The sequence below is a fragment of the Pelodiscus sinensis genome, chromosome 8 (genome assembly GCF_052426305.1).
Source record: "Pelodiscus sinensis isolate ZL-2025 chromosome 8, ASM5242630v1, whole genome shotgun sequence".
Taxonomy (NCBI): domain Eukaryota; kingdom Metazoa; phylum Chordata; order Testudines; family Trionychidae; genus Pelodiscus; species Pelodiscus sinensis.
Genome location: NC_143059.1, coordinates 28451674 through 28523762, shown reverse-complemented (window position 1 = coordinate 28523762; position 72089 = coordinate 28451674). Strand labels below are relative to the sequence as shown.

The following is a 72089-nucleotide window of genomic DNA, read 5'->3' as shown; positions in this document are numbered from 1 at the left end:
AGCTCCCTCCATCCCCGTCTCTCTGGCTGTGTCTAGACTACAGGGTTTTGTCGACAAAAGTGGACTTTTGTTGACAAAACTATACCTGCGTCCACACTGCCTTTGAGTTATGTCGACATAATGTCGACAAAACTCGGCAGTTTGGTCAACGTATGTAAACCTCATTCTACGAGGAATAACGCCTTTTATCGACAGAGTTCTGTCGATAGAAGGCATTATTGCAGCTACACTGTCCTTTGCGTCCACACTGTTATGTCGACAAAGCGGCTTGCTTTGTCAACAGAACTGGATGTAGTCTAGACGCTATATGTCGACATAAGTTTTGTCGACAGATTTTGTCGATAAAACTTATGTCGACGTAACCGTGTAGTCTAGACATACCCTCTGTGTGGAGACAGAATACAGGAATGGTGGGAGGGACACCCTGACATCAGTGCCCCCCCTCTGCTCTCTCCCACACTCTGCACAGCCAGCAGGTTCCCAAGGGGCAGCTCCAAGGCAGAGGGCAGGTGCAGCATGACAGTGGATAGAGGGGCAACTGAAGTGCCAGCACTTGATAGCTTCCCAGCCAAACCAGTCAGGATCACCTGTCAGGAGCTCCAAAATCTACTGATAGATCCCAATCCACTGGTTGGTGACCACTGCTGTACAGCATTGCACATTGCTGTGGTTGCAAGGCTATAGCTTCTATCCCTGCAAGTGTTCAGGACCAAAGATCTCATTCCCTTTGATCTCAGAGGGTGTTGTGGAATACAGGGGGTCAGAAGCCCAGCCAATCACAAATCTATACTAGTATATACAGGAAGTCCCCGAGTTACGCGGATCCGACTTACGAATGGGGCTTTTCTCGCCCCGGAGGACGGGAGCGGCGGGACGCCCAGATGAGCCGCGGTCTCGCCGCCCATGTTCTCCGGGGCGAGAAAAGCTGCTCCCCATCTCCTTGGTCTATTGGTCAGACCAGGGAGACACGGAGCAAAGCCACGGAGGACACCTGCAGCGGGACAGCCCAGGCGCGCCGTGGCTGTCCCGCTGCGGGCATCCTCCGCAGCTTTGCTCCCCGTCTACCTGGTCTGCTGGGAGGGGGGGCGCAGCTAGTGCCCCCTCCCTCCCAGCAGACCATGCTTTTCTGCCCACGACGCCTGGGGTAGAGCAGCTGGGGCGCTGCTGGGTTGGTCCCGCTGCGCCGCTCCTCGGCGCTACTGGACCAACCCAGCAGCACCCCAGCTGCTCTGCCCCAGGCGTCCTGATTCAGCCGCTGCTGGTCAGTTTCAGCAGCGGCTGAATCTGGACGCCAGTTCCGACTTACATACAGATTCAACTTAAGAACAAACCTACACTCCCTATCTTGTACGTAACCCGGGGACTGCCTGTATTATGTATAGTTAGTAGCACAGGTCTGCAGTCCCACAAACACAACCAGTCCCGCTGCCATTGTGGCAGGAGCTCTCCTCTCTCCATCTGTGCCTGGATGAGCCCAAAGAGCTGTGTCTGTGAGGCAGGTATGGCTGTAGGAACTGTAGGGGATGGCATATCTAGTTACAAACCCTGCTAGCACTTCTCTATGGCCCCGAGCCAGACAAACTGACAAATCACACTTCCTCTCAACAGAGCCCTTGCATTTAAATAGTCAGACCACTCCTTTTCATCTCCCCCGCCTCCAAGAATCTCAAAACTTCTCTACACTCCGGTGCCCTGCAAGCCAAATCCAAGCGTTCAGCTGGTTTCCAGGCCTTTAATCTCACAGGCCGCTCAGGAGCACTAGTATCTGCAATGCTGTGCCTCTGCCAGATCCCACCGAGTTCTCCCAGCAGGACAAAAAAGGACAGAGTTTAAAAACAACAACAATAAATAAACCCTCCAAAGATTTCAAAGGGGCCTAGCAGGTGAGGGGAGGGCTGTAGACTGACTCCAATATAAATCCACAGAGTAAAGCTCAAGGGACTGCTGACACTGGCTTGACTCCTAGTATGCATGGGGGGGAGGGAGGCTTGAATCATGTGACGTGGGCCAGGGGATGGAAAAGAAGGGATTGAAAGGTTTCCACACTGACTGGGCATGACACTGCTGGACACGTATCCTGTGTAAAAGGAGCAGGTCTAGATTCCTCCTGCTTCCCTGCCATCGTGACAGGCGTATAGGGTTCTGTGGAGAAAGGCGCTGACCTCCAAAGTGTGTTTTTCTTTGGCTGTGGTGTATATCAGCGTATTAGAACATTATCAAGGGCAATGAGAAAGAGCCTTACAGAGCCTCTTCTGCTGCTTCCTCCCATGTCCCCTTCTGGTTTCCACATGCTTAAGTCCTTACACTGAGCTAGATTGTGGCACTTAGATTGTGGCTTCTGGGGGGGATGCATGAAGAGCTGTGCTGCCCCCGCAGGAGCATCGGCTGGCATAAGAATTCAACTGACATGGATAAGGGGGCAGAATTCCACGGACATCACTGGGAATTTTGCTGAAGTAAAGAGGGAGAAAGAAATGGAGGCCTTGGCTTAGACAGCCACAGTGCACAAGGGGTATGGAGCAAGGAACTACCTCCTTTTGTTTGGCCCACAAAAGAGCCAACCAGAATTTGGCAACCACTGGGGCTTCTATTGTGTTACTTTCCTCTCCCCACACTCCCATATAGCAGCTTTCTAGGAAAGGGGGAGAGAGGAGAAGGTGGTAGGTGGAAGCATAGCTTGTCTTCATCATTCTCTACCACATCTTGCCCTTGCCATGGAGCAGCTACCTGCTGCACCTCTTACAGGGGCATCATGGACTGATTACTGGCAGAGCAACCAAGGAGCTCCAGGAAGCATTCTGTCCTGACACCCCAGCCCTGATAAAACGCCTTTGCTGGATCCATGTGCTTTAAATTTCAATGAGCCTCAATAGGTTCTTGCCTTTCTGGCACACTTCCTAGGTACAGAATGTTTGTCTGCTACTTCTTCATGAAAGAGGGACCTTGTGGCCCAGCTGCCCAAGGCCTCCAGGACCAGTGTTCCCCTCTCCCCCTCACCCCAGCTTGACAGCTTGGGAACACTCTGGTTTATAATTTACCCCTTCAGGGATATATAATTGCTGAAGCATACAATATACAGGCTTTGCACTATTTCCACAACCAATTACTCTTTACTTCAGACAGAACAAGAGATGTACAGAGCCAGCAAAAACAATATGCCACCTGTATGAATTTCCCTGTCTCAGTTTCCTTTCCCCTCTTTAACATTCTTTGGGTTTAGGGCTAAACCTTTCAAGGAATTTAGGTTCCTTCTTCTCTCCCTCCTGCACATGAAGGGTGTGTTCTACACTGCACCCGTAGCTCGAAATAAGCGACGCAATTTGAGCTACGCAAATTGTGTAGCATATTTTGAGTGTATTTTGAAATAGCTTATTTCAAAATTTGGCGCTGTATACACAGCGCCAAGTTTACAAATAGAGCACTATTGCAAAATGTCCCTCAGTCCTCCTGGAACAAGGTTTACAGGGATGTAGGAATAGCAAGCCCATTATTTCAAAAGGTATTTTGAAATAATGGGCTTGTTTAAAAGATGCAGAATCGCTATTTTGGGATACCAGAAGTATCCTGAAATAGTGCTGCTGTCTAAATGCACCCAGACTTCCTTCTAGATTGTTCAGTGTCCTCCCACTCCTGCAAACAGCATTTTGCTTTTTCTCCTTTCTCTCACTATCTCTAATGTGGCAATGACTCATCCTTCCCCCCCCCCCCCATAACATCCAGTCCCATTTGTTAGGTGACCCCTGATCAGAATCACCCACTATGTGATCTATTGTTTAATTACCTCCCCCATGGAATTCAGACTTGAAAAACTGATTTACTTGAGGCAGTACCAGTGTCCATCTCTTTGTTCATGGTAATCTGTTTGAATGAATGCTCATTATGGGAGAAAATGAGAAATCCTGTTGACTTTTGCCAGGACTGGCATGCATCAACACTGGGTGACATATTCTGGATTGCAGCGTGTGGCCTGGATACATCCAATGAGATTTCTTCCTATCTCCTTAAGTTAAGAGAATCTCCATTACAGCCTTGCCAAGAGATGTGGACCTAGAGGATAGAAATCACTATAGGTAGGGGAATGAGAGTGAAGAGAGTCCCAGGAGGTCACCTGCGATACCTCTCTCTCCTGAAGGCATTACAGAGGTTTTATCTTGAATCCTTCCTGGAAAGTGGACTCAATCTTACTGTCCCCACTGGACTAGTGTGCTGCGAGTTTGGATAGAGGCAGAATTCCAGTCCATCTTTGCCATCACTGACTATGATGCAAGAAGCAAATATTAACCACAGTTCAGGACTCTGGTGGCCACTACCCATAAGTCTGAAATCTGATAGATGGAGACGCATAGTCTTCATGAGGGGCAATGGCTATGCAAAAACTTCCATGAGAAATTAGAAAGAAATTACGTTAGAGAATTCCCAGGACTCAAAGGGGCCAGAAGACATTTCTCACAAGAGCCTGTTCATTTGACAGATGGTGAAATCATTTTATCAGGCATGCCAGCACTTGGCTCATGTAACTGACAGCAGGGTGGTGTCAGATTGCTGCAGTCGGACACAGATTATGCAACCCTTCTCTGGAGTGAGAAGTGTGAGTACTCTCTATTACTATAGAGTTCTTCCTAAATTCAGCTCACGGTACTGGGCTTTCCACAGTTACCGACACCTGTGCTTTCAAATTCAACATCCCCACAAGCATACAAAACTCTCCTTCCTCATGATTTTTGATTACTGCTTATAACAATTATCTCACTCTTACCTTGTGTCCCCTTCCTCACTATCTCTGTTTTGTAGCTACACCTGTTGCCTCTGGTCAGCTATATAACAAGATTCCAGGAACTCAAAGGGGCCAGCATGTGTCATTCTGAAGCCTGAAGCGTGTGGAGAGTCAGTGTGAAGCAATGGAAGCAGCTACTAGCATGGTTCAAAGTTCTTTTTGTTCCAGGATATCACCAGAATCATCACTAGGTTTTGTGGTCTGCTACTAATCAGTTTTCAATGACTCTCAGCCATTTTGAGTTTATGTTGAAAGGCATGTGTCTATGCCATGCCAACACTCCCCTAGACCATTCTGATATCGGGGTAACTCAACTAATCACCACCCTTATTCTCTAGCTAATTTACATGCAACCTTGCCAGGGTTGGGAGACTACAGAGGTGGTGGATTACTTAGTCCAATGCCACAGCTCTTCAAAGCCACCCCTCCAACAACATAACCACACACACAGTAGTCCCAAAAGGGTATATCTACACTACAGCAGTATTTCAAAATATCTTATTTCAAAAAAGTTATTTCAAAATAGCTTATTTCGAAATAATGCGTCTAGACACAAAATGCATTTCAAAATAGTGTTTTGCTATTTCAAAATAGCGTGTCCACACTGATAGGACGCTGAATCGCATTTAATGCCAGACGGAACCAGTTCTGGCAGGGCGTCAGGTCAGGAGTTATCTTATGTGGCTGCTGCCTGAGGCTATCTGAGACCTGTGCTTAAAGGGACCCTCCCCCCCCCCCCCCCCGGACAGCCGGTTCTAAGGTTTCCCTGCTTGCTTGCCTACCTGAGGGACAGCAAAGCTTTATTTTACTCTGCTTGCTCTGGTTGCCCTCACTCAGGACACCACAGAACTCTGCAGCATAGAGCCAGAGCCATCCCTGGGCACTCTGGTGCTTCTCCTGGACGTGTTGCTGCAAGCCTGGCAGCACTTTCTTCAGGCAGTAACAGTCTCCCTGGTGTGTCCCACTGGGGGCTTGTGTCTCATTCCTCCCTCACGTCCTTCCACTTACCCCTCCCTAACACACCTTCCTGCTGTGCAATAAAAGACACATGTTTATTACAAAAAGCCTCTTTATTGAACAAAACTGGGGTGGGGGGAAATGAAACCTAGGTGAGACTGGGGAAAGAAGGTGGGAGAAGGGAGGAGGCAGGGTGGGAGACAGGCGGGAGAAACCTGGGAGGAGGGAGCTGGCAGCGGGAGGCAAGAGGAGGAAGGGGGAGGAGAAACTCAGGGCCTGGGGTTGGGGGTATCGCTGGCCCAACTGTCTCCCAGCACTGCGGGTGCGGGGGCCTTAGTGTCCCTGGGTGTGTGGGAGGGTGGGGAGGAAGAAGCGGGAGGCGGAGAAGGAGTGAGAGGAGGAGCAGTAGCTGGAGAGGCAGCAGAGGCTGGAGCCTGTAGACGGTTGCGTTCCTCCATCTAGTGTGGAGACCATAGATGTTGGAGGCATCCCTCCAAACCTGAATTAGGTCCCTGATCTCTGCACTGGGCCAGGCAGGCGCCTGCCTTTTCCAGCTCCAGGCAGGCTCCTGGGAGCTGGCAGACTGGTCCTGGGGAGCGGTGGAAAGCTGGCTGGCAGTGGCTTCCTGGCTCATGCTGAGGCCACTGGGTCAGATGCAGCAATTTCTGGCTCTGGGCTGGCAGGCTTGGAGCTGGCACAGGCACTGTGGCCAGAGTCTACCCCTTTAAGGGCTCTGGGGAGGGGGGGAAGGGAGAGGAGTTTTCTTGGTTGTGCCCAGAGTGGCCACCAGGGTACCCTGGGAAGGCCTGGAGGCCCCCTATTTCAAAATAAGTGTCTTCACAGCGCTTATTTCGAAATAGCAATTTCGAAATTGGCACTATTCCTCGTGAAATGAGGTTTACCAATTTCAAAATAAGCGCTCTGCTATTACGATTTAATTTCGAAAAAGCGGTTTGGCTGTGTAGATGCTGGTAAAGTTATTTTGAAATAACGGCTGTTATTTCAAAATAACTTTGCTGTATAGACATACCCAAACATCATACTGAAACCTAGGCTACGTCTACACTGCCACTTACTGCACTGCAACTTTCTGGCTCAGGGGTGTGAAAAAAACCTTCCCCAAACACAACAAGTTACTGCACTGTAAAGTGCCAGCATAAATTGGTTACAGCACTGGGAGCCATGATCCCATCTAGGGGTGGCCCTAGACTAGCTGCCAGCAACTGGCACCCTAGGCGAACCATGCAATCGGTGCCCCCACCTCCAAACCCCTCAATGGTATTGCACCACCATTTGGCGCCCCATTTAACTTGGCACCCTAGGCGACCGCCTAGTTCACCTATATGGATGGGCCACTCCTGCTCCCATCACAGTTAACTACTCCCCTCGTGGAGGTTTACCTTGAGTGCTGGGAAAGCTACACTTTCAAGTATAGACAAAGCCATACATCTCTGGGGTCAGTGTGAAGCAATGGAAACAGCCGCAAGCATGGTTGAGGGCTCTTTTTAAAAACCCTGCAAATCCACGGATATCTGCTTTATATCTGCAGGATGTGGATGTAAATATCTGCAACTCATTTTTGTGGCTGCAGATACAAATTTCGTAACTGTGCAGGGCTCTACTCTTTTTGTATAGAACATCGTCAGGTTCAGTCATCACTGCGATTCCCAGTCTGTTGCCATCAATTTTTTACATTCTCAGGCTTTTTCAGATTTTAAATACACAAGACTTTACATATTACATCCTTGGAGCAGCACAGGCTTTCAGCTACTGATAGACTGCAAGTTCTTTGAGGCAGGGACCAGCTTTTCAGTCTATGCATGTACATTGCCTAGCACAATGGAGTCCTAATCAAAATTAAAGCCTCAAGATCCCGCTGCAATAAAAAATATTGCTACTCAGAGTGATGGAAAACTGATTTTGCTTTATTTTGAACCTACTCATGTGCTCCAAAGTTTGATAAACTAAAGTATTTATGGACTCAGATTCTGTTTGAAGACAAATCTTGTAAGAAAATGAGCAAAGAAAATATCCAGTAAGAGCCAGCAGAGTGTAAAATAAATCCAAAGGAACAGTGAAAATAGGAACATAAGAGACAAAGATAGAAAAATTATAATAATATGTCGATAAAAACAGATTAAGTTTGTGAGATATACAGGCCAGCCATTTGTACCAATCTTTTTTTTTTTTTTGGAGGGGGGGATATTATTCTTAACTGGGTTTCGTCACTAACAGCTTCTTAAATCCACAGATTGAGATTCAGGAATGAAGTACAATACAGACTACAAGACCTGGTCTAAGGAGACAGGTTTCAGATCTAGATCATGTTGAGCTTAGATTAGGAGGATTTACATTGGTGTTCAGTGACACTAGAATTTAACAAGCTATTCTCATGATAGCATGGTACCAAATGGCAGGAATGTGGAGAAATTAATGTTTCTTAAGAGATTTCTGACATTTCAAACAATTCTTAAATGATTTCAGCCACATCCAAAACACTGCTGGAAAAAAAGCCCCTGACAATTTAGTATCTAACACAAAACAATAACTGTAAAGTCCGGTTCATTCCTAGGGATTAAATACATGGGCAATCCAAATCCAGTAAGTTTGGATTTCAGGTTCTAGTTGTGGTTCTCCTCTAGTAACCAGAAGCTTTATTTAACATCTCAATTCTGCATGTGCGGAGTCCTATGGATGCTCCAAAGTCTTGCCCAGCAAGTAATGGGTACAGATCAAAGCCTGGGATGGATTCTGACTATGGCCTGTTCTTTGGATGTTCCAAAATCATCCTCAGAAATCTGGAAGGAAGCTTCTCAGGCCATGCAGTCACTTTCGTTCCCCAGAAATGAATACAAGTGTCTGCTAATAGGCTGTAACTACTGACACAAATCCTTGCAATTTAGGTTGTTGAAAATATTCTTGGATTTTAGAGTCAGGAAGAGAACAACACAGCTCAGCTCATGTTGGGGTAGGATAGGTATAGTCCTGATTGTAAGGGTATTCCTCACTTTTCAGAAGGGAGTTAAGATGCTCAGGAATGTGTGATAGTTCTTGTTATTCTAATGACTTGGTATGAGTCAGCAGTGTGATGGGACATGGATAATGTGTTGTGTGTTTGTCCATTCATGAGTGTTACCTCACCAGTGTTTGGGACAACAACCTTTACAGTTCTTTACACTTCGTTTTTCCTTTAGGCCCTGAGTTGTAGTTCCTTAAAGAACTTTATACCCTCAGTTCCTTGTAGCAAGAACTTTTTCTTAATCTACGCTTACAAAATGTAAAGCACCACTGTATACTCTACCACAATTCAGATTAATCTTTGTCATTATCAGTACCACAGGTCTATGCACAAGACAATCTGTTGCTCAGCTGCCAGACGAACCAGTCTGATACCCACACAAATGTTTTCACTCTAGTTTCATGTAAGCACCAATTGTAGTTAATAGGTGGAGTGGGGTTTCAAAGTCCACCTGAAACATTTACTGTTTGCCCGCCCATCCATTTTTTAAAATCACAGCCCTTTGAAAAAACATGGATTTAAATTACAGGGAAAAAGTCATTCAAATACCTGGACTAATTTTGTAAAACCTCTAAACCAAGGTTCACACGGTTTGTTCATCTCTTATTGCTAATGTTTTCAGTGTGTAGTACGAGGAGCCCAAGAGATACCATACATGCATCTATCTCAGAACATACAATTAGGGTTGCCAGGTGTCCGGTATTGAACCGGACAGTCTGGTATTTAGACTTTATGTCTGGTAAACAAATTGAGAAAATACTGGACACATAAATGTCCGGTATTTTCTAATTAAGGAACTTTTTCTGCTTTTCCTGGGTCCAGCTCGGCTTGGGACACGCGGCAATTAAAGGGGTTATGACCGCATTTCAGCCCAGGTCTCCCTGGTTACTCCCTGGTGCTTTTTAAAAAATTTTGCTCACATTTTCCCCTGCTATTTTTTTCTTTTTTGCTTGACAAATGTTTATCAAATTTTTGTCCGGTATTTTTTTTAAACCATCTGGCAATCCTACATACATTAAATCTGTTTCAGGCAATCTGGCACCAGAAAAGTCCAGCAGCTTACATGAACATGAAAGGGTTCACAGGAGATTTATCTCATCCAAGAATCTAGTCTAAAATAACCCATCTTGGTGCTGTTAATCTGGATGCACATGCTTTCAGCACTAAGAAACTTGCTATTGTGACCTACAATCTTCAAAAACACAGTGACCCAGAAATGACACTCCACTCAGAGGCAGTCCCACCCAAACAAAGCACAAATGATTTGAAGTGTCAGCTTCCCAGTTTTAGGAAACATATCTTTCCTTATTGTTTTCTATATATAAGACCTAAAAACCTTTGTTGGTTTCCTGACTGGGCTATTTTTTATTCTTATCATGACTACCCAGATAATTGAGACACAGTTATACACTTACACATCCTCTCTGCTTCCTTACTCACTGCCTTCAAATGGTTTAAGTTCACAAAAAACCTCTTGTGCCCTAGAGCTGTGGACCCCTCCCACTGTCTGAGTGACCCTCCTTTTACTGTCCAGGACCTTTATATCCTGTACTGAGAAGTTCAGCAAATGGATTTGATTTCCTTTTCCCTTCTGTACCATGCAAGGAGTTGGACTTGGAATTGTGGTTAGACTCAAATGTCACTTTGGATAAACATTTATTTTCAGCAAGGGAGATTGGGTGTGCTTGTTTAGAGGCCTTGGAGTAGACTGGCTAGGGAAGAAGAGGTTTATACCAAGTGCTCACAATATATTGATTCCCTTCCATGTTTATCATGCCTTTGGCTCCCCATAAGGGTCACATTGTTTTGGACTCCAGATTGTGTCTAGCCTTCAGACATCTCAAGCATCTGAAAAAAATTTCAATGGTGAAATGATTTCTAAGATTTCCGCCTGGATTGTGGACCTCATCAAAGCACCTCGTGCGCACAGGATGGAGTCAGCAAAGGCTCTACCTACCATGCCATCAGTTCTGAAACATGGCTACATTTTACCCACTGAATCAAGAGGCTGGCTGAAGGGAAATTTGCAAATACCATCTGTGCCTTTGGAATGATGGATAGATGCAGCACACAGTGTGAAATAATCATCCCCACCTTCAATTAAGACCTAGAGCAGGAATCGGTAAATACCATCCCGTGTGCTGGATCCGGTCCACCAGGGTTAGCTCCTGGTGGGCTCTTACCACTATATTTACCTGCACGGCTGCAGGTACCCACAATTGCAGCTCCTATTGGCTGCGGATCACTGTTCAGAGTGTTCCCTAGTCCACAAAGCTTCCTACCACTCCCTGGCTACGCCTAGACTGGCATGATTTTCCGGAAATGCTTTTAACGGAAAAGTTTTCTGTTAAAAGCATTTTTGGAACAGAGCGTCTAGATTGGCACGGACACTTTTCCGCAAAAGCACTTTTTGCGGAAAAGCGTCCATGCCAATCTAGACACGCTTTTCTGCAAAAAAAAGCCCCGATCGCCATTTTCGCCATCGGGGCTTTTTTGCGGAAAACAAATCTGAGCTGTCTACACTCTCCCTTTTGCGCAAAAGTTTTGCGCAAAAGGACTTTTGCCCGAACAGGAGCAGCATAGTATTTCCGCAAGAACACTGACAATCTTACATGAGATCGTCAGTGCTTTTGCGGAAATTCAAGTGACCAGTATAGACAGCTGGCAAGTTTTTCCGGAAAAGTGGCTGATTTTCCGGAAAAACTGGCCAGTCTAGACACAGCCACTGAGAGTTCCTATGCTGTGTTCAGATGCTCAGTAAACCCTCCTGTTTTGCACTGCTTAGAGTGGCTCTGGTTTAGAGAGCAGGACTGCATTATTCTCCCAGCATATGTCTACACTACCACCCTCCACTTCCTGAGGGTATGTCTACACTACCACCCATTACAGTAGTTCGGAATAAGAAGCCTATTCTGAACTACCTAATCCGTGCCGCGTGTAGCCGTGGGCACGGAGTCCGAACTAGCGGACATTTAAAAATGGCGGCGCCCGGCAAGTTGCAAATGAAGCCCGGGAAATTCAAATCCTGGGCTTCATTTGCAACTTCGGTTGCCTACATTAACCACCCTAGTTCGAACTAGGGTGGTAGTGTAGACATAACCCCAGGAAGTGGAGGCTCCAGAGATCCAGAGTTGGTAGACCCTCTGGGAGGGCCCATGGTGAGAGTCAGGCATGTGAAAGTTCAAAAAGGTGCGGCCCAAGGTTGCAGAGGGACTTATCCCCCTGAGAAAGTGTGGGCCCACAAGAAGGGCTGTCACAGTGAAGGGGGATTCCCCCAGGGACCATATGTGGCTAAATATAGGCATGACCTGTGAGTCCATGACACCCTGCTTTAGGCTGTTCCAGAAATATCATAAGAAAATTGTTGCTTGTGGTATTTCAGCTCTTATCTGTCAAGACCTGGCAATAACCTGAGGGTGGATCAGTGCACGAAGTTGTAGGATAATGGCAGGAAAAAGTGGAACTTTTTTGAAACTCAGCAATGGTTCAACTCAGTTTTTATTTGGGCTTTGGAAAGAGATTTAGGCTGGGGGATTCTTATTTGATTTGAACTGCTTCACTCATCTCTTCTATACAGTGTAGATGAAGAGAGAGAATGACAAGTCCATCTAATTTATGTTTGTGACGGGGCAGAGGCGCCCCGCACTGAGAGCCCCCGGCGGACCGCTTGTCTGGCGGCGCTCAGGGGAAAGCCGGAGAGCCCCGAACGGGGCAAGCCGCGGCTCCCGCGCAAGCCGCAAACCGCTGCGCCGGCTGCTCGGTGGTCCATCCGCGCCATGCCGGGCGGGGCCCCGCCGGCGAGCCACGGCGCAGGGATTTAAACACCTGCCGGGAGCGGGTGTGTGTGGGGGGGAGAGTGTCGAGAGTGCTTACCCCCGGGACCGGACAACGGATGGGCCCCAAGCCACGGAGGTAGGCTCAGATTTGGTGGGCCAACTCTGGGTGGGGAGAGGAAGTAGCCCAGGGTGGGCAAAGGGAGCCTGCGGCCTGGCGCATTGTGGCTACGGCCCCGTCAGTCGGACCGGACAGGTAACACGTCCGAGTCCTTAGGGCCCTGGACTGGGGTCCGTGAGAGAGGGCGGGCTCGGACCCCCCTCTTCCCATCAGCGAGAGTAACGTGCCTGACAGGTCTCGGGCAAAGTGACATTACTGTTGACTGGGATGCTGAGAGGCGATCTTAAGGGGGACGGGACCACGGGACTGGTGGGTGAAGGGGGACACGTTTACAATGTTCAATTTGCATTGTCTTTTAAAATGAACACAAATTGAACCTGTTATGCCATTGTGGAAAATGGCACAGAATAGGCTATCTGTCATAGTTGTTCCAAAATGTGTAAGTGTTGGGACCTGGGTTTTAGCTCATTCCCATCACAGACAAGTGCTATTGTTCTTTAAAAGTAAAACAATCCCCACCTCTCTATTTCCTCTATACACAGTCTACTTTATTATAAGATGACAAAGAAGACTGCATGACTCATGATGACAGAATAAAATGCAGCTCCTGAATATTTTTTTCACCTATTGTATTAAAACTACATCAGAGGAAGTGTTTGCACAATCTTTTGGAACTGGAAACAAGCATGACTGAACACCGCCATAAAATATAGACTTATTTTTGTACATCAAGGGCAGTAATTTTACAAGATGCCTCAACTAGTTATATAATTCTGTGGGTCTTAAAGGTCACTGCCTTGGAGGCAGGCAGACACATAGCACATTTGGTTGTCTATTTTATTGCACATATTGGGTGTGTATATATTAATGTTCTCATGAGTTTCCAGCAGGTAGAGATTTATTATTTATATAATTAATAAGTAACCAATCCTGTATACATAGGTACTTGTACATTCCATATGCAGATTTATTCTATTATACGTCTCATTATAACCCAATATCACAGTATATTCTAAAGTGCCAAGACCTCTGAGATTCCTACCTGCTGGGCAGTTGCATCTTTGGTGCGTGTCTCGAACTTCTCGATGTCTTGGCAAGTTGAACTTTAATTTCTGTAAAATAAAGGGGAGAGGAGGAAGCATCAGTAATAGTGATATAACCCAAATGTCAAGTGTGTCAGCAGTATAAGGTGGGAGGAAGCTAATCAGTGAGAAGGAGATATCTTCTGCTGGACTGAAGGCAGGTAATTAGTCCACAACCTTAAACTTCATACCACATGTCTCCTGATTGAAAGCAGGCAGAGAAAACTTCATAATAACCTTCAAGAGAGATCCTTTGGTAAGAAGCCACAACACTGAATTAAGAGGTGACTATGTCCCATGTAAAGGCTGTAATATTCAAAAACCCAATAAAGAATCAGTAGTAGATAAAAAATGGAGACCGGCCCTGTTCTCCCAAAGAACTAGCTCCTTGGGTTAGTGGTAATTTTGTCCAAAGAGATGATCCTAGAAAAGATGGAAACTTTGAAACATTCCATATGGTGCTGGTTGGACAACGACAAATCCAATTAATGAAAACTTCTGAGGTTTTGAAATGTGTTTCCAGTCCATTGAAACAAAAAGAAAACTATTGACAATGTCTGTGAAACAGAACTGTGTTAAAGACCCCCCGTTTTGGATCAAACATGTCAGATTTTTGATCCGTCTCTCTGGGAATTGAAATCCACTCCGGATCTCAGAAATTCTATTTTTTCTTTTAAAGAACTCTTTATATTAAAATCAATACATTTATGTGAAAGGCTAGTTTCTGCAAAACACCATTTTCCTAAAATGAAAACTCATGTTCTTGAAAATGTTCTGATCAGTTCTAATTATATATGCATAACCTGTATTTTAACGCACCCATCATGATTTTGAAGAGAAAACAATGAATCCATTTAGGCTGGTTATACATAACTGAGATGCTGGGTTAGCCACGCAGGGTCTCTGTTCAGAAATAGTTTATGACTTACCCAATTGCTGTCTGCATCTTGTTCTTGACTGGATCTGTGGGCGTGTTGATAATCTGAGAAGTCTATCCATTAACTGGAGAACTACCTGTACGAATTTTAGGGCAACACTCCCTACTAAGGAATCATGACTAACTTTTAAGAACCATTGTGTATCATATTCACCTGCTTTTGTTATACACATATCTGAGAACTGGGGCCAACATTTTCAAAGATAAGTATCTGATTTCCATATTTAGGCTCTCAAGTAGGTGACATGATTTTTAAAAGTTCTGAACACCCTGCAACTCTAATTGAATGTACTGAGAAGTCAACAGGAACTGGTGGGTTCTCAGTACCTTTACAAACCATGTCACTAATTTAGGAACCTAAATATGGACTCAAAAGCCTAACTTTAGGCTCCTATTTTTGAAAATTTTGGTTGGGGAGACAAGAATATATCATCTGCGCCTTTTCCTCTCAATATTGATAAATGCCTCAAAATAGTTACTGTATGTGTCATATAACTACGTGTCATATAAGGAAATGTAATGTAATATAATTTAGTAAAAGTCAAAAACAGAAGGAAACATTTCAGTTGATCCAAAGTGAATTTTTCCTAAAGTTTTATTTCATGATTCAGAATAAAAACAAATGTAGAAATCACAGGAGTGCTCACAAAATGGAAATCCCAGTTCCCCCAGAGCTATATACACATATACCCTTCTGAACTAAAAACCTAGCTCTGAATGCCTTTGTACTTCGGGAATTTTGAGATCTAGATCCTAATCTAAGGCTACGCCTACATTGGCATGATCTTGTGCAAGAACTCTTTTGAGGAAGAGTTCTTGTGCAAAAACTCTTCCACAAGAGAGCGTCTACACTGGCATGTGCTTTTGCGCAAGAGATGTGTTTTTGCGCAAGAGCATCCATGCCGGTGTAGACGCTCTCTTGCACAAGAAAGCTCTGATGGCCATTTTAACCATAGGGCTTTCTTGCACAAGAAATTCATGTTGCCTTTCTACACTGACCTCTTGTGCAACTGTTATTGCACAAGAGGGCTTCTTCCTGAGCAGGAACATCATAGTTCTTGCGCAAGAAACACTGATTCCATACATTAGAATGTCAGTGTTTTTGCACAAGAACTCGCGGCCAGTGTAGACAGGCAGCAAGTTTTTGCACAAAAGCGGCTGCTTTTGCGCAAGATCACGCCAATGTAGACACAGCCTATATGTTGTGGCTCAGACCCTCCTGGAAATAAAGTTCATAGTTGTAGCTTGCTTTTGAATACTCTGAGGTAAATTTCAAACAGGGGCACAAAGATTCATATAGTTTATATGTAATCTTAAATTGTCAAACAGGCATATAGGTTCCCCTTTTTATCCAAGTGCCTTTCTGAACATCCCAACACAAGATTTCAACATCTCAGTAGGGTTCCCACATTTGGAAATTGAGCCCTGCATATCATTTATCTTTGTGAGTTAAGGAATGATGTCACAGTGCATGATTTGCATGGACAGGAGTGTTTTGTAACAAGTCATTCTCTAACTAGTGAAGATTAATGCTCTGCTTGGAACTCAGCTCTTTGATGCACTATTTATAGAACAGAACTATTAAAAATGTAAAAAGGATCTGTCATTCAAAGTTGCAGAGGACAGTCAGGCTGTCAAAAGAAATTGACAGTGACACATAACTGGTAGAAATAAACATTTATTTAATCAGCTATTTATTTTGCTACTGTAGAACTCTGTGTGGAGGAAGTGATGACCCACCAAACTCTGGAAATGGAGACAGAGAATTCAGCAGAGCCTCGTCACTGAGTGTGAAGAGTGGAATGTATCTAATGTACAATACTGTTAAAATCACCTATAAGATCACTGTAACAGCACCATATGTTCCCCCGGAGTTTAAAAACAAAATTATAAACATATAGTTAGAAATGACTGTGAGAGCTTGGAATCTAATAATTTGTAATAGGTGCTGACAGAGGGCCTGCCCCTCTTCTACCACAGGAAATATCTGTGCAGTTCCCATTGTGGAGTTTCTTCTAAATTCTTGGGGCTTGGATTCGTGGAAGAAGTAGCCAGACAGGACCCCAGACTGCATGGATCCTCTGAGATACACTCAAACTTCTGAGATAGGTCAGCAGAGGCCTTGTGTTTCTGTGCTATTGAATTAGAATTTAGGAGTTAGTAGATTTCAATTCCATGCATAATATAGTAGACCAATATTGACTATTCACAGAAAAGCACATGACTTCAGGGGACCTAATTTCAATTCCATGAAAGTAATGAAAATAATTTTACTGCTTTCATCTTCATTTTCATTTCTCTGTATCACAAAACTACTATTCAGCTAATATAACAAACAGTTTCTGCCCCAAAAAAGTATAAACCCAGACCATGAGGGAGTGTGGTGAATTAGATTAAGATGTATTGGCCATCTGTAAATTATTTTCCCATGCTACAACTGATGTTCTCTGTCCCTCATCATGAGCAGCAAAGTTACCAGATTTTTATAAGAGAAATAACTTGGCCGCTATGAGATTTCTATCCAACAATTAAACACTGAATATTGATGTAATCCATTTGATATTTTAAATCCCAAAAGATGTTTGAATCTACATAAAATGTCACTCCTGGATAACTATTTGACAGTTCTGGATATGCTTTAGTAATTCATCAGCTGATAAAGGAACATAGTCAAGTGGGTCAAAATCATTTATGTGCTTGTTTGTTTATTTACAAAACATGATTTCTTTTATTAAGCAGAAATTCCTATGAGGAAATTTCCAGTTTTGTTGAATTTTTTTTTTGGCGGGGGGGGGGGGGGGAATAAAAAACTGGGGTTTTTTTTTTATTTTTATCACCTCAAACAAATCAGTGAAAAAAAGGCAAGTGGAAATTATATTTTCATTTTATATGATTTTTCCCCCAACAAATAAGATCTATTTTCCCACTAGCTCTAGGATCCAATCTGAGATGTCTGTAGATCTGTTAACACCATATTGATTAGTGGGACTGAAATCTGTTATTGCATGCCTGAGAGGTGCATTCACACTGGCCAAAATCAGATCTGTAATTCATCTGTTGGGCAGCTGCATGCATGGTCAAAAAGGTAAAGGTGCTAAAGGCAAGCATGGCTTTTTACCATTGTATCATCCCGTCTGGTTTTTCCAACAGTAGATTTCATATTAGGATCATGATACCATTTGTTAAAGTTACTTCATTAAAGTCACTTAAAAATCCATGTTCCTGGATTTTTATAAAACTAATAAATACAACATATTTATACAGCTAATCGATTTACAAACATGTCCTGAGTTTCTGGAACTGCAGCTCTCATGCTCTGGTTAGTCCCGGTATGTCCTTCTTATAGCCCACCTCCTGAAGTGCGTTACCAGAGCATGTGAGACTCTCACCTTCATTTTAGTTTCTAGCCCCCTGCTGGCAAAGAAAAGCTTTCAGTAGTGAGATATACAAACTCAAAAACAAAAGGCAAATGAACAGAAATCACAATTTGCTTTGTAAAATCTCATGATTTTAAGCCAATTTAATAAATTTGGGACCTTTTCATTACTTTTGAAAGTAGGGGGTTGGCAATGCTGAGATGGAGAACTAGGAGAAAGTAGCACATATTAACTAAAAGCACCACAATTTGGCACTAGCTGACTATTGGATAGCAAACATACTGAAATTCAGTTCCCTGAATCAGTTAAATGAAGCTAGAGAAAATCTTCAGGTTGGAACACAAAAGCAGAGTATGTCAATATTTCTCCTGCTGAGCACCTTCCCCAAAGCTGAAAAAGTTAGAAATCTATACCAACATGATAGTAAAGAGCATTGATCCATTCTCCCCTTTTCCAACACACTCTAAAATCTCTTGAGTAGCTCTAAAGAGGTGACAAATAAACTCCATGACATTTGATACAAGGCTGAGCTGTGTTCAGCACTGTTTTGTACAAGCAGAGAGTGGCAGTAAAGTCAACTTTCTGTGTCCTGGTGGTCGTCAGGACAATGATTATTTTTAAATTATGTAAAAAAATCAATTTCCAACTCCGGAAGTTGATCACTTCTTCCTTTATTGTAAGCAGAAAGCCCCAAGAACAACCTGGGTTCCACCCCACCAAGCTTCTGGCAAAAAGAGACAAGGCCACGTGTTCACCAGCGCTGAGAAATACTTAGTTTGCCTCTTTCCATGCCAACTGAACAGTTTATTTGCACTTTTTATTATATTTTTTCTCATGTCCCATAAATATAGAGGCATTCTAATCTGAAGTCAAAGTTTTTTCAGAAACATCCATATCAGTCCTAGGAAACATAGACTTTTTTGGGGAAAGACATGGTATCTATTTCTGGCTGACAGAAGACTCCAGCCCAGTATTTACTACTGATGACCGTAGCAAGAAGTTTTGACAGTAGCTAATGAAGTCTGCACTAGTCAGATTGACTCTGTAAAGGACTGACCACCAGTCTGTTAATTCTATTGAACTAAAAAGAGAAGTAGCAGCATAGCCAACATTAAGTATTCTAAAACAAAAGAATTAGGTCTAAAAAATTAGGAGGTTTGATAAAACATGATTTTTTAAAAAAAAGATAGGTTTGGGTTTCTTTTTATTTGCCTTCTGGTTCCTGAATCTCTCAAACTTTTCTCTATTATGAGAAAAGTAACCAGGAGAGCAAAATGAAAACTGAGATTCTCATGTAATCCCCTGATTCCAGGAGCTGCGGCTTAACAAGATTTATTATTAAGAACATGAGAGTGGGGATCACTGGAACAACCCGAACTGGAAGTAGATGCTTGCATGGAATAGCTTGTGCATGAAACTCCTGGGAGGATGAAGCTATTAAAATGGATGAGTGTAGCCTTATGATGTACTGGATGTATTTATCCACATGATCCCTCACTCTGCATAGGAAGCAGGAATGGGCCCTTCACAAATGTTTTCCGTGTGAGTGAGATTTCATGCTAGATCACTTATGTACATAGGCCCCAATCCTCCGTTGTTCCATCACAGCACTTCACACAGGAATGGTGTGTGTGTGGGGGTGGGGAGATGTGGCTGCCAGCCTCCTTCTCATCCCCTTGTTTTCAGGGAAGTGCATGCAACCCACAGGTAGAGGCACTGAAAGCACTTATAGGGTACGTCTACACTGCATCCCTAGTTTGGACTAGGGATGCAAATGGAGATGACTGAAGTAGTTAATGAAGCGGGGATTTAAATATCTCGCGCTTCATTAACATGATCTCGCCGGCGCGCTAGTTCGAATCACACCTGATTCGAACCAGGAAGTGTGCGCCGGGACGCGTTAGTTCGGACTAAAGTCCTGAGGAGTAACGTTAGTTCGGACTAAGGGCTTTAGTTCAAACTAACGCGTCCTGGCGTGCACTTCCTGGTTCGAATCAGCTGTGATTCAAACTAGCGCGCCGGTGAGATCATGTTAATGAAGCGCGGGATATTTAAATCCCTGCTTCATTAACTACTTCGGTCGTCTCCATTTGCATCCCTAGTCCGAACTAGGGATGCAGTGTAGACATACCCATAGAGAGAAAGAATGAGTTTTCTCTATAGCATTAGCTGAGAGCCGGCTGGCTTTTCGCTCAGGCAGTAGAGCTCATGCACTAAGCTCCAGAGGTCCCGGTCCTATCAGCACCGCATTGGCACTCTGTCATGCCCCTGGTTCAAGCTAGAACTTACACTCTGGCTGCCCCCAGGGAAGAACAGCCAAAGGCCCACATGGTCCAGCTACACCCTCTCCTTTGTTTTTTCCCTGCCTGCCCTGGCACACCTCTTACCCTTTGTGGGAACAGCAGTGTAGTGCCACTGAAGCATCTGTAAGGTATCTGAGAAACCCTCTTAAATACTGCCCCCTAAAGGTATGTGGCGGTAATTCAGCCTGAACAAACCGGCAAACATAAAATGACTCACAACCCCCGTTCAAGCATATACTCACCCATATAAACACCTCACCATATACCCATTTGCAACACACTGGCATACATGCCCCACCCAAAACTGCAGCTTCACAATAAACACACAAACATGCTGTAACAGTCCTGGTACATACATTGACTTTATATCAGGAGTGGGCAATAATATTTGCCCAGAGACCACTTCAAAAATTTTTGAAGTAGCCCCGGACCACCCTGGAAAGGGTGGGCCTAAACAGGAAGGGGCGGGGCTACCCGACCCCCAGACCATGATTGGTCTTGGGGTGGGAGAGCCCCTTTCCCCCCTTCCCACTAGGCACCCATGCCCTGGAAGAGGCTTGGCACGCTCCCCCACCCCCAGGCCAATCAGGGCCTGGGGGCAGAGAAGCACGGGAAGCCTCCTTCTACCCGACAAGGAGCAGGTGACACTTTGAAGTGCTGTGGGCTACTTGCAGGGCCGGGCAGGGCAAAGGAAGCTTCACGCAGCTCCCCTGCCCCCAGACCCTGATTGGCCTAGGGGCCGGGGAGCGTGCCAAGCCTCCTCCGCTCTCCCCCACACACCTCCGCCCTGTGAGCAATGTGCGGCGCTTCAAAGCATCACGTGCTTCTGGCAGGGCGGGAGGAGGCTTCGTGTGCTCTCCCGCCCCCAGCCAATTAATGCCTGAAGGTGGGGGAGTGCCTGAAGCCTTCTCTGCTCTGCCCCTGCCCTGCGAGCAGCATGCGGCGCTTCCAAGCGCCACGCGCTGCTCACAGGGCGGGGCAGAGTGGAGAAGGCTTCAGGTGCTCCTCTGTCCCCAGAACCTACTTGGCTTGGGGGCAGGGGAGCATCAGGGCCTTTGCAGGCTGGATCCACCCGCTTGGTGGGCCGGATCTGGCCCACAGAGGCCCTTTTGCCCACCCCTGCTTTAAATGCACACAGAGAGAAGGCACAGTCACATGCATGTGAATCTAAGACAAATACATCTACATATACACTCAGAAAATCCTCACACCATAAATACAGGTGCGTCCCCACCCTCTGCCCTATACAATTTAAGGGAGAATGCCAAGCTGCTTCACTCCATGTCCTTCTCATTCCCCCAGCAGTCTCCTCAATTAGAATGGATTCCCCGGTTTTGGAAGTCTGGGGATTTTCAAAAAAATCATTTTGTGCTGAATTATATGAAAGTGACAGCTGTAAAACTCATTAAGGTCAAAACATTGAGGGAGAGCATAGTTTGTCCAGGAGGATGTGGCCATGAGAAGCCTGGTAATCTGAAAGAGAAGGGGATGAATATGCTTCCTTGCTCACCCTTCCTCTAAAGTGATCTCCCAGTCCTTTCCTTTCATATTCCACCACTTTTTGTGTCTCACTTGTTTTTCCCATTCTTGTTCTGTATCCTTTTCAATTGCCTTTCTCAACCTCCCTTCCTATTCTCCTTTATCTGTCTCTTTCCTTCTTATTTCATCATCCTTCCTGGAGACTCAGTGTAGCAAGAGAGGTAAATAAACTCTTAGAAAATAACTCATTTACTTGTCCTGATTCCCCTCTCACAGACACGGGTGTAAATCTGGAGTAACTCCATTCAAGTAGATGTAATTACAGCAGTGTAAATCTGGTGTGACAGGAGAATCAAACTCATTTTCTCTTAGTGAACCTAACTTCTTTCGTTAAGTTCTGTTATAATTTTGAAACTTTCACGTGGCAGTGTCCTAACAGTGGCAGTGTCCTACCGTCAAGGATGCCAGCTTCCTCGCAACAGTGTCCTGTCAATGCCAGCAAAGTCTCCAGTGATAGGGACTTCCTTCATATTCCCACCAGGGTCTACACAGCAACATTATTTCAAAATAACTAGTGTTATTTCAAAATTACATAGTCTGTATCTACACAGCAGGCAGTTATTTCTAAATAATGTGGAAATACTGTCAAACTGGAGGACTTCTTACTCCGACTCCTGTAACCCTCATTGTACGAGGAGTAAGGGAAGTTGGAGGAAAAGTGCTCTGTTTCAAAATAAGTGCTGTGTAGACGCTCCCAATTTCGAATTAAGCTATTTTGAAATAAGCTACACAATTGACATAGCTTAATTTGCGTAGCTTATTTCGAGTTAAGCCCTGCTGTGTAGACACATCCCCATTCTCCTGTGTCAGCTACAAATGGAGCAGTGTGTGAGCCTCTTCATGACAGTGTCCCACATAGGTCAGCAGGACTTTTGCAATGTGACCTACCCCACAGAAATCCATTACTAGGATTCCAGCAGTATGGGCTTATAGGGCAACACCCAGTCAATTCCAGCTAGTTGTAAGCTTCCTCACAGCAGTGCCATATCAGTGTTAGCTATTAAAGAACTCATCTGCAGTCTAATCAGTCTCTCAAAGAACCACCCTCAGATATCAAGCACTCAGAGTCATTACATGTAGTGGAGAGATATTTTATCCAGAACCCCCCATTATTTTAACCAGATGTCTCAGCATATGATGAGATTATGGTAGAGTCATAGTGTTGCTCTCATTTACTTTTTGCTGATGTTCTATGGTAAGGCTGCTCTCAATGGCATTAAACTGGACTAATTGTATTACTTCGTTCCTTGACTTATTTCCTAATAATGCAACATGTGAATGAAATAATGAAACACAGCGGGCTGCAGAAACTAGCTCCATTTTTTATAAGCTAATGGGTCTGACACCAGTTCTTTCCATACTGTCTGTTCATATGAATCTGTGAAACGTATGACCCGAGCAAAACCAGAAGTGGCTTGCACAGTGAAGGGTGAAAAGAAGGCCCAGCAGGACTTCTCTGGATATAGCAGAACACCCTCCCTGATCATGTCAGTCAGTGAACAGCAAAGTTTGGCATTTTTGACTGGTTTGGACAAGTGAGCACCCATCTAATTTCTAGCACTTCTCAGAACCACGGCAAAAGCCACAAGCTGGTCAAGCTTTTAAAAATTGGCCTTCAACAACAATTATGAAGAACCAATGTGTTGTATTAAAAGAAGTGTTCTAGGTAAGACATGCGAAGTAACTGTCACGTTCTCTTGAGCACTGGTGAGACCTCACTTGTGGTAGTGTGTTCAGTTCTCACTGCCACACTTTAGGAACAATGTGGAACTATTAGAACAAGCCCAGAGGAAAGCTAAAAACTGATAAAAGGTTTAGAAACCCAGCCTATGAATAAAGATTTTTTAAAAATTGGCATGATAAGACACGACTGAAGAGGGACCTGATAACAATCATATACATTAAGGGCTGCTATAAAGAGCATGGTGATATATTATTCTGCGTGTCCACTGAAGGTAGGACAAGAAGTAATGGGCTTAATCTGCAGCAAGGGAGATTGTGCTTAGATATGAGGAAAAACGTTCTAATTTAAAGGATAATTAAACCCTGGAATAGGCTTCCAAGGGAGGTTGTGGAACCTCTGTCATTTTTGAGGATTTTAACAACAGGCTAAACAAATGCCTGTTGGGGTAGCCTAGGTTTATATCCAGCACTATATTTCTATGACTTTGTGATTAGAGACATGAAGAGGGTACGTCAGAATGATGAAATGGAGGATCTTTCACAGAGTTGGAGGGTTTATCTCTGAGCTTTACGATGCACAATATGTCTCATCTAACTATTTGTCTGTCTGTCTAAAATTTTTGACAGCAATGATCACTGTAATATCTAAGAATCTGACCCAGCACCCATGGGACTCCGCAGAAGGACTCACATTGACTTCCAGCAGTGTTTGGATCAGGCCCCAAGTGCTCTAAGTCAGCTAAGAGCTCAGGAGTATCCTACAGCAATATTTGTCTTTTTATTTTCTAAACTACTGTAAAAGTGGTTTGGATTGAAATAAAAGGGTATTTCTTCTCAACTGCTTTGAAACAGGCACCTAAGAATCAGCTCATCGTACTGCTTACCTGTCTCTGCCTGCTGCGTTTCTCATTTTACTTGTCACAATATGCATTTATTTGCTACTGTCACCGTGCCGTTCCCAGGCATGTTCAGTTCAGCTGGATTTTGCTATGTGTTTTAAACTGTGCTAATGTGATGTTCAAATCTGGTTTCTAAATTGCACCCTGTATACCTACCTCTCCTGGTTTTCTGTCATCTCAAATGTATCCCAAACCCTTTGTTACCAGACTGAAGCTAAAAACCGATGCTAGAAAGGGGCCCTTTCTTGGGTAAAAGAAACAGAACCCTCTAATTTTAAAACGGTGAAAGCACAGACAAATCATAGACTTTGCCAGACAGAAGCAAAATATGAACTGCCTACAAAGAAGGAGGGTTAAAGGGGAGAGATCTGAGGGGATTCACATCTTAATGAGTTAACAAGCTCTTGGTGGAATCATTTGCTTAGACAATTCTTTAAGCAAAATAGAAAAAAACTAAAATATATATTTATATGAAAATGAAAGCACACAGACCTCATCAAACAGTTGGTCAACTCTTCCCAAAATAGCTGTCTCCATTTGGTCTGCAGAGAGCCAGGCAGGGAGTTGAGTGCATCTGTCTGCTTCCAAATGTGAAACCCTGGATTGCAGGTCTGATGTCCTAAAGTATAGCAGGAGGCTCAGCACCAGAGAAATCAAAGACACCCCAGGAAGCCCAGAGCCCAGTAGCAGAGGAAACCTGCAGCATCTCTCTCCATCCCCTGTCCGGGGGGGAGCAATACACCCCCTGTCAAAGGCACCAGTGCTAGCACCTTTCCAGCCTTTCTCCTCCAACATTCTCTCCCTGTCCTGAGAAACAATAAATAAATAAATAGAATAAATAAAGTTTCAATCCCACTCCAGGAAGGACAATCCAGAATTCATGGAAGAGCAGCGTCCAAGGGAATCCCAATGCCACTGAATAATGGTAATTATAACAACAACAATAACAAAATTATATGGATAAAAAAGTTATTAAAAAAAAGAAAGGATCCAACTCCAGAAGTTTTGGGGAAAATAATCAGATCAGTTTATGTCTTTCAGTCTTTGCTGTTCTTTTCCTCTCCCTCTAGGTTTGTCAGTTTCAATTCCTTAGCAGAGTGGTTAAGAGATTGCACATGAAAGTCCCCATTAGAGAGAGGTAATTCTCAACTGCTTTGGAGTTGCACTGTGGCTGATCCTGGCTTCTCTGTAACATGACACACTCTCTCTGAACTACAGGGATCGGATGAGCAAGCTGTACTGCTTCCCAAAGTAACCTCCTCTGCTCTCCCTCTCCCCTGCTCTCTGTGCGATGATTTATTTATTTATGCAAAGTTTCTGGGTGGGATCAGACCTTGGGACGCCCCCATCCCCATCAGTCCCCAAAGTACCTCTCATCAGCTACCCCTTTCCTTTGAAGTGACACTCACTACAAGTTATTTATAGCATCAGGAAAGAGACTATAAAGCAGAGTCAGGACTCACACTTCTTTCCTTGTCTCACACCAAGGTGGGTTTTTTTTAAACTTCCTTCATAGGGGACTTTATGAGACTGTCACAAATGGGTCCTGGTTTCTGGACAGCTTTGCCTTTTTGAACTTTTGGGGATGGAAGGAACTGGGAGCAGAATTTTACCTGCTTTCAGATTGTTCTGCAGTGAATCTTCCACTGTCTTTTTTCTTTGTGTGGAGGCAAAACTGTGTCAGTAACTAGGACATATAGGTTAATTTGGTGCAAGTGTTTCAGAAAAGCAGCCCACTGATGTGGAACAGGATGGAAATAGCCAAAACTCTGAACAAGGTCCACAAAAGCCATGTGGGATCTAAAATTCAGCATGCAGCTGAACTGAATGGAGTCTGTCCTTTTGGCAGCCTCTGCTGGCATATAAATTGAATATAGATCCCAAACCGAAGTGACGACTCAAATAGAGGGGTGGAGAATGTGTTGGGATGGAGGAGGGGTGCTGTTTGAGGGCGCTCAGCCTGTCTCTTAAATGCTCATATTTCAGTCTGCAGTCAGAATACCTTGCTTTCCGTTAATGTTGGGTCTACAACCTAATTGGCCAAGTCAGTTGTTGGACAGGATGCCTCCTCCAAAACACTCTGGTGCTTCAGGAAGTGAGGCAGATGATTCAGTATGTATTGTTCTCCTCGCCTAGCATAGGGCTAGGGGGTGCTGGGCGGCTCAAAGTACTCTTTTTTCAACTAGATACAAAAAACGAGGCTCTTGTTACTCATTTATTACAGATCCTCTGTCACGTTCTGTTATAGTAAAAAAAAAAGTGGCCAAATTCTTCCGGAGACAATTACACTCTGCCTGCCTGTGTTCCCTTTGCAATTCCCACTGGATTCAGTGTTATTCATTTTGTTATCTAGCATGTAATATCATTTTATTACTATTCCTGTCATCATTCTTTATTAATTACATGCCATGTTGCTGAGGCTCCCCAGTCAAGGGAGCAGCACCCCATTGTACCAACACAGAACAAGATGGCCCCTTGCCGGGGTGGGAGCTTACAGTTTAGTGTAAGACAAGAGACGGTGGATGGAGATGGACAGACAGGGAAGGGAAAGGAAACAATGAGACAATAGTGGACAGCGTTATGGGCAGTGGTCTGGGTGCGCCAGCAGCCTGCCTGGTGTCACAGGTGCTCTGTTCCACCATGGAGATGGCTGCGTTTCAGTAATGGGTGAATTGGACAGTCTGTCACTTTAACTCCCTTGAGTTTTAATTAACAACAAAGCCCAATATCAGATTTTGCTGGCACAGAGTGTAGCAGCAGTCTTTGGGGATGGCAACTCTGCTAAGCAAGGAGGTTTCAGTGGAAAATGGCCACAAACTTTCCTGCACCGGGGAACAGGCAGGGAAATGTAGAAAGCCAGCGTACCTACCAACATGGGCTGCACTAGCTGGTAAAGGGGGTGTCCAGGCAGCCTGGCAGGCAGTACACTGATTGATCACCTTCCCACTTACAGGGTTCCCATGGAGTCTACAATGGGAGCAAAGAAGAATCACTTCCATAGCAACTGCCCCCAAGAGGACCCTATTAATGAAGACACCATCAACTCTCTGCTAGAATCTATCCCCTATGAAGTGCACAGGGCCACTCCAACTGAGCCATGGTTGCAAAGTGCTTTGAGATCACAGCTTGGAAAGGGGCTATGGGTAAACATGCCAAGAACCTCAAGCTGTGAAGTCTCTCCTTTTCACTAAGCATTCCCTGAAAAATGTATTTCAGCTTCTTGGTTGCCCCTCCCCATACACCTCTTCATGTTTTGAGAAGATTTACAGAATGATTACTTTGTCTGGAGAAGGCAGAAGAGCTGGGTATCAGGAATAAAGAGGCTGTAGTCATTACATCTATAAAACTTGAAGAGAAATTGACCCTTGTTCTCTGTGAGAAATGGAAACTCAATTCAATAGCTTCTCAAGATAACATATGCTGCAATTCAGCACCCGGATTAAAGGTCTCAGGTCTGTAGGACCAGATATGGTTGTTCAATTGAGAGAGAGAACAAAAAGTGAACAAGATTAAATAAACACTAACGCTATCCAATATTCATGCTAATTAACAGTTTATATGGTTAATTGGCAGGGCTGATTGCCAGATATCTGCCCCAGCCATTGAACAGTAGTTGCCTGGTGGAACCGTGCCCTTTCACTATATCAGATACATCCCTCTCTTTCATATGGCTCCTTTTCTTTGCATTAGTGGAGGACATGTTGACACTTGCAGAAGCTATCCGCACTCACTGGTTGCCTGAAGTGCTCTTGTTGAGTCCCTCTTCCACGGGACTTTGCTTAGTTCCACAGAGCTAAATGCACGGCCACTCTGCCTGCTCAAGAGCATCCCCCAGTCCTGGATAAAGCTTGAAGGGTGAGCACAGCCAGGTGAAGGATACCTGAGAAGGTGAGAAATGCCTTGCAGGCTTATCTGGCATTTCAAAGCACCCTACACAACTAGAAGCAGCAATTCACCTCTCTCAGAGGTATTGTATCAGCTGCCATAGGAAGACAGCACCGCCATCTGTTGACATTTGGTTCCCGTATTCAAGGTTATCTTCCCAACTAGAAGTCTTGAACAGTAACTTGTTTTATAACGTGAAAAGTTAGTCTGGAACACAGTTCTGCAGTGAGGGTGTCCCAGAACCTAAGGAACTGGTCACGGAGTGTAGGCATAGCTTGCCACAAAATACATGTTATATATGCTATAACGAGTATACATCACCTTTGGGGCTGAAATGGTGGCCTTTTTCTGCTTTTAGGAGCATTGAATAAGGGCACCTAGCTGTGCCAAGTCCTGCACATTGAGGAAAATAAATCCCATTTGATAGCTCACCTCAAGGGATGTTGCGTCCCCTTTGTTTCTTTATCTTCCCATCAGTCTGTCTCTTGGTATGTCTGTCTGTCTCTCACACACAGCAACTCCTGCTCAGAGCAATGGGGAGAGACTAGCGATTGGCCCCCTGGTGGCCAGAACTAGGACATCCGTGACCACCCAGCAGAAAGCAGAGGGGTGGAACAGGAACTGGAACTATAAAATACAGGCCTTCTAGTTTAATAGGGGGAGAGCTGCCACTGCCAGAGGAGCTGAATGGCAGCCCCCTGCTGCCAGAGGCTGTTGCCATGCTGGATAATTGGACGGGTTTGTCAGAATGGATATACCCAGACATAGGTGACTGGTGTCTGCAGAGAGACAGGGTTCAGGGAGGGCCACCAAGAGGAACAGGGAGGGCATGAGGAAGCATCCCATTTAGCAATTAAGATTTTGGCAGGAGTATGGGGATGGGGTGCATCTCCCGAGTGCTACCATGAGTCTCCTAACGCAGAGAATCCTGATGAGCTGGTGGATCTGTTGCTTTACCCAAGCGAGATCAAAGACAATCCCAGAATGCAGGTACCCAGGGTTGGGAAGATAGGAAGGAGCCCAGGAAAGCCGAATAGGATTTGGCCATGGAACTAAGTGCAAAATGGCCAGTGTGTTGCGGGTGGATCCTACTGACCCAATGGAGGACTAATTCATCAGTGATAGAGCCCTGGGCTGGGGTGTAGTGTAGTGGGAGGGTCTGTGTCCCCCTATCCTGGCCACTTCATCCTTAGAGGGTGGGCACCTGCCATGTGAGGGCAGGATGCCTGTACTGGCCTGATGCCACTGAAGTTAGCCAGGTGAATTAGACTGTTGCTGCCACCTCAGAGCTGGTTCTCCCCCTCTTCCAAACTACTGACTTGCTCTGAGTGGCCTTGGACCAGAGCTAGTAACTGTTGGCTACCTCACTCTGGCTGAGAGCCCTGGGCAGATAGACTTATTGTGGCTCTGATTGATTGCCACCTAGGATCATTAACTGTGGGCTGCCCAGCTCTGTTGGGCAGATAACCTAATTGCCAGGACCTTATCAGCCAGGACCACCAACTGGTGACCACCTGGACTTGCACGAGGATCCAGGCCTTATAGGTTCCCTGCCACCGCAAGACCTGGCCACAAGACAGAGCCAGTGGACATATATTTAATTGCTCCCTGAGGGATCATTGCAAAGGGATCATTGCCCCAGAGGGATCATTGCAAATGCTGTGGTCTTCCACCCAGACCCACAGGGGAGGGACCCACGACAGCCCTACAGCAACAAAACAATGTGAGGCTACAGTGACATGTAATTATTAAAACACAAGCTGTGAAATGGCCTCTAAAGTCATGATCCTCAGTGGCTGTCATTTACACATTTTAAATGAACATTTTGTGTGAAGTCTGTGATTGAATTAATGGCAGAGAAAATTCATATTCATCTCCAGCCTGATCTCCATTTCAGAGAGTCTGAAGAAATAGACCTTGCAAGATCAGGTTAAAGAGAGAGAGAGAACTGTTCCCTTTCAGTCAAACGAACACTCTGAGGGCCCAGTAACACACACTGTTTATTCTTTGAATAGCCACATCTCTTTCACAGCCACTTATTTTCCAAAATGAGGTTTTAGCTTCTGTGAGTCAGGAAATACTTTTTAAAAAATTTATTTTAACAGGTTTCTTGTCTTTTAACAGCTCAAATTAATGTTGTTTCTTTGGATCAATGGGAAAAAAGTGTCTTTGATGGCTACATTTTCTTTCAACAGTTTCTCATAAAAATACGTTGGTGCTGCATAATTTGAGAGGTTGGTACACAGAGAAAGTGTGTACATTTCAGGAGAGTACTCTGTGGTCTTCCATTGAATTTCCTGAAAATTTTTATTTCACCCTATTCTGGGGCTGTCTTGGCTACACAATGCTGTGCAGCATGCTTTTGTTGTTGTTGATGTTGTTGTTGTTTGTAAAGAAAAAGGACACTTGGGCCAGGTTATTTGCTGTCATGCTTGTTCTCAGCCATTTCAGGAAACTGTACAAACAAGTTAACTAGGTTAAAGACCTTGGTTGTACCAGCCACTTTCATTCAGTGATGCATGGGGTTTGCAGCAGCCCAAGATTCATTGTCAGTTTGAATATAGGCAGAGGAAAGGAGCCAACCTGCACATATGTGTGGATCAGCATAGATGCTCCTCATTCAGGGGCTGAGCCAGTATCACTCACAGGGTGTGTCTAGACTACAGGGCTTTGTCGACAAAAGTGGACTTTTGTCAACAAAACTATACCAGCGTCCTCACTGCCTTTGAGTTACGTCGACATAACGTCGACAAAACTCAGCAGTTTTGTCGACGTATGTAAACCTCATTCTACGAGGAATAACACCTTTTATCAACAGAGTTCTGTCGATAGAAGGCATTATTGCATCTACACTGTCCTTTGCGTCCACACTGTTATGTCTACAAAGCGGCTTGCTTTGTCAACAGAACTGGATGTAGTCTAGACGCTCTTTGTCGACAGAAGCTTTGTCGACAGTATCTGTTGACAAAACTTCTGTCAACAAAACCCTGTAGTCTAGACATACCCACACTGACTAGCTCTCACGTGAGCTGTAGAATTTGGCCCTGTGTCAGGTAAGGGCAGCCTGACGTACCAATCACAAAAGCTGGAGTGTCAGCATTGCCACATGCACATGTAAGAGATTAACAAAAATATCTCTAAGGTGCCACAGGACTTCTCGTTGTTTTTAAAGTTACAGACTAACCTGGCTACCCCCTTTGAGATTTTTTTCCATAGGTTGTTCACTTCATTAAACAACTTTGCTTTGGTCTGACTGAAAGAATTGTTCTCTGTCCAATTAAAATCTACTGTGTCCGTTTCGGTGTAGACACTCCAAACCATTTGGGGTGAGTTTTGGCCTAGGCAGTCACAAAGAAGGCTGTATCCCAAACAGAACTTCCCTTTATGCTTCCGTTTACTGCTGCAGATGAAGGAAGTGGCTGTTGAGACATCCTGAGGAAGGGAAATTGGTGATGAGGAGAAGATAGCCAGCAGGCAAGGAAGAGTTGTATGGTGAAAAGACAGGAATGCTTCTTGGTTTTCTGCAGGTTGTAGCAGAACAGCATTCTGTTCTGTATGTTGCAACAGCACAGTACTGAGGTGAATTAAAAAAAACTGGTGGGTGGGGAGGTCTGTGACTGTAATAACAATGCTGATGTTCACAAGGGAAGCACAGGGACAGAGCCACCTGGGGACCAGTAAGTAAAATCCCAGGGATGGAAGAATTAATAGCACAAGTGGCCAGTCTTTAGAATAGTAATGGGTCTGGAGGACCATGACTGAAAACTGGCAGAAACTTGTGCAGCATCTGTTTGTGTTAAGCCTGACTCCTGCTAAGGCCATCAGTGTGTCTCACTTGTACCAGTATGAGCACTAAAATTCACCAAATGCATCCTTAAAATTTAAAAGGAAACATGCTGTGTGGATATAATTCAAATCCCAGAGCTATCTGGAGAGAGTTCCCCGCTCTTCAGATCTGATTTGTGATATAGACACTGCAGTCCAGACACTAGCATCGGTTGAGTGACTTTATAAATGCCTTTTCCTGCCTCTAAGCCAGCTCCTCCTCTTCTGATCAGTTCATTTACTGTAATAGCTGCTGCAGGCTGGGGAGCTGCAACTCAGCAGCATTTAGTGGATGAGGAGTTTTGGCTGCAGATGTGCAAAGAGAGTAATTTTTTTATCCATGTGGCATTAAAGGGTCTTATAATCCTGTGCCAATGTAAACTAACTAATTTAGCTGTGGACTACATCCAACCATGTAAGATGAGTGAGTGGTGCTGCTCTGTTAATAAGGTACCTCCAGAGACCCTTCCCAGCTATTAGAGCTCACTGTGACTCTCAAAGTTGGGGACATTTAACCAGATGTTCAGACACTACCAGTGGTGTGGTTTCATTGACCCAATACACTCAGGTGACTTTTCCTAGTTGGACTTTCTCCAAAATTCCAACATTCAGGTTATAGCACTCTTTTCTTTGGAAATTTTATATAATTCCATAAAAGGGTCAATAACCACAGACATTCATGGTTTATAAGTAGTCCATTGAGGGTGGTAACACAATATTGTAAATATGCAATGAAATCTGTGGTAAATATATTAAAATATGTAGTTCCCTAAGCAGAAAGGAGATGTGAACTTGTCTCTGTTTTGTTTCTAGTACGTGCCTCATTCTTTTGGTTAATTTGCATGTTTGTTCATTGTTCTCTGTGCATGTCTAGGTATGTTAATTTATAACTGATTCTAATATTTTGCTTCTCTCTAGTTCTTTCATCTGAGGATCTCAAAGTGCTCCACAAACCTTAACCAATTAAGCTCATTATATCCCTCTGTAGTAGGAAGAAGATATGACTTCCCTATTTCAGAGGTGGGAAAACTGACTCAGTTTCTTTTTTTTTTTTTATGGGCCTGATTGTCAGAGAACTGCCAATCCCCTGCCATTCTTAGATTTCCAGTGGAGTTTGCATTAAGGTTTAAGGACTCAATGGTCACATAGGAAGTCACTGTCAACACTGGGAATGGAACCCAGGCCTTCTTATATCTTTGTCCTGTTTTAGTCATAGGGTACGTCTAGACTACAGGCTTTTGTTGACAGAAGTTTTGTCGACAGATACTGTCGACAAAGCTTCTGTCAACAAAGAGCGTCTAGACTACAAGCTGCTTTGTCGACATGGCAGTGTAGACGCAAAGGACAGTTTAGATGCAATAACGCCTTCTGTCGACAGAACTCTGTCGACAAAAGGCGTTATTCCTCGTAAAATGAGGTTTACCAGCGTCGACAAAACTGCTGAGTTCTGTCGACGTTATGTTGACAGAACTCAGTGGTAGTGTAGACGCAGGTTTAGTTTTGTCGACAAAAGTCCACTTTTGTCGACAAACCCCTGTAGTCTAGACACACCCCTATACTGCTAGGTGTTTTAATCAAGCTTATAATAAGTCCATGGCAAATTTTTATTTGGCCTCTAAGGGCTGTGTGACAGCACCAAGAAGTGTTAACTTTCATCTGCTGTAAGTGGACCTTATCTTTACAAACAGTTCCTTCCCATCAGTAGCTAGGGACTCCAGCCAGCAGTCTCAGTCATTGCACACAGTATCGATCCTATAAATCTGGGACGCTTTCTAAGGAGCTGTTCCCCTTTTAAGGCCATGTCGTTAGTGGGAAAAAAATCCACACTGGTTTTTTTTCTTTTTTTCCCCCCTTGTCAGGAAATGAGGGGGCTTGTTGAGCTCGGGTGATCCATTGCTGACATTAACTAGCAGCCGACATCTTGAGCCATTGTAAATATATTAACTCAAGCCTTTTGTTGCATTTATTAGACTTGAGAACAACATCTGGAAACAGATGTTTTCTGAGACAGAGCAAAATGGGTGGGGGGAAGAGAGAGTAAAACAGCACATTTGAGTGGTGGAAATGTATAGAGCAGCCGAACAGGGATCTGTCGGTGAACGGCTCCAGCATTCACAAGGGACACGAGTGCTAGCAAGGGCCCAGAGTCTGCTAGTGGCAAATTTACCAGCCCATAAAAAAGGCCTGAAGCTGCTGCTCTTATTTTTGTCACATACCTATCATGAGAATGTCCTTCGTACAGGTATTGTAAAAAGACAAATAAGCATTTGAAATCTCTATCCACTCCACAGTAAGTTACAGGCACTTGTAATGTCCTGGATGGCATTACTTTTACTGATGTTGCATAAACAGAGGGTAGACTTGTTTTGTGTAGGGATGGGATCTATACAGAAAGACTAATTAAAAACACTCTTGAACCGAGGGAAGCTCAGATGCAGATTGAAATATTGTGGTTGACTCTTGGCTTAATAATGTGCCTAACTGCAATTCTAGATTACAACCACACCTCAGGTTTGGGGTGAATTTAGCTCTGAATCTGTACTTTGTGGTCCAGGCCCATTCCACTTGTTGCTATGCTTAGAAATCTCCATGACAGCAGACATGGCCTGTGGGCCTAGGGAGCTATTGGTTCTGCCAGTGTTTGCCACAAGCCTTTCCTGGTGATTCTGCAGAGAATTGTCTCAGGATCAGCCTTTTCAGGGTAATTCAACTGTCCATTGTGTTCTTAGTAAGCAGCGCTTGTGCCACCTCCAGTTTGTAAAGAATGCTATTGCCTGTTCTCTGCACTCTAGTTGTGGGCTTCCCCAACCTTTCATCACTTTTTGCACCGCACATTATAGCACATTGTGCTCCTTGAAAGGAAATGTCTCAGCAGCCTGAAGCTTTTCTCATATGATCTCAAAGATTTTTCACTTATTCGTACCAAATTCTGGAGAGCAGAGTGGAAATGAATGTGGTGGTTAGGTCTGTTTCTTCATTTGTGCACCACCATACAATGTGCCATGGTCAGCAGTTTCTATTAAAGGAAGCACAGAGCCGGAATGTCAGATGAGGATGAATATATAGCAACATAGTGGCATGGGCGTGCCTGGGACTTGAACAATGAGGGAGGTTGTAGATCAGGTGTAACAGATATTTAGAGAATTGCATGGTGTTACTTAAGGCAACAAAAGTTGGGGTGGTTGCAGGTCTGGAGTGAGGTTGCTCCCTCTTTTAAAAATGTATCCCTCTGGGTTACTAGTAAAATACTATCCTTTACAGGATGCATTATAACTGGTTATGACACAGGTTGATCAACCAATGCTTGTTCAAATTTCTTCTGAAGTTATGGAATATGATGTGCACTGTAAATATGCAATTACAGGATTCTTATGGTACAGATTTTCTGCTCAGTAACCCCAGTCTCACCTCACTTCTCTCCCACTCCTTTCCTCCCCAGACATGCAAATATACATACCATGCTGGTCAGATCAGTTGTATTGGGTACTAGTAACTGCCTAATTTGGCAATTGTTTATAGTAAGTATTAAGTAGCCGGTGGAACAGAACAGTTCTTCCCGTAGGAGCTGCTACAGCCTATGGTGGAATGACAGAATTGAGGCATACACTGTCCATTGGGAAAAAAGCTATGAAAATAAATGGAAAAATGTATTGTTCAAGAGTAGTAATGCTTTCCCTGCTGCTATATCATGGCTGTTTTCAATCACCCAGAGTTTTTAAATGCAAAAGGGTTCAGTGCACACTGTGAATAAGATCTGACAGATATCAAGGACACAGAGCAAGATGTAGAGCTGGTGACATCTAGTTTTGTCTTTGCCATGTTATAACACACTGTGAAGGAGGGGGGCTATCCCTCCTCCTCCTCTCTATCTGGGCGGCTGTGTTGGCCTATTCGCCATCCACCAATACGAGGTCTCAACAGCCTCCACCACTAATCTGGCGACCCTATTCTGTCGCCGCAGTTTATGTAGTACGCCCTTGCTCGGGGCTGTCCACAAAATAAACGGTAGGATGGTAGAGGGGCCCGGACCCGCCCTCTCTCACGGGCCCCAGCCCAGGGCCCTAAGGACAGGTTCCACTACGGTCCTGTCCAACTGGTGGGGCTTCTGGCTGTAACTCACCAGCCTGTGGGCCACCTTCAGGGAAGCCCTGCCCTGGGCTATTTCCTACCCATGTGTCATGCCCCGGAGGTCTCCCCAGCTGTGGTGCTCATAGCCAGTCAGCGTCTGCGCCGCTCAGCTGAGCCACGGCCCAGGAGCAGGTGGCGCAAATGGCCATTTCATTTCCATGCTCCCCATGCAGCACGGGGACCGGTGCAGTTCTAGTGCGGGGCGGGTCGTCGCCACCGCCGCGGTGCAACTCTGCCCCGTCACACACACACATGGCCAAACTCACTTCTTTTCTTTTGACTGAGGTGAAGTCAGGGCTTCATACACCTGACAACAAGGGCTGGCTCCTGCAAGTCAGCAAACCTTTCGCTCAAAACCTCAGAAATTCTGTGTGTTACGTCACAAAGCCCAAACTCATTGTACGTGCACAACACTCCTGGGCCAAATACTAAGCAAATGAAAGCTGAGTTATGGTTTCAGAAGGAAACATGTGGAAATTGGTGGCTTTTCCTGGTTTCAGAATAACACCAGGCAAACTTGGCAGTTTCCGCTGCACCTCACTCCACTCAGAGTGAGCCAACCTGAACCAGCCTCTCAGTGTTACACAGTTCTGATGTGGCATATTCAGAAAGCTGGACAGGAGTCGAAACAGGGAGATTGGATATCTCTTTCTCAGTACAAGAAATGCAAAACAACTTGGTTAAAATTGCATTAAAGCTGAGATACAAACAGATAGAATCCAAAATATTCTTCTTTACAATTTCATTTGTGTTTTCAATCAGTCCCTTATCTTTTGTTTTGAGATGGACAAGTGGAGGAGCATTGGCCTTTAAATCTCATTTTTGTAATGTCCTTGGGGAGATGCTCCCTGCAGAAACACTAGACAGCTGTAGGCATGGGAGGGAGAGTTGAGCTTCTCAGGGACAGGCACTTCTCTTTCTCTTGTTCTGGTGTCTGGATTTGATTTCACGTGGACTGTGCTCTGTGCAGTGGGAGTCACAGAGATGGCCATCTACTGCAGCTGGTTCTGCACAGTTATCTTACTTCCTGAACAGCCTGGGTGGCAGAATTTCTAGGGGAAATAAGGCAATGAATAGAATATTTATTCAGTGAAGAACATCAGCTGATCCCCGCAAAAAAAGGTGCACACACCCGCACCGACAGACTATATGGCAATTGTATGATTATGCTTATTACCCGTGTGTCAAACGTATGGGACATTTATAAAAAGCAGAGGTAAGAGCCTTACAGAGGAGCAGGGAGCTTCCTCTGCTGGAAAACAGTTTTAAAAACACCAGCTATTTGGTGGTGATTCAGCCAGTAGCAATCATCCACTGGCCAATTAAGCCATCTCTGGAGCAATGCAAGGGGATTGTACTAGACTCAAAGATCTGCTCTTTTACATTTAGTATGAAAGCACATCTTTTGTTTTAAGTATGGAAACACCAGCGGACAGATTCCCAGCTTCTGCTTTGTAAAAATTGTGTCACTCGGAAAGGGCAAGAATTCCCAAGGAATACAGAGTTGTCAGAACCGACTATTTCTCCCCCTTTCCTGCAGTCTCCTGTGAAAGGAGAAGGGGAAGGGTGGTTGATGACAGTGACTGGAGCACAGTACACTCTAGAGATCCCATTAGACAATGGTCTGTGTGAGGGCTGGGCTCACTGCGAGAGTCAGAAGGTCCATGCAGCCCCCAAAATGACTCAAGTAGAGTATCAAGGAGCCATAACTATCTCCCTGTTATTCCTCTGGGCTGTGTCTAGACTGGCCAGTTTTTCCAGAAAATCAGCCGCTTTTCCGGAAAAACTTGCCAGCTGTCTACAGTGGCTGCTTGAATTTCCGCAAAAGCACTGACTTCCAACTGTAAGAAATCCGTGCTTTTTGTGGAAATACTATGCTGCTCCTGTTCGGGCAAAAGTCCCTTTTGCGCAAAAGGGCCAGTGTAGACAGCTGAGATTTGTTTTCCGCAAAAAGCCCTGATCGCGAAAATGGCAATCGGGGCTTTTTTGCAGAAAAGCGTGTCTAGATTGGCCACGGACGCTTTTCCGCAAAAAGTGCTTTTGCGGAAAAGCGTTCGTGCCAATCTAGACGCTCTTTTCTGAAAATGCTTTTAACGGAAAACTTTTCCGTTAAAAGCATTTCCGGAAAAACTGGTCAGTCTAGACGCAGCCCTGCTGTGTCCAGAAAAAGTGTGATGCAGCAAAGAAAATGGCCCAAAATATACCATAATGATCACATACATTTTTGAATGCACATATGCCTATGTATGGCTGTGTGTGTGTAAAGCATATAGCTAACACACACCATATTATTATTGCCTCTCTGAATATATTCATGATCATTAACTCTCCAGTTTTTCTGAACCCTTGGGAAAGACTCAAGTTGTTTAACACAACAGCCAGCCTTCCCCCTTTAATTCCAGCCCAGCATCGCTGCATAAATGTCCTTTTCTTTCCCACCCCTTACCACACTTAGCCACTCAGACCCGCAGGAAAATCCCTGTCTGCAATCATAGACATCTGTGTGCCCTGGGACTTGCAGGGAAGGCCAGGGAAGGGAATATATGAGATATGATAGCTTTCTACAGCAACTAGTTCAGAGGAATCAGAGAACAGTGAATTGGGAAACACGAAAAAACTATTAATTACATGAATAGGAAGAGAAAGAGAGAATGAGCCACAGACAGATAGTAGGAGAGCATAGCAGCAAAGTAAGACTAAATAGAGTTAGATCAAGAAATTGAAAACAAGAATTGGTAAGAACTTCCTTTACCTCAAACACTGAAATCTTTTATCAACGCTCCTTCTTTGTCTGGCAACAAAGCGCAGGATTTGGCACAAGGCAGATATACTCTAGGGTAATGCAAAAGATAGGCATGGTGCCTATGAGATTAACAGCTAATGGTGCAGTGTCATTTTCAGTCTCCCTTGGAGTCACTTGTAAAGGAAAGCTGGAGACACAAAACTCAGCTGTCATTTCGCAGCTTCACTGTCTCCACTAAATCTGTACAAAGCATTAAAATCCAATCATCATAGGTGTTATAAGTCAAGAGGGATCACTTGTTCCTTTCTGCTTCTATGCACTAGGCCAACTGCACCTGCCAGGAGTGCAAGGGAAAATAACTCAAGTCTTTTACCATCAGACACTTTATTTGCACTTTCAGCGATGACATTATTTTTGTGATGACTATACTAGTTTTATGACAGCTGGATTCAAACTGGTTTATGACTCTGGGCTCACTCCTCCCATGCTGTCATTCTCTCCATTTTCAGCAATATGGCAGACCAGAAAGGTTCAGAAAACAAGGAAGCAAACAGCCCAAGGAGGGAGAAACTACATTAGCTCAGGCATGGGAAGATCGGACAGGGGAAGAAGTGGAAAAGAAATGAGATCAGGGCAGGCTTGTAGGAGTGGGTAGAGTGAATCTGTTTTCTCAGATCTGGAAGGCTTAAGCTAATGCCCACAGATTGCCATCTCTGTGGTCATTTTGGTCATTACGTCTGGTATCTTTAATAGGAACTTAAAATCCCATTTAATCAGTTAACTGGTTACATTTTACATTTAGCCAGTTAATCGCTTAAACAGGGTGGGTAGAGAGACTGGAGCAGCTCCCTCCCTGGGATGGGCTGCTCTGTCTGGGCTGGAGTGCATTCCCCATCCTCCAGCCTGGCTAGGCCCACCGAACCACACTGCAGGCCGGGGACTCTCTGGCCAAGCCAGGCTCACTGCATTGTAGGCTGGGAGCTGCTTCAGCCTGGCTGGGCTGCCGGTTGATCGTAACTGGTAAGCATCTCTGGTTAATCATCAGATGATTTTCCGGAAAATCTTGCCAGCTGTCTACACTGGCCGCTTCAATTTCCAGAAAAGCACTGACGATCTAATGTAAAATCATCAGTGCTTTTCTGGAAAAACTATGCTGCTCCTGTTCGGGCAAAAGTCTTTTTTTGAAAGACTTTTGCCCGAAAGGGCCAGTGTAGACAGCATAGTTCTGTTTTCCGCAAAAAAGCCCCAATCACGAAAATGGCGATCGGGGCTTTTTTGCAGAAAAGCTCATCTAGATTGGCCACAGACGGTTTTCCATAAAAGTGCTTTTCCGGAAAAGCGTCCTGCCAATCTAGACGCACTTTTCTGAAAATGCTTTTAACAGAAAACTTTTCCGTTAAAAGCATTTCCGGAAAATCATGCCAGTGTAGACGTAGCCAAAGTGCTTAACCTTATGTATCCTTGTCTCAAAGTGTGGCCAGAAACTCCAAACATTTTTTTACCTAAACACTTTAAAGAGTGCCAGAGCAGTGCAGAAAATAAGTATTGTCTCCTGTAGGCTGATGTTTTGTTTTGTTGGGTGGTCTAATTCCCTGACTGACATACATGCCTCTGCCTGCTTGTTTTTCCCTTTGATATTTTCATTCCCTCTGCTCCTTGTTTCCCACCCCCTTCCCGTTTTCCTTCCCCCCTCTGTCTTCTCCCCTATTTATTTTGGGTTTACACATCCTAAACTCAAAACTCCAGTCATCTGAAGAAGTGGGCTGTGCTCATGAAAGCTCATGATACCATCTACATGTTTTCTTAGTCTATAAAGTGCTACCAGACCTTTTGTTGTTTTTTAAGTTTATTCTGCAAATATAGTAGATCATTTACCCACATTCTGGGACAAGCTTTGCAAAGGCTTTGTGATTCAAGTCCCCCAGCAAGCTCTAATAATGGGGACAATTTCATCTCTGGAATAATTCAGTTGAAGGTAAAGAATTTACACTAGGAGTGGCCTTTGCCTTACGTTGGCCTCTTTGGGTATGTCTACACTTGCCCCCTATTTCGAACTAGGGAGGCAAATAAAGCATTCCTACTTCAAACTAGGGGGCAAGTGTAGACATACCCTTCTAGAGGGGCAATTAAACTGAAAGAATCGCAGCATGAGAGAGGTGTGGGCAAGACATCCATTGTCAGGACAATTTCTGATTTTCCACAGGTGGCGAGGGCAAGGATTTGAAGGCTCCTCCATTATTTCCCATGAAGTTTAAAATCACAGAATCAGAACGTGCAAATATTGAGTGGAGAAATCAGTGGCAAAGGGTGTGTCTTGCACGTAGACTCAGAGGGGAAAATGTATTTGTGTGGTGTTCTCTGGCAGGGAGAGTGCTGATCTGAAGCAGAACTATCTGACTACACTGGGGAGCTGATCTGAGAAGAGGGATTGATTATCCATTACCCCATATTGATTATCCATTACCCCCATCAAGAGATGCTATGCTTTAGAATTTCTTCGGACAGCAAGGGCCTGATTTTCCACCTCATGTGGACTTTTACAGTGGGGTGACATCGATGTAAAACATGACCACTCTGATTTGGTAACATTCTGCACCCATCCTGCACGGAGGCAAATGGTCACACTAGATTTCAAGAATGGAGAATTAGACCTTGAGGATTTTAGAAAAGCAAAAGTACATGAGCCTTCCCCCCAGAAAGTAACTCTTCTGTCATCTGTTCTTTCCACGACAACCACCATATGAAGCAACCACTGGGGTACAGATGAGTTCCAAAAAGGCATGTTTACTAAACATACACAAAGAGCCAGACCTAGCTACATAAATACTTCTGCACTGAGTGGTTTCTGGCTGCCTCTGAAACACAGAACATGGTGAGAGCCACTAAAGATCTCAAATATATTTAAAAGGCCATTACCCTATTCCTACACAATCTAGTAACAAGGACTTTTTGCCACTTCTTTTCCCTTTTCATCCATCTACTCTCTCTGTATTGTCCAGCTCACTGGTAGTCCATACCAACAAACACAGATTTTGAATATTATAACTATGCTGGGTTTATTTTTGACAATAATTCTCTTCAAAGTGAGGAGACATAATTAAATACAGATAAATGTAGGGGAAGGAAAAGGAAAAGGAAAAGGAGAACTTTGCCCCCTCCTGATATTCTCAGCTCTCAGGAAATGCCCTGAGCTGAAGTGTCCTGTGTCGTGGGAATCCTGGTGAGGTGTCACGTCTTTTTTGAGTTTTCTGTGACATGCAACTTGGAGCCCCCTTTTCTTTTTTTCCCCCTTTCCCATCTCTCTCTGTCTCTCTCACCTCTCTCTGTCAAGTAGAATAGTGATAGAAATGTAGCCATGTTAGTCTGGTGTACCTGAAACAAAATACAGGACTATGTAGCACTTTAAAGACTAACAAGAGGGTTTATTAGGTGATGAGCTTTTGTGGGCCAGACCCACTTCCTCAGATCAAATAGTGGAAGAAAATTGTCACAACCATATATACCAAAGGATACAATTAAAAAAAAGTGAACACATATGAAAAGGACAAATCAAATTTCAGAACAGAAGAGGGATGGGGGGGGGGGGGGGGAGGTAAATGTCTGTGAGCTAATGATATTAGAGGTGATAATTGGGGAAGCTATCTTTGTAATGGGTAAAATAATTAATGTCTTTGTTTAAACTTAGGCGTAAAGTGTCGAATTTAAGCATGAATGTCAGTTCAGAGGATTCTCTTTCAAGTCTGGTGTTAAAAGTTCTTTGAAGCAGGATGCAGGTAATCAAGTCATTGAGACAATGTCCTTTCTGGTTGAAATGGCAAAAAACTGTTTTTTCTTTGTGATCCTGTCTAATATCTGTTTTGTGGGCATTAATTCTTTGGCGCAGTATCTGAGACGTTTGTACAATGTACATAGCAGACGGACACTTTTGGCACATGATAGCATAAATTATATTTCTGGATGAGCAGGAATATGTGTTCTTGATCTTATAATTCACTTGGGGTATGTCTACACTACCACCCTAGTTCGAACTAGGGTGGTAATGTAGGCAACCGGAGTTGCAAATGAAGCCCGGGATTTGAATTTCCCTGGCTTCATTTGCATATTGCCGGGTGCTGCCATTTTTAAATGTCCGCTAGTGCTTCCTAGTCTGAACTACCGTTACTCTTCGTGAAACCTAGTCCAAACTACCTAGTCCGTGCCGCGTGTAGCTGCGCGGCACGGAGTCCGCACTAGCGGACATTTAAAAATGGCGGCACCCGGCTTTATGCAAATGAAGCCCGGGAAATTTAAATCCCGGGCTTCATTTGCAACTCTGGTTGCCTACATTACCACCCTAGTTTGAACTAGGGTGGTAGTGTAGACATACCCCAAGTGAGTTATAAGATCAAGAACACATATTCCTGCTCATCCAGAAATATAATTTATGCTATCATGTGCCAAAAGTGTCCGTCTGCTATGTACATTGGACAAACGTCTCAGATACTCCGCCAAAGAATTAATGCCCACAAAACAGATATTAGACAGGATCACAAAGAAAAAACAGTTTCTTGCCATTTCAACCAGAAAGGACATTGTCTCAATGACTTGATTACCTGCATCCTGCTTCAAAGAACTTTTAACACCAGGCTTGAAAGAGAATCCTCTGAACTGACATTCATGCGTAAATTCGACACTTTACGCCTAAGTTTAAACAAAGACATTAATTATTTTACCCATTACAAAGATAGCTTCCCCAATTATCACCTCTAATATCATTAGCTCACAGACATTTACCTCCCCCCCCCCCCATCCCTCTTCTGTTCTGAAATTTGATTTGTCCTTTTCATATGTGTTCACTTTTTTTTAATTGTATCCTTTGGTATATATGGTTGTGACAATTTTCTTCCACTATTTGATCTGAGGAAGTGGGTCTGGCCCACGAAAGCTCATCACCTAATAAACCATCTTGTTAGTCTTTAAAGTGCTACATAGTCCTCTCTCTGTCAGAGAGTGATGTCAGCTCACTAGCTCTTTTCCATCTCTCATTTCATGGAGGGAATACTTCCAATGATAGACGTCTACAATGATTGTTCTTAGTGTAATTATTAATCTGGAGCTCCTTTCCATGTCTAGAGTCCCTTGATATTTCTAGTTTAGTGACAGTTTAATAGGAAGACCTGAGTGGAGGCACCACAGCCTTTCCTGTAAGAAGTTTCTTGCTCTTTGCATTAGGAGTTTCACTGAAGTCATTCCAGCTACAGCTGTATGACATGGATGAGGCAACAGCTGCTGCTGCTTATAGGGCTCATGTTATACACAGCTCTTATTGTAACATGCTTCTCTCTATCATTGCTTTTGCAATCTCTGATGTAAATCTTCCTGTCACAGGAGTTAACCTGTCTTATTAAAGTCAGCCCTCTCAAAAACACTCAGCCATTTGTGAACTCTCTTCCAACTTGTCATTTCTTTTAGCTGCCATATGAATGAAGGGTTTTTTTTAGTAACACAACTGGACAACTGTAGTATATCACTTTGCATCTTTTGTAGCACTCCAGTGCTGGCCACTAATAATTTCTGATATTCTTGAAGCACCTCCTGAAGACTTTCTTCCTTTTTTCACAATAAGTCATGCTGGCATCATTAGACTAAGAGCAAAAGTTCTTTACTAATCATCCCTAACAAACACGTGTTTCTGTACCACGTGATCATGATCAAAACAGTTTGGGCCACTAATGTGACTGAATTTAAAGGCAAAAAGGGCTAATTCACTTCTAATTGGAGACCTCATCAGAAGCTTATTAAAATCAATGGCCTTTCTGTTGACTTCAGTAGGCTTTGAATCAGGCCCTGGTGTTTTACACTAGGTTGACTTGTTGGTAGTTACCCCAGATTTACATGAGTGTAAGCCAAAGAAGACTCAACTGAAAAAATTCATGATGTGGGGACAGAAGGCCAGCTCCTCTGGTTGTCATCAGAAGTCAGTGGAAATATGATGATCTACACTACCTTTTTTATAATTTCTGTTTTCACAATCTTTGTGATGTTTTATATGTGTTGGCTTTCAGAACAACTGATCTTTTTTTCCTATATAAAATCAGGGTCAGCAGCTTCAGACTCAAAAGTGGTACAATAAAAATGATTGCAATCGTAATGCGAAGAACTCTTGTGAACACAAAGAAAAATTGCAGTAAGGAGCAGGTCTGGTATCAGTGGGTAGCAAGTAGGGCAATAGGCATTGGCCCCACATTGCAGGGAGCCTCACAACATTAAGTTGCCTGGGCTTTGGCTTCAGCCTCATGCAGCAGGGCTCGGGCTTCTACCTCATATAGCCTTGTATTTTGGCTGCCTGTATTTTTGTGCTTGGTTTGAGATGTTTGGCCTGACTAACACAATTGCTGAGCACTCGCAGCTTCAGTTGGCATTAAGGGATTATAAAGTTAGCAAATTTTGGTGATGCAGTTTCCTAGAGTAAACTAGAAAGTATGATTAGTAAACTAGTGAACTAGTAAAACTTTCCTATGATTCTTTGGACAATATACATAAAACATAAGAACATAAGAAACTGTATAGGTACATAAGAACATAAGAAATTGTGTAGGAAGTATAACTCTCAGTCTCAGGCTATGTCTAGACTGCAGGCTTTTTTCGGAAGAAGCTTTTCTGGAAGAGATCTTCTGAAAAAACTTCTTCCGAAAGAGAGCATCCACATTGTCAAAGCGCATCAAAAAAGTGATCTGCTTTTTTGAAAGATCGTGTCCACAGTGAATGGACGTTATCTCGCATATAAGCTGTAATTACTATGGACTGAGTAGGCACCAAGGAACCTGTGCTTTTTCCTCTTTCCTCTTCTTTTCAAAAGAACTCCCTCTTCTCTGTCCACAAACACCTTTTTCCCAAAGAGCTCTTTCGGAAAAAGGCTTCTTCCTCATAGAAAGAGGTTTACCAATGTCAGAAAAACCCCTCTGTTCTTTCAATTTTTTTTGAAAGAATGTGATTGACGTGTGGACATAAGTGAAGTTTTTTCGGAAAAACAGCCATTTTTCCGAAAAAACTCTGTAGTGTAGACATGGCCTCAGAGAACTAAGATGGGGAAGTTACCCTTTCAAATAGAGGGGTGTAAAGGGGGGGGGACATCCACCCCCTCCCTAGTCCCGAAAGGTTTGTGGGGTAGGGCGCACCCGCGTTCAATCCACGGAGGGGCTCCCCGCTACCCCTTGCCCCTTTACTCTCGGCCAATAGGGCGTAGTAGGGTTCCCTTATGCCAGGGTCGCCCTGTTATGGCTGGAACCCTCCTACTTAGACCCTGGGGCCCTCCAAACTCCCAGTCCCCGCAGTCCGCCAAGTCCAGGTCCCCCTGGTCCGGTGGGCCCTCCTCCGGCGGGCTCCCCACCCCGGGGTCCCACGTCACCTGTTGGCTCCTCGGCAGCTGGGGTCGGGCCAGCTCAGATACAAGTTCTCCCCCAGCGGCCCTCGGTTCACTCCTCCGAGCCTCGGGAGGTTGTTGGGACGCTCCTGAGTCCGTCTGCCGCGCACCTCCCAGCGCAGTTCATTGGCCGCTCCCGCGGCCTCCGTGCCCCCTCCTCAGCGTCTCCTGCCCTGGTCTTCTGCCGGCGGCGGCTGTCTTCCGCCCACAGGTAGGTCCCCCCCCCAGGTGTGCCGGCGCCGCATTTAAAAGCGGACACCGGCTTGCTGCGCATGCGCAGCAATACAGCCGGTGCTCCTCTGGCTCTCCACTCACGGTGCGAGCTGCCGGCGCTTCTGGGTCCGGCGCTAGTGACGGGGCCGGCCCATCACAAGGGGTAAATTACTAGAATGAAGCAAGTGAAAAATACTGTAATGATACAGAAAAAGAGAGAACTAACATTTGGATGGAAGACAAAATGTGTGCTGTAACTTTTCAAAAGAAAAGCAAATCAAGAAATAGAAGCTTCCTGGGAAAATACTGAAGCATGTTAAATTTCAGATTCTTCTTTCTGATAAATATTTCTGGCTAGAGGATGCAGTACCTAACTTAGTTTACTTAAACTAAAACAACACTAGTGTTCATTATCCAGAGGTTATTTAGGCACCTAAAATAGGATAGTTGTTGCTTTAGTGGAATAGTGCCAATGAGGATAAGTAATAAATCCTTGAGAAAGAGCATCCCCATCAAAATAGAATGACTTGTGATTAATTATCTACTGTTCCAAGTAAATTATCTTGTACTAAATCAGCTCCATGTGGATCCTCCATAAACAACTAATTTAATTAATTAATCCATCATTTCTGATAGGGAAATGATGACCAACCTTTGGAGCTAAATATGGTGTGAAAATTTATTAGTGAATGTTTGAAATAAATTAAAAGCAAAGACAAATTTAACAAATTAAGACATATTAAATCCAGGGATCAAGGGCGGGTTGTAGAGAAAACAGGTAACAAACAAGGTTAACAAATAGGCGTAATCCACCTTGTTCCAGATATAGGAGATGAAAATTTAATAAGTAAGACAATATTAATTCATGGGGTCACCACCCAAGAGGTACGATAGAATCTCTCTCTCATAACACAGATCATAAATCCACGGGTGAAGGACCCTATGGTGTAGTCCTGTCCCATGTCATTTTCCTTCTGGTTCAAGATCTAAAATAACAACAGCAATAATAAAAAAATTATACTACAACTAACCCAAAGGCAATACTTTTGATGAAAAGTACTGAGTCCTATGTGGCTTTTAGAAGAGAAAGGACTAAAAAAGAACCAATGGCGGGAAGCTAAAGCCAGAGAAATTCATATTGGAAATAAATAATATTTTTTAACACTGGCAATGATTAACCATTAGAACAAATTACTAAAGGAAGCGATAGATTCTCAATCTCTGTATGTCTTCAAGACTCTGGCTATGTCTATACTGGGAAGGTTTGGCAACAAATGTGCCGTTGATATGCAAAAGTTGCCAAAAGTGAAAACTGGTCAAACTGGTTTTTCTGCCTCCCTTTGTCGACATTTCATGGCCATATTGCTAGCACCCTGATGACAGACAGAGCAAACCAATTAGGTAAGCATCCCATAGTGCAGTGTTGTGGGAAGGGAGAGCTAATCCCTGTGCTTCTTGAGATTCCCTCATAGCTCTGTGAGCTCTCCATGCTAAGGAATGTCAAAGCAGCACAGCAGTTTCTCCAGCCCTCCCTCTTCAGCAGCAATCTTCCTGCTGCTGTGTTCCTAGCAGGGCAGAACAAGAGCATTTCAATGATTTGTTCTTTGTCCGTTAAACAGAGCAGCTCACTCAGCTGTCAGATACTTTCTGGAGCTTAGGAAAGGGAGGGACGCATGTTTGGAGCTTAGGAAGGGGAGGGCAACAGAAACCACAAAACACTGAGTAGAGCCATCAGAGAAGGCTTTGTGGGATACTGACGGAAGCCAGTTCTCTTGACAAAACAAGAAGCAGAGTCCATATTGGCTCTATATCGATAATAAAGGAAGGGGAAAAGTCAAAAGTCTCTTGCAGGTGTTGAAGTTTTTTGTTGCCAAAACTGTGTGTCCTTCCTGACAAAAATCGCGTTGCAGTGTAAACGCTCTCACTGTTTTGTCACCAAAAGGCAGCATTTGGCAACAAAATGTGCCAGTGTAGACAAGGCCTGGATGCCTTTCTAGAAGACACATTTTAGTCATACAACAAATAGTTGGGCTCAATACAGGGATAACTGGGTGATATTTAAGGGCCAGATTGGCAGTTGCAAGACGACCTACTGGTTCCATCTGGCCTGAAACTGTATGAAGCTCTAAATTTATGATGACTTAGCAATAACCAACTGCCACAGATAAGGCAGAATCTAAGAATGATTTACTTAGATTTGTGATTGATTGGTGCCCTACTCTATTTTGCCATCTGAGACAACTGAGGCACTGTGGTTTATCTCTCTCAGGAGGAAAGGGAATTCATTGTCCAGGCATGTCTGTAGAGAAAGGAATGCCTCTTCCCTAATGTCTCTTCCTAAACATAAGGCAAATTGTGATTCTATGTATGCACAAGTGTCTTTAAATATTTGGAGTGCATGGGTTAGCAGAGACTGAAATATCATGCCTATCAGGGAGGCCACATGAGAGAAAATAGCAAAGGATCTGATAGCAGGTTCCTTTTAAGATGTACAGGAATAGCAGCATGCATCTCTGTCGGATCATATGGATGAAATTCCTTGGGCCTGAATCCCATAGCGAGTCTTCAAAATTCCCCAGCAAACAGCATTTTTGGGGACTACTATATTTCTATAACAGTTTGTTATGTAATCACTTACATCCCGCCCCCCAAGTCACGGTGTTTTAGAGAGTGAGCCTCGAAAAACTTCACAGTCCATTCACATTTAGAACTGACTTCTGGTGTCAAATACTTTTATGTTCCAAATTAATAAACATTTGCACTTGTTATTGGGTTATCTGTTGCTGAGCTGGTCCTTAGTCTTCACTCCTTCCCCCTTGCTCCCACCACAAAAGGGCTCCATAATCATATATCTATTTGATAAGAGGCATTCTTTTTTTTCCTCACTGACTTTTCAAATGAGATCCATGATGGTGGTTGTCACCATAATTACTGATAAATCAGTGTAACTTGATACTGTCCATATCAGTTGTAGCTTCAAATCTGGCCATTGTCCAATTTTATTTCTCAAAGCTTAAAAGACATTCCCATTCCTTAGGGTCAGGAGAAACTTTAAAACTTCACAATTCTGTAGTGGTACTATTTGGAAGTTGTATATATTATATCTGTTTTATGTGTGATGCTTTTCTTACACACATACATGCGCTTCAGTGTTGTTATATTCAGGTATTTAGTAATACTTGAGTGTAACTATACTGAAGTAGTATGTTTTATTATTAATCTATACCTGTTAAAATAAAGATTTTGGTTGTATTTTTTCTTTTCATGCCATCTGTACACAGACAGAGTTAAGTTTGTGTTCATTTTGGTTACTGAGTTCCAGGGATTTCCAGGGGCCTCTTGAGTCCTGTCATGACTTAGAGCAGTGGTTCTCAAACTGAGATGTAGGGCCTCATGGGATGCATCTACACTTCACCATAACTCGAAATAAGATATGCCATTTGAGCTATGCAAATTGCGTATCTTCTTCCGATGCTATTTTGAAATAGCTTATTTTGTCATTTGGCACTGTCTATACAGCACCAAATTTCAGAATAAAGTACTATTCTGAAACATCCCTTACTCCTCGTAGAATGAGGTTTACAGGGACATCCTATGAAGATGTGGGATAGCTATTTTGGGATACTCCAGTACCCCATGAGTATCTGCAAGCAGGTTTCAGGAGGTCTGCCAACCATTAGACTCATGAGAGCTTAGGGCAGAAAGCTGAAGATCTCCAGCGCAGGACTGTAGTCCACGTCCCTGAGATCCAGCACTGGGGCTGAAGGCAAAGCCCGAACAACTTAGCTTTGCAGTGCTCCATGTGTCATAAAGCCCTGGTTATTTGCCCTGCTTACTATCCCTTACCACCACCCTAGCTTTTATACAAAGAAAACCAGTTGTTCTGGCACAGATGAGCCATGGAGTTTTTATAGCATGTTGTGAAAGAGGATTCAGAAAGAAAGGCTGAGAACCCCTGGTTTAGAGCATCCTCTAAGTATGGCCCTCCAAGGGCTACTGTGCTAATCAGGGATTGCTGGATTTCAAGGATGCTCTGGCCATACTCCTTTCTCTCTGTCATGTCCTTGTCACACCTCATAAATAGGGGCCTACAAGAGCAAATGGCATAGCAATGACTATGGCAGCTCTTTCCGTCCTCGGGATTCACATACACTAGGGAATCTCAGAATAGCTAGATTCCCCAGATTTTGGGGTGCAACTGGGAGGTAGAGAGATAAAGATCTGTCCCAGATTTTTATCTTTTAAAAACAAATCTTATACAGTGACTAGCCTCTAATATTCAGCAGCAGTGAGTTTCCAAGCCTGATTGTGTATTTCCTTTAATCCAATTTAGGCTTGCTATATTATAACTTAATTGAGTTACTCTCTGCTTCTTCTATTAGGAGATACGGTAAATAGGAAGGCCTGAGTAGTCCGCTTTACACTATCCTCTATTTAAAATATAAAGATTATGGGTAGAATTTTCAAAAGCTCTGGCTCTATTCTGATTGAAACTGTTGGGATTTTTTTCACTGAATTCTGTAGGAGAATAGTTAGGCCAATGCTGTGTGATTTTGAATATCCCACACAATGTCCTCTCTAATCTTCTCAGTGCTGAGTTTAGAAATGTTCCTCTCAACACACTTATTTCACTAATAATTTACATTGACCATGTCTGCTCCTTTTCTGTCTGAGACTGATATTCTCTAGAAAGTTCACATGATAAAATATTCCTATTTGAGCAATGCTTCTGAGAAAGAGAGAGATAGTCCATGGGTTCAGGCACTAGCCTAGGACTTGGAAGAGAGGCACTCAAGTCCCTGCTCTGTCTCAGACTTCCTGTGTGACACTGAGCACTTCACTTAGCCTCCTTATGCCTCACTTTTTCATCTGTAAAATAGAGATAATGGCACTTCCCTGTCTCCAAGGAATGTTGTTAGGATAAATACATTAAAGATTGTGATGTGCTTAGATACTATGGTAAAGGGGGCTGAACAAGCACCCATTGTAGATAGATATTTCTGAATGATGATGATTCTCTAATAGTGTCAGCGTTTTGCAGGGCACTACAGAGTTTCACAGTAGATGAATGAACTGTGTGACAGGGAAATAGAAGCTGGAGGGGCTGATATCCCTTATGGGTCAGAACCCAGAGAAGCTCATTGTACACACACATTTCTGCCAGATTCTTCAGCAGGAATTTGATTTATTTATTGAGCTGGTGAATGAACAAAGGCAAATCTTTAAACAGCTCCAGACTGTGTGTGGCTGATTTTGGGATTGCATGAGAACAAAACTCCTGTCTGGAGTATAGAAATCATTTTGCATGGGCAGATGGAATGCCTATTGCTAGTTATTTGCTTTTATTAACGTTCAAGGAAATGTGGTTGGAAGAGGTCCATTGTATGATCCATAGACAGAGTATGGAAAAGTTCACAAGAAGCAGCAATCGAACAGTGGGTCTGTGGCTTCCTCGTAGCAGCTGCAGTTTAACAAAGATTGAGATGTTTAACTTTTTCAGCCATGTTCTGCCAAATTTAAAGATCATTCCTAGTTGCATTTATAAAAGATGACTGGTGTTCACTCAGATACTATGAAGGCTTCCAAGTACAGTACAAGCTACTGTAGACGTACGTAAAAATTAATCCCAAACTATGTGATAGAACCTTCAGGATATAGGAATATACCGCACCCATCCATTGTATAATTCATGGCCCAAGAGCTTCATTTATAAACCTGTGAACATTCTCCTTGTACCTTAAAAGGAAATGCATAATGAATTGCCTGCAGAAAGTGCAGTGATCTGTACAGAGGAGAAACCATAAAGTGTTGAGGACACTGATTAAGAGATGTTCGGAAATACAATCCCAGCACTTCTACTTCATCAGCTACAACTAAAAGCAAATTCATCATTTGACCTGTGGGGACAGCAGTTCTCTCGGGATAAAGATTCCAGATGGAGAAGTTAAATGTTCCCTGACATTAACATTACCGAGCTGTATGATGTTGATATAAAAGGAACGACATCCTATAACAAACTCATTCCGTGTTTCCTTACATGTGTTTCTACATATTTCCAGTGTAAGTGCTCTGTTTAATAATGTGCACTGGAGTGAAATTTACTTTGTGGAGAAAGCATTAGTACAAGCTTGGACATGAGCCACCTTTGTGCAGTACACCACAAGCTGTCAGTAATACAGAAGAAAACACCAGAGACTATCGTGAAGTACATCAGGCTGTATAAACCTGGGAAACAATGCTCCCTGGTAAAGTGACTGATTACATTTGTTTTGTCCGCCCCTTTTTGCTTCTAGCACAACAGGATGGAAGAAGTGCTCAGCTTTAACTGTCTCTGACTTCCATGGAAGGACCTCATCACCGAGCAGGACATACTCCAAGGCTGCCTGAAGCACATGCTTAAAGTTAAATATGTGTCAAGGCTGTGCTGAATCAGGACCTGACCCTGCAAAGTTCTAGGTTGTTTGGTTGCATACAGCATGTCTTTCCAATGTGTGGGGGGCAGAGGCAACACATGGGGAGGAAGGGGGCATGCAGAGTCATGTGCCCTCCAGCCCCAACTTGCTGCTTGACTTGTATTGAGCATGCTCAAATGGACTGAGCATACTCAGTATAGGGTTGCCAAATGGTTGAAACAAAAATACCGAAACCCCCTCCCCCCAAAAAAAACACCAGGAAAAATTCTGTTGAAGGAAAAAAAAAGGGGAGGGGGGACCAAAATTGTTGAGCAAAACAAAAGAAAAAAAATTAAATAAAACAGCATTGAAACAGCGTGTCCCCTTGAAGAGTGAGTGCAGGGATAGGAACAGGGGAGCGGTTGAGCACTAAGACCCAGGGGAAGCAATGCTTCCCCTTGGTTGGCAGCCATTTTGTGCTGGAAGCCTTGCGGAACCAGGTAAGCATGGGGGCTGGGGTCGGAGGGCTGGGGGTGTTGGGAGCCGGGGTGGGGAGGCCGGGCGCTGAGTGTTTGTAAGGTTGCCAGGTGTCCGGCATTCTGGCCTCCTGACCGGGGAAAAAATCAGAAAATATCGGATATCTCAGGTGTCCAGTATTCTCTGAATTTTTTTACTGGACAGGAGGCGAAAATACCAGACTGTCTGGGTGAATACCGGACACCTGGCAACCCCAGACATGGCTTAAGTTGGCTTCTCTCACTTTGCTCTTCCCCATAGGCCTTCACACACACACACACACACACACACACACACACACACACACACACACACACACACACGTTATTGGCAGGTTTGGGTTTTTTCTGCTGAAGAGGGTAGAAATTCTATATGCATATTGGATAGGTCTTCTGGTGTATTATGTCAGGTTTGGTCTAAAAAATTGTGGGTCTGATTCTCCATTTCATTGCACCTGGTACAGTTATTTACATCTTTGCAAAATTACCAAACAGAACAGTGGCATTTTACATCCACCTGCACTTAGTACATTTTACTTGATAGTATCCTTTAAAATATTCCATTGCTCTTAACATTTAAAATCAGAGTGGACAAAGGCAAGACAGTAGACCTTCATTGCCAGGAAAGGGACCTAATAGGGCTTTCCTTTTTCTAATTTCTGTGATTCTAGGATTAAGTTCTTGTAATATACTGTGGAGTAAGTTAAATTGCCTAAGAAGAAAGGGAGAATGTTTTCTAAAAATTTGGCCTGGCATATAGAAGCCACACCCATACTAAAACAGTACATGCTAATCCATCTCCATTCACAAAACCAGAAGACCCAGCAGACCTTACTAGGGAGAGCTGCTTGAAAAACTGAAAACATTAATTTTCTAAATAAAAATTCAAAATAGCAATTTGTTTGTCTTCCAAAGGACTCAAAGTGGGTCCATTTATTGTTTGTTTTAATCCAAGAAAGTTGATGATGTAAGAATGTCATGTTACCAATTTTTTTCTTTTTTGGTGACAAATGTTGATTTTTTAATAAAGGCTATGGTCTGATGAAAAAATGTTGACCAACTCTATTTCTGTATTATTTGAAACAGACATACTATTATCCTTCAATGGCACCTTATAGTGTCAGACTTTTATATTGAATTGCACTGCTTGTGTGACACCACCACAGTCTGAGATAACATATGCAGGGAAAAATCATGCACAAACAGGACTTTGGTTACAGACCTGTCCTTTGAAGCTTAAAACTGTGGGCTCCAAAACCAGGCTACTGGGGTGGGTAAATAGACAGGAGATGAAGAGGTGTTCAAATTGAAATCACTAGTCTTCTGCCCCACACAGAGGCAGACTGATACTGGATATCATTCACATTCCCTTCCAACTACCACCTGAGACTGCCAAGCTGAAGGCTTCAGGAAGTGAGCACACCCAGCTTAGAATAGCCCCTGTATTATTTGTTTGGAACACAGGAAATTAAAAAACAAAAAACCTGAGGGCTGGCAGTTTCCCTTGCTTTACCTTAGGCAAGCACTTTCTTTGCTCATATAATGATTCCAAGCTGCTCCAGAATGGAATGTTTTGCTACACCAGAAATCTGCCTAGGCCATACGGTAGCCACTATCCCCACCTGACACCTGCACATCATACAGAAGTCACTGTATGATGAGGGAAGTCTGTGTGGGCTGACAGAGATCAATGATCAGCCACTTCATTACATTACTGTAAATTAAAAAGACTTTCTTCCACAAAGAGTGTTTTCAAACTACCAACAGTTTAGTTTCTCTTGTTTATTAATAATGAGTGTTAAAATATTTATTTACTGGCCTTGTCCTCATTGTCATATGCTGGAAACACATTGTAGGGAAGTGTTAAGCACCTGATCCTATAAACCTATCATTATGTCCTGTATTCTTTATTCTGCTATAGCAAAAGATATTGCAATGGATAAGTATTGAAACAAATTAATTAATGCGCTATTGACAGCCAAAAAAAAAAGATACCAGATCCACAGCTAATCTAGATCAGTGCAGCTCCATTGGCGTACATCTGCTAAAGATTTTGCCCCAGATTTTCAAGTCTAAATCACCACCAATAATGACAAGTAAAAATAATTTAGCCATAGTAGTAATAATACTTGGCTCTTGTATTATACATTTCATTCACAGATCTTAACATGCTTTACAAAGAAGGATAATTATCATTGTCCCCATTTTCCATGCACAGAAACTGAGACAGAGAGCATTTAAGTGACTTGCCAACATCACATACCAGGTCACTTAGGGCATGTCTACACTAAGATATTATTTTGAAATAAGTAAAATCAACATAACTCCCAATATAAGAAAATCAAAATAGCATATCCCCACTATTAGTCAGAATTATTAGTCAGAATTATTTCAAAATAGCGTGTCCACGCTGATTAGAGCCTGCCTCGGACTTAGAGCTCCCGGCAGCACTCTGGGGAAGGCACCCTGAAGGCGGATACTTCTGTGGCTGCTTGGTCAGGCAAGCTGCAACATGTGCTTTCAAGGCTCCTTCTCTATGGCCGTGTCTCACACTCCTCTCCTCCATTGCCTCTCCCCTCACGGGACACAGAAGGGACACATTGTGCTCTGGTTGTAATCAGAAGTGTCTCCATTCCACGAAAGAGGCTGATCTCAGTCTGTTTGTCAAGCCCCAAGTAGATATACTAGAAATCTCATTCAGAAGACTTACTGAGGGTATGTCTACACTACCACCCTAGTTCGAACTAGGATGGTAATGTAGGCAACCGGAGTTGCAAATGAAGCCAGGGATTTGAATTTCCCGGGCTTCATTTGCATATTGCCGGGCGCTGCCATTTTTAATGTCCGCTAGTGCGGACTCCGTGCCCCGCGGCTACACGCGGCATGGACTAGGTAGTTCGGAATAGGAAGCCTAATCCAAACTACCTAGTCCGTGCCGCGTGTAGCCGCGGGCACGGAGACCGCACTAGCGGACATTTAAAAATGGCGGCGCCCGGCAGTATTCAAATGAAGCCCAGGAAATTCAAATCCCAGGCTTCATTTGCAGCTCCGGTTGCCTACATTACCACCCTACTTCGAACTAGGGTGGTAGTGTAGACATACCCTGAGAGATTTTCAACCCAGTTCTGCAGACTCTGTGTCATTTGCCTTACACACTACGTTCACATCCATGTGAATCCATTGACGTCAGTGGGATGATTCCTGGTTCATATTGGTGCGAGTTATGGGAGAACTGGACTCAAAGTTCTGTGAGTTTGCATAATTTTCTCCCAAAATTCATATATTTTGGATTCTATCCAAACTCTGAACCTTCTGAGACTTGTTTAGTCATCCTGTCAAATGCCATTGTCATTTTCTCTGCCTTTGCAAGACTGATTCAAGGAGTGGATGAGCAGGGCAGACACCCATGGCACCATTTTTCAGAGAGCACTACAGTGCGGGACTGCTGAGCTGTGGATGGTTGTTTGTTGCTTGGCCACTTAAGGGAGGTATTCTGTAAACATACGGCACTTTGGCTGGCAAAACAGTTAGTGCCCTTGCATATGTAATTTGGTGTGTCTCACCCCTGAAAGGTGATAAGATGGTGCACTTATTCTTAGTTGATTGCTGAAGGCAGGAAATGGCTGTGATCCCTGGAGGGGATTGGCGATTTACTTACGGTTCTCCAAGTTTTCAGAGTCCCAGGGAAGGAAGGGCTTGTCTGAACATGCAGGAGGCTGCTTGTACTTTGTCTACATGTTCCTCGACAAAGTTCACTTTAATGCCCATCTCTGCTAATTATTAATAGATATAGATAAAATGAGGATTAACATTAGTTCGAACAAAGGGGTTTGATTCGAACTAATGCAGCCCGGAGCGCACTTCCTGGTTCGATTCAACTGGCGATCAGAATAGCGTGCAGGTGAGATTATAGTGATGAAGCACAGGATATTTAAATCCCCTTTTCATTAGCAATTTTGATCGGCTACATTTGCATCCCTATCTCGAGATAGGGAGCAAGTGTAGACATACCCTGAGTCCCTATTGTGCTAAGTACTTGGTTCAGAGGGCTCCCTAGCACTATCCAAATTTCTATAGTTGACAGTAATTAAGTTGCAAATGATTTTTTCCCCTCCATGTGTTTTCACTTTAGTCTTACGGCAGCAATTTTTCCTGGCATTTGATTGAGGACAAAAAGAGATGTAAGTTGTTGGGGACAGGGAACAAAATGGGGAGTGTATTCTTTGTTCCCACGTCTCTTGAACAAGGAATGAATCAGAAAAGTTGCTATTGCTCTATTTTTCATTTGTGAGGATGCTTGGGACTAAACGTTATAAGGATTTAAATAGGGAGGGATTTGGTGTATGACCAAGACAATGAAGACAACTGTGGTTCTAAAAAACAAAAAGGATCAGGTAAGTTCAGACTGCTGGACCTGGTCCTTGCTGGGCTGGGCTGGACTGGGCTGGCCAGGAATTAGGGGAATTTTGTAGTGATAGATACTGGTTCCTGACTCTCCTATTGGCATCTAGGAGTTTTAGGGGTAAACAAAGCTCCCTAAAACAATCCCATCTCTTCACCAAGCCATGGGGATTGGGGCAGCTTCTTAAAATATAAAACTATTCCTCGGTTCTTCTTGGCAAGGTGGCAGAGCTGAGGTGTGGCTCACTGAGGGATGGCAGTCACTGGATAGTGAATATAGTACACTTGCACCTCTTTAATCCAGCAACCCTGGGAAATGGGGTTTGCCAGATTAAACATTTTGCCAGGCCAGGGAAGAGGTGAGAGGGATGGGGATTGGGTGCTTATCTGGCACTCCGTGTCCTCCTGGGCTCCCAGGCACTGCCTTCTGCTGCTGTGAGAGTGGCAGGGAAAAGCCTCTGGCAGAGTGTGTCACTGCACTTCTGTTTCCTCAGCTGGGGGGAGGAAGAGTGTGCAGTGCCACTTCTGCCTCCGCCACCCAGAGTCTGTACTATGGGTGTTCCCAAATTAGGGACACCTGAAGTATGGATACTTTAGTGTATTGCTCAGTGACATTTCACTTGTAGCATCCCATTGCAAGACTGGGTCTTTAACACAGGTGATATTTCACTTCGCTGTATGGGTGCCATCTTCAGTGTCCAATGACTGCTGTCCTTGGCTGAGCACCGCCAGGTCCCTATGCTCACAGAGAGCTGCAGTGAAATCATCCCTTAAGAGGACCAAGGCCTCAGGGCTGTTCTACATGAGGCAGTTGCAGTTGCAGAAGTTTAACTGAAGGTGTGATTTTTCAGCCCGTTTAGTTAAACTGGTGCAAAAGGATTATGTGGACATTCTTATTTCACTTTAAACCAGGTGTATTTCACTTTAACTTGAGTCTGTTGGGAATCACTCTAAGCCACTGACTGGAACCATTCTTAAACGAAAAAGGAGAATTCATGCAGGTGTTTGCATCATTTAAGCTAATTTTGTTTAAAAAATGATGCAACTTCCTTGAGAATATGTAAGGTCAAACATTTTGCTGAGGTGTTTTTCGACAGGGTGGGCAGTAATACATTCAGTAAAGAAGGTGTCCATCACTTTTGTTCACATCACGCACAATGTTACTAATAAAGAAATATTACTAAAAACTATCATTTCCAGCTGTGCTTCAGGTTCTTTCTTGTAAAATCAAACTAGCCAGGCTAATCCAAGAGTCACATTCTTTTGGATCTGTGTGAGAGAGTGAACAGACTGGTGCTGCTTGAGTAACCACACTAGGTGTATGAGTTACACTTGCACACCACTCCTCACACTCATTTTACAAGGTTCACAGCAAAGCACACGTAAGTATCAGAAATCAGAAGGGACTTGTAAAAGAGCAAAGGTGGAGCAAAGGCTGCTGGAGCAAAGACCGAGGCTATGTTTACACTACAGTGATCTATCGGAAATATCTATCTTTTTCTGATAGTTTTTTTGGAAGAGGCTTTTCTGAAATTTGGCCTGTCTACACTGGGCCAAATTTCAGAAAAGCCTCCTCTTTCAGAGGAACCCTTCTTCCTCATGGGAGGAGGAAGACAGGTCTTCTGAAAGAGCGCATCTGCTCTTCTGCAAAAAAAAGCAGAAGAGCAGATGCGTTCCCTGGGCACCGCGGAGTTGTAGACATAACCTGGGAAAGAAATGCCTCAAAGATACCTGCTGTAACAATGAAAAACGTAACAGTCACTGTCAATCTTCAGGACCCCAATTCTGTAAACACTTAAAGCACACCAAAAACACTGGGTTTCAGTGATGACATTAGCTGTTGCAGGGGGAAAACAACATCCTGATCTCAGGTTTGGCAGATCTATCAAAGCAGGATGTGATATTTCAATCACTTTGCTTTAGTGAAGTCCACACATATTTTCTGCTATTTCACTGGGGGTTCTTTACTCTTTCTAGTTTACAGAAGTTTTTAGTTCACCTTTACTGCTTGGAAAATTAGCTCTTTATTTCTTCCCCTGTATGCAGTGGTTCAATTGTGGGTATATTTTTCTGCTTTACAGGTAAAATGGGACAGAGGAGAAGAAATAGGACTCTGGAAAGGAGCTAAGGGTGAATAAAGTAGCAGTTTAAGGCCCATTACTGCTTAATTCCAAGCCCAAATGATGAGTAACCTGTAGGGAGTCATCATGGGTCTGACCATTAAAGACCCCTTTGACCCAGCGTCACTGTCTGATTTTGAACTGGACACTGCTAAAGCTAAAGAAAGGCACAAGTCGCCTTGAGCAAACAAGCCACTTGCAGAGTGTGCTGTATGTTATGTGTCTGTAAAGACTGTGGGCACACTGACTGTACACAACACATTGCAGACCAGCACAGGGTTTACACTCTCATTTTTCACTTATTCATTGGGAGTTTGGTTACATTTAATTTTACCAAATATTTTGCATTATGAACTCCAGCTAGCTTTCAATTAATATTACACACATGCATATATACAAAAAAGTAATTCTCGGTCTTCGTTTTCTGTCTTTTCTTTTGGTGTGGCTGAGCACCTTTTGCATGTGCTGAACAGCCAGCCATGGCATATAGAAAGTACAACTCTTCTGTGTAATGAGCAGAAAGTCAGAGTCTCTGTCTCTGTGCCTAGGTCCAGACAGGTTGGCTTAAAGCACATGATCCAGCGACACACATATGTATAGCTGGATTCAGCTTACCTGAAGCCGAGCCGCCGCAGTGTCTACACTGTGGCAGGCTGATGGGAACATACACTCCCATTGGTTTCCCTTACTCCTCACACAATGAGGAATATTAGACGCCAGTGGGGGTTGCCCTCAGCATTTGATTTTGGGGGGGTACACTAGACCCACTAAACATGGGCAGTTGGTGAAGCTTCCACTTGTGGAGGTAGTAGATTTCTAGCTTAGGCCCCACCCCCTTCCCACAATCTCTCTCCTCTCTTCCCTGTGCATCCTATGTCCCTGCTCGCTGCATGCTTGTCCCCTTCCAGACAAATCCCTGAACCCAAGCAAATTATTTTTTCTGCAATTTCTTTCTCAACAAAATGGAGCATGTTTTGTACCATGTGCCAGACATGGAAAAGGTACCTAATTAACAGCACTAAATTAGGGAGGAGGAGTCATCCCATAAAGTCCCACATTGAAATTATCCTGTCAGGCAGTTGCGGTGGCTACTGCATGAATAATTCAGAAAGATTGTGAAATGATAAAAAACATTTGCAAAATTGCACTTCTCAGCACTTTCCATCTGATGACATCAAAACACGTAACTAAAACGAATGATTGTGCACAAATTCCTGTGAGGCAGGCAAGTATTATTACTAGTCCCTTCTTTTGGATGAAGAAACTGAGCCACAAGATAATTAAGGTTTTTTTAATCATTCCCCTTCAGACCAAGCCTTAAATGATGGGTCCAATGTCACTGGAAGTCTGTGACAGGAAGGCCATTGAGAATCCTCCTCCCCCATCTTCATATTTCTAGCAGATGGGAGCTCAGACCACTGGCTGCATTGAGGTGGGGAGAAAACCCCAACTTACCCCAGTACAGGAACTCCACAGTGAAGCTTCACCTGACCCTAACACAGTGTAAGGGCTGGCCCTGCCCCTATGTGCCAGGCATACCAGGTGTGACTAGGCAGGCTCATCCCAGCATGATCCAAGTGTGGAGGGGGTTAGTGTGGGGGACCCACGTGTGGGGAAGTCTGGGTGTGGGTGGCTTAGTGGGAGATCTGGATGCACAAGGGCTAGTTGAGGGGTTCTGGTGTAGGGGCAATGGGACTCTGCAGAGGAGTTGAGGGGAAGTGGGGTATGATGTGGGGTCTAGGTGCTGAGGAAGTGGGACTTCATAGGATAGGGGATCCAGGTGCAACTTGCTGGGGCTCAGTAGGCTGCGGGTGTGGGGAGAGTGTTGGATGAGTCCAGGTTTAGGGGAGCAGGGCTTGTCAGGGTGAGGGTTAGATGGGCCTGATTAACCAGGGAGTTCCAGCTGCTGCTAAGGGGACACTGCATGCCAGGCCCCTGCTCTGCCTCCCTCCTCCCCCTTTTCTTCTCCTTCTCCCACCCCTCATTCCCCTCACTCCCCATTCCTTCCCCACTGCCTCTTCCCCCCACCTCCTTACCCCCCTCCTCATTCCCCTCACTCCCCATTCCTTCCCCACAGCCTCTTCCCTGCATCTGGACCAAGGTGCAGGGAAGGGGAGCTGGATGGAGTGAGGGGCTGAGCAGGAGAAGGAAGTGGCAGAGCCATGCTTGTAATCCTACAGGAGCCAGTGAGATAAATGGATTTGCAGGCTGCAAAATAGCATGGAGAGTCTTGTGACCACAGCCTCACAGGGAGTTAATGAGCCCCGCCCAGTCAGTCAGGTCCCTGCAGGGATCCCTGAGCCTCTGGCTGGGTGGGGCTGATTAATCACATGTGAAACACTGCTCCTTAGCTTAGAGAGGGAACACTGCTTGAGACTGTAATTGCAGCTTTGTGTCTGTGCCATGCAGGTTCAGGGGCAGGCTGCTGAGGAGGCTCCCGCTACTGTGCCTTCCCAGCCACCCTGGAATCTGAACCCCACTAAACATCCCACAGCAACCCCACATAGCAGTTGGAGGCAAGGGGGCAGGGCCAGCACGGCTGCTGCTTTGGGTAGTCTGTGCCTTGTTTTGCCTTACAGATCAGATGCCCATGCCACTAAATCAAACACTAGAAGATTGACCTCTGCAGGGTCAATCTTCTGTGTAGTGTAGACATGTCCTATCACCATGTACACTGTTCTCATTTAGCAGCAATTCACATTCGCATTATGCTGAGGTGAATGGCTACATAAGTTGAAGGGCAATGGGAGATCAGAGCCCTTCTATTTACATATTAAAAAATTAAACACAGATTTGCTATTTTTGAAAATCCTGCTCCTCTTAACAATTCAATCGCCCAAGTAAGGCTGAACTGATATTTTCTGGTTGATCTTCTGACATCTTTAACAAAGGATTTATCTTTATTGTTTCATTAATATTTTCTGTGTCTGTCCATCTTTCTGCAGAACTGGAATCTTCAGTTCACTTTACTTTTCAAGTTGGTGAAAATGTTTCTTTTCTTGACTCTCAAATTTTCTTGACTGAAATGATACAAGCAAAATATCCCTGCAATTAGCAGACCAAATATCAGTGTGAGACCAAGCAAGTATCCAAACTTGGAGATTTTGTGTTAATAAGCGTGGTGGCTGACCTCAGCTTAACATCCCTGACTGTGAATGTAGGATACTTGATTTAAATATGCTGTTCAGTATTGTATCACTCCAGATACACACCCACAGTCACTAAGAAAGTTGTTGCAATGGAAGCCAGGATTATAAACACACACCTGCACAAAACAAAGAGAAAGGAAAAGAAGCCATGGAGTTAGAGAGAAAATTGAAGATCTGTGGGAGACTTGAGTCATAAATTTGAGAGCTTGATCCAAAGTTCAGGGAGTGTGCCGACATGGGGTTTGGGATCAATTGAAAATAAAAACAAACACAAAGTCCAAAATTGCATCTCTCCCCAATACTCTTCTCACATACGCACAATCTTCCTTTCCTTTCCTGTTGCAGACTATCAGGTTTTCTCTTCAGTATAGTAACGGCTGCAAACAGAGCCGTTCATATTTTTTTCATATCCTTGTTGGGACATATTAAAAAAATTGCTCAGTGCAAAGCTGTTTTCCATGGTGTATCGTCCAGACCATAACTTGTGACCACTTCTCTTCCCATCATCCTTTTCTCTCTCTCCCCGATCCACAATGTATCCCCCACTCCAAAGTACAGTATCTGTTTACATGGGCGGGGGGAGTTCATTCTCTGTCATAAGCCCTTTGTTACCTCAGGGGAATAATACCATTTTTAAAGCTTCTGCCAGTTCCAATGGGAATTTCAGGTAGTTGACATCTATTAAAATCCCAGGGCTTCCACATGTGTTAACCTTGTTGTTAACCTTGAGTTGAGCCTTTTATAAACAGACAAAAAGTAGATGAAATAACAGAAATATCAGTGCCAGAGAGGAGCTTAAAGATCATAGAGATTTAGGCCATCACCAGACTGTCACTGGAACAATTCTCAGTACTTGATACATTGAGCAAATAAGAACTCTGGGTGGAACAGAAATGGAACTTGATATTGCCCTGTGATTCCCTACCTTTAGCTGCTTTGACAAAAGGATTTTAAACATTTAATGGAGCTTTCTTTCAAAACAGCCAAATAAAAGTCTCACATATGAAAACAAAACAAAATATGGGCATGACTACCACATGTTCAGAAATGTCTTCTGAAGGATACATTTTTTCCATTGGATTGAGATGGAAGTAAGGAATCAAAAGCGGTCTAGTATACAAAGATTTTTCCACTCCATGTATTAGTTATGCCCCTAATATTTTGCTTGTAATTTGTTTGTGTTTTTCTTTCATAAAAGAGGGTTCCATTCTGCTCCCAGATAAGTAATATCGGGCAGATATTCCCTTGGACATGAATTTCCCTCTCTATTTCCCAAAGTTTGGTCTCTTTGTCAATGCAGACTTTGGTGCAAGACGTGAAGTATATTACCTTCTAAACATGAGCCACAGACTGGTTTCAATGGCTTGACATGATTTTGCTAAAGCAACAAAAGGAAGAACATTTCATGGATCTTTATCATTTCCTTAATTTGTTTTCATCAAATTCAGTGGGACAATGGGTGTGATTTAAATTACCCCCATGAGTAAATGCGGGCATTTTGTTGACACATTGGGACAACATTAAAAGTTGCTTGGATTGTAGAACAAATTAACTTCTGGCTGATATCTCTTATGACAACCTCTTTAGTGAGCTATGTAACAGAGACTGGAAAAGATGCTTGTTGGGTAGTTTGAATGTCCTTCATAAATCTAAAGAAGACAAGGAAAAGCAGATGAATTCAAAGTGTGAGTTCAGCTCATTTTAAATGTATTCCTCCTCTCATAGATGAGGACAATGAGAAGGATACCTTGTAAACAGCTTAATTAGCAATGTTAAGCCTAAATATTCTCTCACACTCGTGTACAAAAAAATCCACTCAAGCTAATGGTGCTACATAAGGGTAAAACTGGAGTCAGAGCAGATTCAGAAAGCCTGACCAATCCATCCACAGGTAGATGCACTGTAACCCTTTGCCTGATTTTGCTGAAATTCACAAATTCACCATCATTTTATGTGTTTTTCAGTGGCTATATTTTGAATGCTTAGGTTTATCATTTGTGCTAAAAACTCATGCCCTGCTGAAAAAAAATGGAGGAATCAACAGGCATATCGTTTCTACAAAATCAGCAACCCCTCACCCCACTTCTCCATCACTGCTCAGTGGGTGAAATCTTTCAGACAGCTTTACTATACGTCTACCTACCTCTCAGGTTCATTTAAGTTATTATTTCTGTGGAGAGCAGCACAGCAGCAAGACTAAACTTGCAATGCAAATGCTGTTATTGAGGACAATGCCCTGGTGAGATCTCTAACACCAAAGATGCTCTCACACTTCCAGGTGGTCCCAATTAATTCCAAAGAGTCAGAGTTCAGCATGTAATCATGGCGTTTGATTGCATGCAGTCCACAAGTGGAAGCCACAGACTTCATCTATTTATCTGTAAATCAAAGTGAAGTTAACCAGCTCTGTGGATCCTGACAGCACTGGTGTGTCTCCTGCAGGGCATTACAAATGATTTTAAAGATGTATGATGTGACTTTGTGTCAGACAGACTGTTTAATCAACAGAAAGTACAATGGTCTGTAGGGAGCTGGATGAATTCAAAAGAAAACACCAACATGATATTTTCTGTCCCTTGAAAACCATCTTGCTGTTTAAAGAACCATGAAGCATTCAGTTAGTGGAACGCTTTTAAAAGCTTTGATTTTTCTGCATAAAATGCCACTTTCAATTTCCTGCTGCCTTTTCTGGGCAGTAACCATATAGCTTGTGGTCAGATGTTGCTCTCGACTACATGCATGCAAGAGCCCTTGAAATCTGTGACTGTTTTATGTGTGTATTTAAGGAAAGAATTTGTCTTTATGTGCAAAATCAGAATGGTCTCTTACTTTGGGTGCTTCAATATTTAGGTACCCCACTTGAGATCTCATGAGTCTGATTTTCAAAGATGCCAACTCTTCTGGTGCAGTGAAAATCATGGAAACTACAGGGCCCAGCACCTCTGAAAGGGATGTCCTGATTTGTGCATCCAGCAACTGAGTGATCATTCTGAACATTTGTAACTGTATTTATAGTCCCCTTTCATTTGCCCATAAATATTGCTGCCTTTGTCAGCTGAATGCAAAGACTGACTGCTCACATCTGACATTGAATGTCACCTCCTATCTTCCACTTGAAGTAGAAGGAAAACATGAAAACAAGTGTCACCACCTGTCTTCCATAACCTGATGTAATATTTAATCATTTCTAGGTTAATGGCTATGGCTGATGCTCATTCATAGGTTACATGCACTATATGACTTTCAGGCTTGGATTCAAAATAGATACGGATTATATTCTGTCATGTTCTGCGGAAAATGGTCTGTAATTTTTGCCCAGCTCTAATTATTGTGAATTAGCTTGTAAGAACTGATTTTAACTATGATGCTTCTCTGCTCTACATTTATTTTTGGGCAGTCACGTGTTTGTGTATAAAATATGCCTTGTAAGTAGAGTTATAGGGAAATGATTTTCATGAAATAACTTAAACGCCTCATCCTTCCATTTCCAAGTCATTAATGCAGATTTGCCTCTGAATTTTGGTAAAGGATTTTGTCTTGGTTTGGGGTTGGTTTGTGTGGCCATATTCAACTGTACTTGTGAACATGGCCTCCAGAGTGGTCATCCTTCCAAAGATGTATAGTCATGGGGCCAGATTTTAATCTCACACAGATTTTGTACCTGTGTGTGGATACTTCCTTTGACTCAATGGAGTAATTCCTGATTTATACTGATGTAATAGAGCAAAATCCACTCCATCGTCCCCTGATCCTTTATTTTCTTTTTTGAGTTTATTAATGATTTTCTTAGCATTAAATTAATTGGGGAAGGAAAAGTCTGTGGATCCCAAGGGAAAGCGAGTCCACCCACATTCCATGCTGTCTGTGTACTGATCCTGTATCAGAAATGTGGAAAGTTTGTAAGACGAAATCTGGAAAGTTTGTAAGACATAATAAATGTAGGGCAGAGAGGTCAATCTGCATCTGGTGCCCCTTTCCATCAGAGTTCAATTATAAACTTCAAACCTTCCTGATATAATCCCAACTCCTTTGAAGAGTGTAACCATATTAGTCTGTAACTTTAAAACTATGAGCAGTCCTGTGACACCTTAGAGACTAACAAAAATATATAGTATCATGAGCTTCCATGGGTAAGACTCACTTCATCAGATGAGTATGGGGTGAGTCTGCTGGGGGAGTCAGTCTCTCTTGGGGTTAGAATTACATATAATGTATGTTGGATTTTCTATGGCTCATGCAGAGGAGGATATTGGTTGCTCTCTGGTGGAGTTAAGTTACTGTTCAGTCCTCCTAACTTTTTTTTTATGCACAGCTGCTGTTCTATCATCTATCCTGACTTGCACCCATTTCTCAGCATGTGGTGAACTAATCTTTGTGGGGTTTCTTGGAGTGCCAGGATGTATAAAGATTTTGGTCAGTTGCTGCTGGATGATTTTTCTCAGGCTGATGTTTGCAGGGATGTTCAGATACACTAATTCCCAAAAGGGAATATGTAAACTAAAATAAGAATAAGAAATGATGACAAAACTGTCCCAAACTCAGGCTTAAACAAATGTTTTCTTCATGCCCAAAATATCCAATAATTTGTATCAATCCAGTAAGTCTGTCCTTCATGATTTTGATAAAAAGAAATTATAGGAAAAGCTTCTTTCATATTTCTGACCCTGCCAAAACTTAGACATACTGGATGTCTCTAAATGAAACTTATACTTGAAATTTCTAGCCTATTACTTTCCCCATTGTACGTGTGTTTGTGTGTTTGCCATTACAGAGAATCCATAGCAAAGTGCTGTGTGTGTTGTTTGGTCATTGTTTCACTTTAGTTAGTTGTAAGGCTACTAAAGAATCTTGAAGGGAGGGCTAGAAAGCCTCGAGGTTAGAAAAAGAAATCCTCTGCACATATACTGAAAAGAGAGATAGGAAAAAAAGCATGCACAGTAACAGTAGATGTTTAATAGTGCTAGAAATGTAGCCGTGTTAGTCTGGTGTAGCTGAAACAAAATACAGGACTATGTAGCACTTTAAAGTCTAACAAGATGGTTTATTAGATGATGAGCTTTCGTGGGCCAGACCCACTTCCTCAGATCAAATAGTGGAAGAAAATAGTCACAACCATATATACCAAAGGATACAATTTAAAAAAATGAACACATATGAAAAGGACAAATCAAATTTCAGAACAGAAGGGCGATTCGGGGGAGAGGGGGAAAGGTAAATGCCTGTGAGCTAATGATATTAGAGGTGATAATTGGGGTACCTCTAATATCATTAGCCCGCAGACATTTACCTCCTCCCCCCCCCCCGCATCCCACTTCTGTTCTGAAATTTGATTTGTCCTTTTCATATGTGTTCATTTTTTTTAATTGTATCCTTTGGTATATATGGTTGTGACTATTTTCTTCCACTATTTGATCTGAGGAAATGGGTCTGGCCCACGAAAGCTCATCATCTAATAAACCATCTTGTTAGTCTTTAAAGTGCTACATAGTCCTGTATTTTGTTTCAGTAGATGTTTAAGTGACTCATACCCAAAAAACACAAACTCAGTGTGAATCTCAGCATATGCTTTGCTAAAACTATGAGCCAATAATTTTATTTTTGGGTGACTGTTCTCTTTCTGCTAATGAATAATCTGCCAGTGTTCTCTGTGGTATTCTTTGTGAGTGAACCAAAGACCAATGTGCCCACAATTTGCTACATGCCCACCATCACTCCAGCTTTAGGGCCTCTCTTGCTTTTGTGACTGCTGGGTATTTCAGTTTGTGAACAGTTCTTCTATTTTAGGACACATAAGGAGAAAACAGTATTCCCAGCCCTGCACACTTGTCAACAAGCCCTTACAGACTGACTAGTCCATCTCTCAGATGACCAAAATCATTAATGTAAATATAAATCAAGTCAAAAATAGAATAGAAATCGCCCATGTTAGCAGGTCATGTTGAGGGTGAATGAGGTGAGGTGACCTTTTCAAACCTATGTACAGACACTACTCTTTAGTCAATGGGAGTTGTGGCTGCTCAGCACCCCTCTGGCTCAGGCCTTGACACCATTACTTCTGAGACATTCATCAGTCTCCCTACTAGAGTTGGGATGAGACCACACAATATTTCTCACAACGTTTACATAAGAACATCAGACCAAAGGTCCATCTAGCCCAGTATCCTGTCTGCTGACAGTGGCCAATACAAGATTCCCCAGAGAGAGGGATCACAACAGGTAATCCTCACATGATTCCTCCCCTGTCACCACCTCCAGAGCAAGAGAGGCTAGGGACACCATTCCTACCCATCCTGACTAATAGCCATTGATGGACCTAACCTCCATTAATCTATCTAGCTCTTTTTTGAACCCTGTTAAAGTTCTACCTTCACTGCATCCTCTGGCAAGGAGTTCCACTGTGCACTGAGTGAAACGAAAGGAAGCTTTTCTTGTTTTAAACCTGCTGCCTATTAATTTCATTTGGTGACCACTAGTTCTTATATTGTGGGAATAAGTAAATAACTTTTCCTTATTCACTTTTTCCATAACAGTCATGAATGTATAGACCTCTATCATATCTCCCCCTAGTCTCCTCTTTTCTAAGATGAAAAGTCCAAGTCTTTTTAATCTCTCTTCATATGGGACCCATTCCAAAACACCTAATCATTTTTGTTGCCCTTTTCTGAACCTTTTCCAATGCCAATATATCTTTTTTGAGATGAGGTGAACTCATCTGTATGCAGTATTCAAGATGTGGGCGTACCATGGTTTTATATAGAGGCAATAAGATGTTTTCTGTCTTATTCTCTATCCCTTTTTAAATGACTCCTAACATTCTATTTGCTTTATTGACTGCAGCTGTACACTAAGTGGATGTTTTCAAAAAATGATCCACAATGACTCCAAGATCTTTCTCTTGAGTAGATGTAGCCAAATTAGTACCCATCATATTGTATGTATAGTTGGGATTATTTTTTCCAATGTGCAGTACTTTACATTTATCAACTTTACATTTCATTTGCCATTTTGTTGCCCAGTCACTTAGTTTGGTGAAATCTTTTTGAAGCTCTTCACAGTCTTCTTTGGTCTTAACTATCTTGAGCAGTTTGGTATTATCTGCAAAATTTGCCACCTCATTGTTTATCCCTTTTTCTAGATCATTTATAAATAAGTTGAATAGAATGGATCCCAGGACAGACTCTTGGGGGACCCCACTACTTATGTCTCTCCACTCAGAAAATTTACCATTTATTCCTACCCTTTAAAGATTAAAGATTAATTTAAATTGTAACCATTTATAGCGCCAAAATTACCGGTACTTGTCCGTGCAGAATAGGGCCCAGGGGGCTGACAACTTCCACAGGCCCCAGGCAATGTGTGTGTGGGGGCGGTTATATGTCTCCAGAAGGGTGGAGCTGCAGATGGAAGGGGCAGGGTTGGGGCAGACAGCCCTCCGTGACATCTTAATGTTTTTGGATACCTATCTATAACGAAGCCACAGCTCACACTTGCTGAGGCAGAGGAACAACAGTGACTCACAGCAGCACATTTAGGCTATGTTTACACTACAGGGTTTTTGCACAAAAACAATCTTTTTCGCACGTCTCAAGTGTGAATCCACATCTCAAGTGTGTTTTTGCACAAGAAAATTGACAGTAAAACAGCAGAACAGAGGGCTTTTTGTGGTGTAGGTATACCTCTTTCTACGAGGAATAACTCCTTTTTGCACAAGAGTTCTTGCACAAAAAGGCATGTGTGGACGCTCCGCAGGGGTTTCTTGCGTAAAAAGAGCCTATCAGAAAAAGCACAGGTGCTCTGATGGCCATTCTGTGAATGGCCATCAGAACTTTCTTGCACACAAGAGTTCATGCAGTGTGAATGCTCTCTTGCGCAAAAGCACATTGCTTTTGCGATGTGCTCTTGAGGTGTGGACTCGCTTTTGCGCAAGAAGTTTTTGCGAAAGATCTCTTCCGCAAAAAGCTTCTTGCACAAAAGCCCTGCAGTGTAGACAAAGCCTCAGTGCTACTCACCATAATAAGAGTATCATCAACCTGGCTCTAGATACTTCAAATGTAAGGTTAATTTTCAGTGGAATGTGTCTGTCACTTATAAAAAAATTCCTAACCCTGAAATATGTAAGCATCACAATGATTATTTTCTGAACTGAACCTGTTCAGATTGATTCCAAACAACCAGAGTTTGAGTCAGTCCAGTGAGGCTGGTAACCAGATGGCTAGTATGAAACAGTAAATTCCAGGCCCATTGAAGTCAACTGTAAAACTCCTGTAGTCTTGAATGGGCCAGGATTTCTCTCACTGAAGGGACTGCAGAGGAAGCTTCACCTAAAAACTGCGATGTGCTAGGATGCTAAATAGATATTTCACTGCTGGAAATCATCTTGCTTTTGATGTTTTTTGTATAAAGGATTAAAGATTACCTCACCTAGTTTGCAAATTCCTGGAAGTGCAACATATTGAAATATTTGCCTACCCAAAGTGGACATGCTTAGCAGATTAGATGAGTCGCACTTGAGTCATATAGATATGTAACACACTCTAAAAACTGCTTGAATGAATGAAAGAAAGAAAGAAAGAAAGAAAGAAAGAATGAATGAATCTGATGGCATATTCATTCCTGTGTATTGGCTGAGCAATACAAATGTTAAAAATGACTAAAATATGGTTGGGTCTGAATTGTCTCTAGAGACTAGGCTGGATTTTGATGATAAAGTTCAGGACATGACTTCTTTCTTCCATCACCACCGTAACAGTCAGGAAATTCCCAACTTTGCCAATTACAGGGCCCCAACCTTAACTCATACACTATGCCTGATTTTTTGTATTTTCCTGCTATTGACAGACTGAATTCAGAGA

General features: G+C 43.4%; 1 long non-coding RNA gene across 1 annotated transcript; it reads right to left on the bottom strand.

Moving 5' to 3' along the window:
- Positions 1 to 34206: 34206 nt before the first annotated feature.
- LOC142830394 (uncharacterized) lies at positions 34207 to 46827 on the bottom strand. Its single transcript, XR_016350215.1, has 3 exons — positions 46433 to 46827; positions 39055 to 39134; positions 34207 to 37354 (listed from the first exon to the last, which is right to left on the bottom strand). It is a non-coding gene; the product is annotated as an uncharacterized LOC142830394 (long non-coding RNA).
- Positions 46828 to 72089: the final 25262 nt, after the last annotated feature.